Source organism: Notolepis coatsorum, assembly GCF_963971535.1.
Source record: "Notolepis coatsorum genome assembly, chromosome: 17".
Taxonomy (NCBI): Eukaryota; Metazoa; Chordata; class Actinopteri; order Aulopiformes; family Paralepididae; genus Notolepis; species Notolepis coatsorum.
In genome coordinates this window covers 40,089,990-40,162,078 of record NC_140181.1, presented here as the reverse complement: position 1 = coordinate 40,162,078, position 72,089 = coordinate 40,089,990, and the positions used below count along the sequence as shown (strand labels likewise).

Here is a 72,089-nt window from a genome sequence, read left to right as displayed (position 1 = left end):
AACAGGGGACAAAATTAGAACAAAACATATATAGTAAGTGAGCTCATTCCGTAAGGAAAACCCCAAACAAAACACATCCCTATATGCCGCACCATGCCGATCCAATCTATTGAGCACACAGTAGTCTACCAAGCATACAGTAGTCCAACGATTACATAGCAGTCCAATGAGTATACATCTAATGAGTATACAGTAGCCTAATAGTAGCCTAATAGTAGCCTAATGAGTATACAGTAGCATTCCAGCATCCGACGGCCCCCAGAGGAGAGGAGAAAGAAAAACAAAAACAAAAAAAAACAACACCCTGTCCACAGAAACATGCAGTCGGGCCATCATCCAGTCGGATCATCATCATCCTCGGATGGCTCCATCATATCAGCAGAGTCCGGAGGCCCATGCAGACACAGGGGACCCCAGATGGACAGGAAAGAGACGGGCTCGAGGAGGAGAGCCGTCCGGCTTATCGGCACCCCCCCCCTCATTATCAGCGTCACAAATGAAGAAAAAAATAAAATAAAAAATAGGGGACAAAACTAAAAGACACAATTAAAAAGCCAAATTAAAAGACAAAATTCAACGACAAAACATGCTCAACACGCATCTACCAACAAAACTATGACAAACAACTATCACTCAACCATAACAAAACAAACAACAACAACTATCCCACACACATGCATTAGTTGCATCATAAACGCAGAACCATGCATCCATACAACAGACAGACATGCACTTAGTATCGTATTAGGCAATCAAACATATTAGTGGCTATTCTCCCTGTCCGCTATTACTCCCCCTTAGGCCTAGGAGAGAGAGAACACGAGAGAGATTAATGGGGATCGCCCCCCTTGTGCTGAGCCATCACACCTCTCAGGTTACCTGGTGACCTGTGCCATCTCTTTCTGGGGCACCCAAGATACCAAGTACCAGGCCTAGACCACAAAAAACAGCCTTGTGTCCCAGGTTCGGGGGGTGGGCAGGGACATTCCCTGAACCGATGACCAGGCATGCCACACGAGAAACAAGTTTCTGACCCTGGCACCAGGTCGTTCCGGAATGGGGGGTAACCCTGCGGTCCATTACCCCGCCTCTTCAGGGGCATCTGGACATCATTTAGCGTCACCTGAGTATCCGCATATAGTCGTGGCTGATTAGCAAATGGATTGGTTGTGCTAACCACAGGAGCCGACGGAGTACATGGGGGAACCGCCTTTGTTCTCCCCTCGATTTCCATAGTCAGTTTAACCTCCCCCAGAAAACAGGAGCAGTCAGCCAGGAATGTCTCGGCCTCCGCTAGTCCCCGTTTAGCTCTAGACTTAGCTTTGAACTCGAAGGATTTCGTCCCTCTCAAAACAGCGGTGGCCGTGGCTACTCTAGTGGCCGCCTGATTCGCGCACGCACTGAGTTCAACCTTTGCCGGTGCCGTTGCTGTCCAATGTCCCAAGACCCCTACCTTCTGCACCCTCCCAGCCCACTTTACAAATCTCGTACTGGCTTTGCGTCTTCCTTCGTCAGCGACCTTACCCAGCCAACGTGAATGTGTGGCCCCCAATACCTGGCCTACGCTACCCGGTTCACACGACCTCCACTTTTGTATAATTTGTTCAGTCATTTTTCCTGAAGAGGGATGGGAGAGAAAAAAGAAAAGGAGAGAGAAAAGTAAGAGGGAGAGATAGATTGAGAGAGGCAGACAGAGAGAGGGAGAAAAAGAGAGTCAGGGAAAGAGCGTGTGAGTTAATCTTAGCTAGGGTGCGAGTTACCGTGTGAAAGAGAGGGAGAAGAGAGAGAGAGAGAGTGAGAGAGAGAGCAGGGGAGGGGGAGAGTGAGAGAGAGAAAAAGAATGAGAAAGAGAGAGAGCAGGGGAGGGGGAGAGTGAGAGAGAGAAAAAAATGAGAAAGAGAGAGAGAGAGAGAGTGGAGAGAGTGAAGGAACGATAGAGAGAGAGTGAGAAAGAAAAAAGGGAGCGAGAGAGAGAGAGAGAGAGAGAGAGAGAGTGAGATTCACCCAGAATGTTCAGCACCACGACGGAGGGAACAGCTCCGGCTCCAGTGCATGTCTCCGTGTCCTGTCCTTCCCCTTCCAACCTCCAACCTCAGCTATCCCCCTTACTCCTAAGAGAGACAACGAGATTAATGGGGATTGGGGGGGAACTAACACTGGTTATCTTCCCATAACACTGCTTTGGCAACACCATCCGAATTGACTTGCAATTGAGAGAGAGAGAGTGTGAGAGAGAGAGAAGAATAGAACAGCGGCCCTCCCCGCCAACATTACCAACCAATCCAACACATTAAAATGACATCCAGACAGAGATTACAATAAAACGGCAAACTTAAAATGAACCAGACTCAAAACCCAAAAAAAGTAAAAAGAAAAAACACAAAATCTACACCCAAAAAATTTAAATAACGTAAAATAAGGAGCAAATAGGGAGAGAGAGCGAAGCGGAGTGTCGTGTGTGATGTGCGCGCAGTCAGCCCGTGTGCGTATCAGAGTCTGTGTGTTCATGTGTCAGTGTACGTGTGTGCGTGTCAGAGTGTGTGTGTGTATGTGTGCCTGTGTTCATAACAGGTTGTGTGTGTGTGCAGACAACGTGTGTGTGTGTGTGTGTATGTGTGTGTGTGTGTGTGTCGTGACCGTGCGCGCCAGTGTACGGGCGTGTGCTAGCGAGATCATCAGCGTGTGCGTCGGAGCTTGCAGATGCCCGTGTGTGTCGGGGCTGGACCCGCTGGTGATAACCTCGTTGTGAAAAGGGGCCAAACTCTAGACCTCCCTCGCGGGTCCCCCTGTCCCAACAGTTCCGAGCCCAATGGCCGGGCCTTCCGCAGGCAAAGCAGTACGTGAGGTTCCGCTGTTGCTCTGCGCCCCCTGTCCCTCGGCGTGCACGTCCAGCCATCTGTCAGTTTGATTACAAAACACAGACACATGACTCGTTGGACGCAAGAGAGAGAGAGAGGGGGACGCGTCCACTCTGTACCATCACACAATAATGCACACTGTAGCCGTGAGCGCAGCAGACCCGCCCTCAAAATCCCCAAAAAACCAAATGCACTGTGTAAGGCAGGTAATCTACAAATCCAAAGATTCATTTAAACTCGTGTAATTCGGCAGTTCAACAAGTCGAAAGTACTAATCTTCTTGGAGTGAAGCTGGACAGCACTCTGTCTTGATCTCAGCATATTAATTATATTGTTTTTAAAAATGGGAAGAGCAATCGGTATTTCCAGGAGACGTACTCATGTCAGATAGTGCAACGTTTAATTATATGTCATCTTGTGGCGCTGCCAGCGGTGACCTCTGTAAGCTCCAGGTTGCCCAGAACAGGGCAGCACGGTTGGTACTATGGGCTGCTGACCAAGGTCTAATGTGAGCCGTATATGCATGCCCGCCTCTCTTGGCCTTGCTGTTTAAATTGGTCATGAGCAGTAAAACTCCTGTTCCCATACATGAACCGATTGTGCAAAACTGTGCATGAGTATTACACTCGAGGTCCCAGTAGTGGGCAGCCCGAATTGCCAGGTCCTAAAACCAACGCTCTTAAGGAGATCTTTTAGTTTTAGAGCATTAACCCTTTGGAATAACCTGCCTCAAAACCTCCGCTGTATAGCAGATTCACTTTAAAAAATACGCTTTGACCCTTTTAACCTCCTTCCAGTTAAGAGTACCCTCCTCCCGTTCGGATGCACTCCTTCCCCTACTTAGATGCACCTCTCCCCGTAAAGTTTAGGCAGTCCGCTACGACGGTATAACCAGCTCCTTTCTTAGGACTGCCTTGTCCGACGCCAGCCCCTCTCCCCCACAGAGATGCAGGTCTCCACTTCCGGCGGTAAGGTCTCCTCACATGAACGGAAGAAGTCCCCTTATTTTACCTTCAGGTGCAGTTTAAGGCTGGGTCCCTTTCCAATCTTAGGAGAGACAATCCAGATTCCTCTGAATTGACACCCCTCATCCCTCTGCTTCCCAGCATTTTCTTTTCAAAAACACTGATCACAGAAGCACAACTCGCCTACTAACCCTGTATCGGCTAGTAAGGTTACTGTGGCCTGACTGTACATTGAGCCAGGTGCATTTATGGTCTCTGCCATAACGCTCTCCCAACCGGCTGGCGACCCAGTCGATAGCGACCTCATAGTCCGTCATCAAGTCAGGACCCCAAGCGGCTGACTGTCCGTAGTACCTATCAGCCACTCAGTTTAGAAACCGACGGTCTTGTCCCCACCCCGCTTGCTCTGGGCATGGAAATATTGACCGTTTTCGCCAGCCTTGCCTGTTCACGGCAGGAGCTGTGCCCCCTCCGGTGCACCGCCCTGCTCCTAGGTGTGGACTGTTGCCCACGTACCACCCAGTGCCCACACCAACTTACGTGCGACGTTTCCTGGGCCGACTAGGCGGTTCCACAGTGGTATGTTAATTCATACCTCGTTACGCACGGAGGCCTTCAGTAACTCCCCAGCACTATACGATGTGTTTAACGTGCGCCCAGACTCTTGCGAGCCCACTGCCGCCTGTTAGGGACTAGAGGTTCGGGGTGCCTAATCCCCACCCTAATCCCTAATCGTATATAATATGTATGGTCGTATAATGCATACAGGCCTACTATGTGTTTCTATTATCCTCTATGCTTTTTAAAAGTTGTTTGCAACTCTGTTCTGTGGTTTTTAAAAATGCTGTAAATACACCCAGTCCTATATTATGGAGATCAAAACCGCTTTTAGAAGACAGACCTGCCTTCAGCATCAGAGACAGACTGAACATTTAAAACATTCATTAATATAAATTAATCAATGAATAAGTAATAGACAAGGATTAATTCTCATTAGAATTATGCCTAATTATTCAAATGGTAAACACACACGCGCGCGCATATGACTATAGGACCCTTTACAGCTCGCCACAGTGACAGTAGTCAGACGAGCTTCACATCTGTCAACAAAGAAACCATACTGCTGTAATTACCTCCGTCTTCAGAAGATTTATGACTAAAATACAACTTTCATTATACTTATCCTATACGGCAAACCCTTCCTGTCTTTCCACCTCACGAGGCATCATAAGGCAACAGTTGCATTTAGAATCCAGACATCTGACTATAGAGCCACTTTAGAATACGTGCAAGTGGAACAAATATCAACATTCTTGAACCCCATACGCACGCTTGCGTCCTGTCGTGATGTCGTGATTAAATCGTTTCATCAGTGAATCAAAGTTGCAAAGAAAATATATACTGAGACACTAAGAACCACTAAAAACAAGTCCTATACCAAAACAGCAACGTTTGCTGGATGTTGACCAACTACCATTCGACTTTATGAGTGTATATACATGTTGAGTTCTCATCACAGGGACAATAGCCAAATCTAAATTACAATTTTCGTCAAGAATAATAACACCTGTACTGTTTCCGTGGGAAATATGGGTTCATCGCGTTAGATGTACCTCCAACAATAAAACGCGCTAACCAATCAATGTGACCGCAGAGGCTATAGGCCTATATACTATGTCCATGATTATACTATGTCCATGATTTGGGAGCAATGTAAGGACGATATCCACTATGATTGTAAACATCCATACCAATCGCTCAGATATCCAGTCATGCCTTCTATTTACTTCTATAGGACGCAAACGTTGAATGTATTAGCGTTCTAGCCCAGACCCCGTCTTCCCACTCGGGTGATGACACAAAACAGATCTTATGGTTATGATGTAAAACGAATATTACAGGCGCTGGACATATTTAAGTCCCTTATCAAATCGTATCGGTCTTCTGGGGGCTGCTTTATGGTTTCACTGTAAGTGAACAAAGAAAGGTTTACATTGTGTCTCTTTTAGCAGAACCACACAAAGAACACAGGCTATACTGTTATTAAAAAGCATACAAAATATGTGGGAGACCCTGATGGAAACAAGACAAACGCCTTTCTCAGGTCTGCATCCCCCCAACAATTGTATGTACTATTGAGCCGTACTGTCTTGTACCCATTCTGCAATCCGTCAAATAAAGTCCCCATTCACTCATTCATTCACCCGTCCACTTTTGTTCTTCCGCCACTGTGCACGCACGTAATTTCATTCAACCCGTTATTACCATCATGCAATATGTGTCTGGTACTGTCTCTAAAAAACAAAGAATCGCAATAATAATTACTGTTCCTGGTGGACCCCAGGAAGACTAGCTGGTTGCAACGGCACCAGCCAACGGGGATCCGTAATAATAAAATCAAACAATGGGTCAAATTACTAAAATTATGATTCATGGTCGCTCACTAATTCGCCGTTACAGATAGCGAAATGCATGCTTGTCTCGCATCGGAGCGTGGCGGTGCTGCAAGCACAAATCAAAACTTCTCCTATTTATCAAAAGAAAAACAAAACACCTCCGCTTCTCCAATTCATAATAATTGCAGCATCCTTATTCCAATTCCAGTAACATAACGTTCTATGATTAGTGCAGTGACCGCTTGTCAGTGACACACACCCCCCATCCTGACAACGCGCCCGACGCATCTCGTTCTTCCTCGGGCCGGGTAATAAGACGTGGACGTCGGCTGAACCGAGCGCAAGGGACCCACATCGTCCAAAAGAAAACAACGAAGACAAGACAGCCCGCGGCGGCTCCCTGTTGCCCCCGGCGCCGGCAGGAACATGCCTGCTCTATATACCAATACGTGCGTCTACTACTCCTCATCAATGCAGTCCTGTGTGAATTATGTGCGTCTCCCGCAACGTTACACATATGTACCGCAAGCGGCACTAACAGTCCCCGCGCCTCGGACTAAAAAATAATAACAACAACAACAACAACAACTGGTTGATCATGACGAATTGAAAACGGGGGACCCTGATGCAAACAAGACGAAAGTCCCTCTCCCCCCTTGGCCCTTTGCATGTCATGCAGTCCGCACACTGTGCGTGCAACTATAATTACGTAAAACGCAGGACCTCTTTAGGGGGTCTTTAATCGGCATGCAACGAACTGGACCCTAAGTCCGGAATTAAAGCAATTCCTCTGGTATATTTCATTCCATGGAAGGTTATGTTCGTCAGATAAAGATTGCTGGTTTAACAGCATCTATAAGTGTGGTAAAAACGCAGATATTGAGTGTATAATATTTCTGTGAATATGCGCGTGGTACATGCCTCTGTATCCAACCAAAACGAAAACGATTGCTACCAGCCCACGAGTCGCGCGTCCGTGGTGGCTGCGGTGTCCACATAAACTAACCACAACTGCCTTTATAGCATAATGTAATAATATAATATAATACCCGCTCCCTCTCAGATTCGGAGTATATACCCGCCTATCTTTAATGCGCTTTGACCCTTTTAACCTCCTTCCAGTTAAAAGTACCCTCCTCCCGTTCGGATGCACTCCTTGCCCTACTTAGATGCACCTCTCCCCGTAAGGTTTAGGCAGTCCGCTACGATGGTACAACCAGCTCCTTTCTTAGGACTGCCTTGTCCGACGCCGGCCCCTCTCCCCCCACAGAGATGCAGGTCTCCACTTCCGGCGGTAAGGTCTCCTCACATGAACGGAAGAAGTCCCCTTATTTTACCTTCAGGTGCAGTTTAAGGCTGGGTCCCTTTCCAATCTTAGGAGAGACAATCCAGATTCCTCTGAATTGACACCCCTCATCCCTCTGCTTCCCAGCATTTTCTTTTCAAAAACACTGATCACAGAAGCACAACTCGCCTACTAACCCTGTATCGGCTAGTAAGGTTACTGTGGCCTGACTGTACATTGAGCCAGGTGCATTTATGGTCTCTGCCATAACGCTCTCCCAACCGGCTGGCGACCCAGTCGATAGCGACCTCATAGTCCATCATCAAGTCAGGACCCCAAGCGGCTAACTGTCCGTAGTACCTATCAGCCACTCAGTTTAGAAACCGACGGTCTTGTCCCCATCCCGCTTGCTCTGGGCATGGAAATATTGACAGTTTTCGCCAGCCTTGCCTGTTCACGGCAGGAGCTGTGCCCCCTCCGGTGCACCGCCCTGCTCCTAGGTGTGGACTGTCGCCCACGTACCACCCAGTGCCCACACCAACTTACGTGCGACGTTTCCTGGGCCGACTAGGCGGTTCCACAGTGGTATGTTAATTCATACCTCGTTACGCACGGAGGCCTTCAGCACTATACGATGTGTTTAACGTGCGCCCAGACTCTTGCGAGCCCACTGCCGCCTGTTAGGGACTAGAGGTTCGGGGTGCCTAATCCCCTCCCTAATCCATCTAATCGTCAACGCATAGTGAAGGAACTGCAATGCCAAGAGGGTACAATAGATCCTGGTTCCACAGACCTCCCCTCCCTCGTGCGGCCGCAACGAGGGATTCAAAAGTCCATGAAGCCAAGACCCCTCCAGAGCAGCACATATATGCTCTAACAACAATAGGTTGGCCCCCCTACTACCAGTATACTAATTTTAATATAATACACCATTCATTACTACAGCACTCTCTACCCACACCGTTCTCCGACGGTGAGGCCTGGAGCCTGGGAAACAGCTAACGACCTACGGATATAGCCCCTAAGACATAACAAATATTCCACACATCCGGACATATAACAACACTTAGAATTTAAGAAGCCTGTATAATACAATACTCAACACTAAAATACGGGAATAAAATATCAGTATAACATTACTCATAACCTAACCACATCCAACATGGGTATATCGCAACTCATAACCTTTTCAATCGACTAAGCTTATTTCGCAGACTAGGATTGAGACAAGAGACAAAATCAGGACAAATTAAGGCTGATCAACCTTAACCGTAATCTGTTCGTAATTCCCACGCACTCCAGTCCTGCAATCCCAATGGTTGTCTGTATACTTTAAACTCTGGCTAGGGTCTAAATCCCATGTACATTACAGCCAGGCCTCCCCGAGGTCTAGGGCTATACCCTATGATTTAAATAGTGGTATTCCTACCTGTGGCTCCAACTTAAACAAACAACCCCAACTCAAATAATGGGTCACTCTAACTTAGTGTAGCAAAAAGACAGAGAGAGAAAGAGAAAGGTGTGAGTGGGGAAAAAAAATTAAATAAAAAAGTTCTAGTATCGATTGCACCTTGCAAATATTCATTTCAACAACACAATTCAATGGGTTTACTTATATTTTTAGCAACCTATTCACAAGACAATAATGAGAATGCATCCACTCATAACGGCTGTTTTAACTATGCAGATTTTGACTTAACGTAACAGGTCCTGCTTACCTTTGAAAGTGGATCCTCTGAGTGGATGTTCAGTCAATATTGTCCGCAAACAGCTAGGTTGGTAAGTCTGAATGAATGCCCACCCAGGGAAAGCCAAATTGTCACGTTTTAGACTCAAACGTGAAAGTTGTAAACGATACTTAAAGATATAAGAGATGAAACACTTTTGAAGGTATTTATTATAAAAAGTTTAACAAGCAATGTAATATAAAAGTGAATAAGTAAAGTATTTATACAAGGTAAATATAGCAAGGTACAATTTGAAATCTAGATTGTTACAACCGGCCGGTCGAGTATATAAAAGAAAGGAAAAAACAGTCCAGTCCTTTCTGGGTCCGTCCAGTCTAGTCAAAGCAGAGAAGTAAAAGAAGTGAAGTCCAGTCTCTTCTCTGTCAGGGTGTTTTATTGGTCCCCCAATCGACCAGTGTGGTTGTGGTTTTCGTCCTGCGTGCACGTTGTGTGTCTGTGTGTATTGGTCAGTCAGTATGTCCGCCGTGCATGAGTGCATGGAACGCACATTTACGTGCAAGTTTGTGCGTGTGTGTCTCTATGATAACGATCTGTGATTAATGGAGACTGGAATATGTGACCACTGGATGACCTGGTCGTATATTATTCGGCTTGTGGCATCTTGTTGAATTATGTGATCCGGCTTATCTGGTGGGTGCTGTGTGCGCAAGGGTGTGTGTGTGTGTGTGTGTGTGTGTGTGTGTGTGTAGGTTTGTGTGTGTGTGGTTTGAGGGTGTGGATGTGTGTGTGTATGTGTGAGCTTGTCCTATGTGTAAGTGTGTGTGTATCTGGTATATGCTTGTGTGAGAGGGACGGAACCATGCACCAGGGGTCAGCTTGCAGGTCACTGATCTGTGAGTGCTCGAGCTGTGCTGGAGAGAGAGACTCCCAAGGGAACCAGGCCCTGCACAGTGAATGTCTTCTGTTATAAATCTACATATACATGTAGAATGTCTCTGCTATAAACTTACATGATACGTGTCATATTTCATCAGCAGCACAATGCTTTCCTTTGTCAAGGGCTGATACAATGTCATTTATAACTACAGTAGCCGCCGAGATTGTACTGTGTTTTTCTCTAAAACCAGATTGGTGTGGGTTTAATATAGAGTGTTTTGTGATGAATGTTTTAAGTTGGTTGTTTACCAATGACTCCAGGATTTTTGCTAGACAGGATAACTTGGAGATTGGTCTGTAATTATTTAGGTCACTTTTATCCCCCCCTTTATGCAAGGGGGTCACATGGGCTGTTTTCCAGGCAACAGGAACCACACCGGTTAGTAGTGAAAGATTAAATATGTGTGTTATTGGCTTTGAAACCAATGGTGCAGCTAGTTTGAGGAAAAAAGGATCCAACCCATCCTCTCCAGTTGATTTCCTGGTATCAATGGCTTGAAGTGCCTCAAGAACAGAGTTTACAGACAAGGGTTGTAAATGAAACTGAAAATCATTTCCCATCTGCACAGGGAATGTACAGGGCTCCTGATCCTGTCCACCTGGTGGCCCTACATGGCTATTCTCAAATAGATGACCAGCTTCGATAAAATGTTGCTTTATGGCTAAACATCCTTGATCCTGTGGTTGATTGTTGTATCTTACATGTGTTATACCATTCCTCCTCTGTTATCTCTATTTCTAACTCTTTCTCCCACTTTTCTTTTACATACAAGGTTGTAATTCCCTTACTGTCCATTATTGCCTGATATAGTGCTGATATAACCCTCCCCTTCCTTCCTTCATATGATTTTACCATTATCCTAATTACCCCATTCTGCTCGTTGTCTCTGTCTTGTTTTATTTCTTTGTTATAGTAATCTCTAATCTGTAAATATCTAAAGTGGTCTCTATTCTCTAGTCCGACTCTTTCTTAAAATTGTTGTAGAGTCTGCATCTCCCCTCCTTCTATCATTGTCCATATTGCTGTTGCTTTGTTATTTAATAGTCCTACATTCAGTCTCCAAACTGTATTTCTCCGCCTACTTTTAAGATTCACTGTCAGATATATTGCGCTATGATCTGATATGTCCATCACCCCTAGCTGAAAATGTTTTGTTGCACGTGCATTCGCCCGTGGCCACTCCTATGCCCTTCTCGTTTTTTTCACGCAGGATTCTTGCTAGATGCACCATCAGTCAGTGGAAACATTATGAAGAGGAAATATCAATTAAAGAACGTCGGACTACCGCCGGAATGTCCCCAGCGCGTCCTGATGGGATATCGGCCCTACGCTGGACTTTCTTCAGATTCCCGCAGTGGACTGGTGAACGTTGCACGGTTTTCGGTAGTCGAACTGAACCGTGATAAGGTAGGGCCGGCGACGGCAACTTGCGGCGTTGGTACTGCCACTGTCGCCCATTGTCCTGTGAGACAACCGGGCGGCACGTGTGCAGCGCGGGGGGCTTTGTACTCGGGTGAATGCACACAACAAACAAGTGTTTTTCCCAGTATCATGGCACGCGCCACTAATGCTGTTGCTAATGGGGCTCCACTCCCATGTGTCGGGGGGAAACCGAGGCTGTGCCCGGGGTTTCCCCTGCTTAATCCTTATATCGCTGAGGGACAGACGGTGTCTAGCGTTAAGGGCCTAACCGAGGCTTATCTACCTTTTACACAGGTAGACGGCCTGGTGGGAGGGCTTAGGACCGGTGTGCCATGCTTAGAGAAGCAGGTTGCCTCGGTCCTCTGCCCAAATATGGTAGAGTGGCACCCCGACCGGAAGCCGACGCTGAGGGGCGAGTCGGCCCGGCAGATGGCTGAGTGGGCTGATGAAGCTTATATCGCCGCAGTACAGAATCTAGCGGCAACAAATAACATTGCTCAGTTAGCTGCTTTTCTGTCGAAAATTGTGTCAGGCGGTGGGGTCTTGGGGCCGGCCGACGCCAAGACCCTCGCTCAGGGTTTTGAGGTTATACAGCTTTTAACGCAGCCGCAAGCTATAACCTCAGGGAGGGGGATGATGCTTTCAACACTTATGCACAGATATCTGTGGTTGGAGCAGTCCCCCCTGGAGGAGGAGAGGAGAATTCCCCTCCTCATGGCCCCCCTCTCCGTGGATGGACTTTTTGGTTTGTCAGCGGAGGCGTTGGCGGCCTATAGCCAGGCCCCATTGCCGCCCCACACCTCACGGCCAGAGGTGAGATTATTTTCTCGTCAGCGGCTGCTGCGAGACCCCCGACCAGTGGCCTTGCGACCGCCGCCCGAGACACCCTGGAAACAGAGAGACAGGCTCTCACGGTGCCGACAGACCCGGGCGGCTGTGGGACCGGGAGAATTGGATGGCCTCAGCTCCCCCCGGGGAGTAGACCGCCGCCATCATCTCACTGTGTCTAGCAAAGCTCTCTGTTCACCCCCCTGTTATGGGAATAAGGGCTCTGTTCCCCCTCTGGCGTTGGGCCACATTCCTGCAGGGAAGCATAAGCGGCCCGACATATCGCTTCTCATGACAGAGGCTGATACCCAGGCCCTTGCTACGCCTGGGTCTGTCTATGAGAATGTTGTACTTTCAGGAGGCCCCTTCGCCACACGCCCGGCGTGTGCGCTTAGCGAGCCTGGTGTTGTATGTGACGACGGAGCAGGTTTACCTGTCTCTAAAAAAGGTTGTCAGAGTGGGAACCCTTGGCCACGTCACAGCGACGTGAGGTCACAGCGCGCCCTCGCCAGGCTGGGTATTACGTTTGTGCTTCCCCTGCCCAGACTACCGGTCTACATAGCGGCAGTGCGCCAGGCTCGCGTAATTTGGGTGATAGTAATATCACTACAGGGCTACAGTGTGTGGGGAGCTTTCACCCAATACAGAGTGAAGACCACACATTATAAATGGTAAATGGTAAATGGCTGCTTTTTTATATAGCGCTTTTATCCAAAGCGCTTTACAATTTGTTACTCACATTTTACCCATTCACTCACACATTCACTCACACATTCACATTTCACACACACATTCACACACCGACGGCGGAGGCAACCATGCAAGGTGCCAACCTGCTCATCGGGAGCAATTAGGGGTTAAGTGTCTTGCTCAAGGACACATCGACACGCTGCCCGGGAACCGGGAACCTCCGGATTGCCAGACGACTGCTCTACCTCCCGAGCCACTGTCGCCCCGGACATTATGCATTATGCATGTCCATCCGTAGAGCAGGCCATCCCCAGCGGGCTAATCGCTTGGCTAAAACAAGACAATGCTCAGCGGGGGAGCCGCCTTATTCACCAGGAGTGATGACTAATGTTCCCCCCGTTTCAGACCGCCCCTTTCTGTCAGGGTCCCCCCTTGGGTGCAATTGCCCTGACCCCAGCCTCGTTGGCAGAGTCAGGGTGCGAAACTCCAACCCCACGAGATACCTTGCTGGCGCAGTCGGGAGAAACCCCGACCCCACGGGACCCCTCGTTGGTGAAGCCAGGGTTCGCAATGCACAGCGGGAGGGACCGGGTTACCTATCTACAATTCTTAGCGGGCCAGCACCAGTTGGCTGCAAGGCCGCTTTGCGATTTTCACCACGTGTGGCTACAGAAGTGCCACATGGATGGAGAGAATGTTGAGAGCGGGGCTTGTGTTGCAATTTGCACACCCCCACCCTCTGTTTTTGGGTTTGAAACAGACTCTACTATCAGAGGCCACGGCAGAGACAGCCCTGGCCGACGAGATGGCGAAGCAGGCCATCGTCGCGGTCCCGCACGGCAGGACGCGATGAGTGGTGTTTACTCCCGATATTTTCTGGGAGGGGGTATCAGACCCATACTGGACCTGTCCTCGTTCAATCGGTTGATTGCAGTGAGAAGGTTCAGAATGTTGACCGTCAAACACCTGTTATGTGCTGTCAGAGTGGGAGATTGGTTCACCTCCATAGACCTCAAGGATGCGTATTTTCACATCCCGATCTTCCCTCCTCACAGGAAATTCCTGCGCTTCCTGTTTCAGGGAATAACGTACGAGTACCAGAGACTGTTGTTCGGCTACTCTCTGGCCCCTCGCACTTTCACCAAGTGCTTGGAGACCGCGCTGAGACCTCTGCGTCTTCAGGGAATACAAATTTTATTCTACCTGGATGACATTCTGGTCCTCAGCCGGAGGAGGCTGAGACCTCAGGAGGAGGTCGCCAGGTCTCACACTAGGCTGGTGGTCGAACACCTCACCAGCCTCGGTTTTGCTGTGAACTGGAATAAGAGTACTCCTCTTCCCAGCCAACAGGTGGAGTACTTAGGCTTGATTCTAAGCTCAAGGTCTATGAGGGCAACCCTCTCAGAGCGGCGTCGAGAGGATATTCTCGGTGCGCTCAGGGGGTTCCGTCCTGGCAGGACGGTTACGGCGTGGTTCGTGATGTGCCTGCTCGGCATGATGGCATCTGCTCACTCTGTGGTCCCACTTGGCCTCCACTTTATGAGGAGGATACAGGGGTGGTTTTTCAGTATGAAAATAGACCCTGTGAGAGGCAAGTGGAAGCAGCTGAAAGTCCCCGCTTCAGTGCTGGGGGACTTCGACGACTGGGGGGGGCCGGGGGCCCTCACTGGTGGGGGCCCCATGGGCAGCAGGACTTCTTCTCCGACACCTCCCTCACAGGATGGGGGGGGGGCATGTCGGACCAACGCGGTAGGAGACAGCTGGCCTGCTCAGTCTGCCCTACATATCAATGTGTTGGAATTGAAGGCAGTGCTTCTAGTCCTCAAACGGCTCCGCCCTCATGTGGTGGGTGAGCACGTTCTGGTCAGGACAGACAGCACAGCGTCAGCGTCGTATATATCAACAGACAGGGAGGAGTGCGCTCCCCCCGTCTCCACCGTGCGGCGGTCGAACTCTGGCTATGGGTGTCTCGCAATATGCGCAGCCTGAGGGCTCTCCACATCCCCGGCAGGGAGAATGTGTGTGCAGATTTGTTGTCACGGGGAGGTCCCCACCCAGACGAGTGGGGACTACATCCAGACATAGTCAGACGGATCTGGAACCGATTCGGGGAGGCTGCGGTGGACCTGTTTGCGAGCAGTCAGTCCTACCAGTGCCCCCTGTGGTTCTCGGTCAGTCGGAAGGACAACCCCCCTCTGGGAGTGGATGCCTTCTCGACGTACCCATGGCCGCCCGGGATTCTATATGCATATCCCCCCTTGAATGGCCCTTCTAAGGTTTCTCTTCTCCACATTTCCTGTGGTGAATTTTTTCCTATTGCTAGGTTTTAGTGAGTTTTTCCTTACCTTCGCGTGGGGTATGTCTGAGAGTGTTGCATTTATTTAGCATTTATTTAAAAAAAATTACTTTATGGTGTTTTTGTTTTGTTCCTGACTTATATCTATCTAGGTCGTCCTCGGACGGACCCTCCATCGGTGCTTCTAGTCATCCCGATCCTCCATGCATCTGGCTAGCTCGCCGGTGCATTCTGTTCCCGCATCTCTCCTGAGTACGTCCACGTAGGTTAATGTGGGACGTCCTCGTGATCGATGCCCGTGTGTTGGTTCCCACAGCACAAGTTTGTTTACTTATTGTGATGTTTCTTCTTGACTTTTTAAAGAAGACGTGTCCGGCCCATGGGGACATTAATGTGTGTTGTCGGGCCTTACAAATACATTTGATTTGATACATCTGATAGCCCAGCTGTTGGAGCGGGTACGTCAGGAGCGCAGGACTTTGATCCTGGTCGCACCGGACCGGGACTCAGCCGTGTGGTTCCCGGCCTTAATTCAACTCCTGGTGGCCCCACTGTGGCCTGTCCCATGGTCGCCGCGGGCCCTCTCTCAGGCACACGGCACGTTGTTTCTGCCGCCTGTCCTGGGGCAGCCTCTAATGGCTTGGCTGCTGAGAGGTTGAATTTACATTTACATTTACATTTAGTCATTTAGCTGACGCTTTTATCCAAAGCGACTTACAAGTTCAATTTGGAGGGGATGCGTCTTAACACTACTGTGATTAACACCATCCAAAACATGCGCACTCCGTCCACTACCGCGGTTTACGCAGGGAAGTGGCGTATGTTTCAAGAGTGGTGCGAGGCTGAGGGCCTGGACCCGGTGTCATGTCCCCTGAACTCGGTTCTGTCCTTCCTCCAGTCTATCCTGGATAGGCTGTCGGCCTCGACAGTGAAGGTGGTATGCCGCTGCTATATCTTCTTGTCATGTGGGCTTTGAGGGCAGAACGCTGTTCAGTCACCCTCTCGTGAGACGTTTCCTGCTGGGCGCACATCGCCTCAAGCTCTGTCCCCAAGCTGGGACCTCCAACTGGTCCTGGTGGGGCTGTTGGGGGCCCCGTTTGAACCTCTTGAGCAGGCGCCATTGGATCGGCTGTCTTTCAAGATGGCGTTCCTTCTGGCCATCACCTCCGCTAGACGCGTGGGTGAGCTATGTGCCCTTTCGGTATGGTGTCTGTCTATACAGGGTGATAGCAGCGTGACTCTGAGGGCCCTTTCTCACTCACTGCTCTGTGTCGAATCAGACCCGGCTCGCATCAGAAAAGGGTGTCTGTCTGAGTGAGAACGCTGTCCCCCGTCCCCGCCCCCCGCTGATTCGTCCCCGGGGGCGCTGAACCGGGGCCGGTGAAATAGGTGGTCTCAGGTGCGCACTAGTGGGGGCGGTTAGGCCTGGCAATTTTGTTTGCCATTGCTATGTCTATACATTGTTCGAATGCATTTATTTCTATTAGACCAGTGGTGCCCAACCAGTCGGCCGTGGTCGACCAGTAGATCAATGACATGCAATATAATTGCCACAAGCGATGGGATAATGTTAGCTTCTGAACAGGCTAGCTAACTAGCGTTAGCCGTTAGCCATTGCTGTATACTATACTTTCTTGTTCGAATGCATTTATTTCTATTAGACCAGTGGTGCCCAACCAGTCGGCCGTGGTCGACCAGTAGATCAATGACATTCAATATAATGCATATAATCGATGCAGCAATGTTACTAGTAAAGGCTAAGCTAACTAGCGTTTAGCCGTTAGCTTAGCGCTATCGTTAAAACGCTCAAAAGCGGACTCTACAACACCATCCATTCGTGATAAAATGGGGTGGGTTATATTGACAAGGCTTGACAACAGAGGTTCAAATATAACTTCATATTTATTGGCAATTTGTTCATTTTATATCAGCATCCAGAGTCCGCAGTCGTGTTAAGACATTCCTGTTTACATTTTCGAACGTGACATCATCGCCTACGGCAAGCGTAAACGCTCAAAAGGCAAACCGTAAACAGAACCCGAAGCGAACCAAGACTGCAGTGTGTACACAAACTAGAGGGGGGAGAGGGGGGGGGGGGTTCGCACTCTGACCCGGAATCAGGGTGGTACGCGACCGGTACGGACAGAATGAGTGAGTGAGAAAGGGCCCTGAGGCTCAATCCGGCCTTTGTGCCAAAGAATAACCAGAGCTCTTATCACTCCAGGGATATTGTGCTACAGGCGTTTCACCCTCCCCCTCACACAGGTGAGTTGGAGGCGAGCCTTCACCTGTTGTGTCCTGTCCGTGCGCTGACGGTGTACCTTAGGTGCACACAGGACCTCAGGGCTACCAGTCAACTGCTTGTCTGTTACGGTGGCCCCAACGCGGGTGGGCACACTCCATTCGTTGTGTGGCAGCCTCTGCTGCCCTGCTTGGGGGGGCCTCGGTCCTGGTCCTCCCTGGGTCCTTTTGTCAGGTTTTACCTCATAGACATGACTGGGGGCTCTGTCTCCCAGGCAGTCCTGAGTACCAGGCTTCTCCTGCACCCCGCCACCTGGCGGTTTTTCACACGCGGTCCCACTCACGTTGTGCGTCCTAGGATGACTGGTCCCTTTTTTTGCATATTGGTCGGAGTTGACTGCCCCCCCCCCTCAGTCAGATTGAAACATAACGAAGGTTATCCTATAACCCTAGTTATGTGAATACTGACTGAGCGTCCCTCTCTTCACGCCCTGAGGACCCTTGGCTGTTTTTTCACGCGTTTTAAGGAAACACAGGAGCAGGCGTGGCCACGGGCGAATGCTGGTGCAACTACATTTTTTCAGCACGTGCGCAATAGGCGCTCGAAAGACGAATATCTCAATAGGGCTGGAGCAGGACGCTCAGTCAGTATTTACATAACTAGGGTTATAGGATAACCTTCGTTATGAGGGGTGGGAAAAATACATACAGCAATATATCGATACAGTGACGGCAAGTATCGATATTTAAATACAAATATGTTTGTTGCCAATCCCACTTCACTGCTATAAAAATATATATTGGAATGAAGTGAACAGACTGAAAACGTTATCTTATTAGATCAAATAAAACAGGTATATGTATCTATTTTTATTGCAGATGGTAACAACGTTTTCAGTTGCGGACATAATTTGCAATAAATCGCAATATTACAATGTCATGACTTTAGTATTGTGATAATATCGTACCGCGGGGAGTCCCACCCCTAGTAGTTATGTATAGACACTTCCTATAATCAACTACAATAACAATCAGTATTTACATCCTAATCCTAAGGCTGCTGTGAAGCTCAGCCATTAAGCTACATCACGGTTCCCCTGAACTCACATGAGGAGGAACAGCACCTCGACAAAGTCATTTCTTCTTCTCTCCTACGAACATGAAGTCATCTGTAAATATATTAATAATAGACTCGTACAATTGGCAGCTGGGGCCCTTTGAAAAACAGGGGAAATATGACCTCAAGAACCCCGTGTTGGATGCGGTGGTGCCATTACCAGGTTCTTCCACCATACTGTACAGCCGGATGCTCACTCTTCATGCCTGACATATTTGGAGGTGGCTGTGACCTTGGCTGCTCAGTGTTGACAGCACTCACACAGAGGGTGATAATGGATACACCGAGGTCAAATAGACTACACCAGGGGTATCCAATTAAAATTCAAAGAGGTACAGTCAGAGAAAATGTGCTCAAGCAAAGGTCTGGAACATCATAATAAGTGACCCGCGTTACGATTCAGTGCCATATACAGTACATATTGAAGTAGCCTAGTAGTTTTATCAACGTCTGTATGTAGTCGACAACTCTCAAATCGAATAAAGAAAGTACAATTCACTAATATTTCAAGAATATTTATTTTCGGTTTTCACATTGAAGTGGAAGGACTGAAGTACTCTAATAATAGACAAATGTATTTTTCTCATTTCAAGTGAAATAAGGGCTACATTTAAAAATAAAATACATAATAAATAGCTTTTGAAAAATTTGCTATTTAAAACAAAAACTTCATTTTAGAAATGTTTTATAAAACAGTTTAAACACATTTTTATAATAAACGTTCATCTTAACAATTAAACAGCTTTAACAGCTCCTTTTCTCTTTCGTTCCCTCTTACATCCCACTCCCCCACTTTCTGTAGTTCAGTGAGAGAAGTGAGCTGTAGTCCTGCCAGGATTTTAAATCATCGGAATGGTGTCAGGGCCGTTCTCATACACATGTGTAGGTTATTATTAGTGAGCCTGGAATGAGCAGAGGTCACATTAAAGATTACCTCACAGCTGCTGGAGTGGACGGCTCACATTTATATTTATATAGGAGAAAGCAGGGTCAGCCATAAGGTCAACTGTTAATTGATGTTTTTCTCCAATAAAAAATACGAGATGAGTAATTTTTACAGCCTTTCATAACGTTGTGTATTGACCCAGAAGAAGATGTAAAATGGTACCAGAGGCCACAATGAGATCAAATGTTAATCTGATCAGACAAAAATAGGCCTAGGTCTATATATATGCCTGTAATTACAGATGTACAGTATGAATATACATTACATGGACATCAACTCAACATGGGATTATGCTACGCTGTCATTCCAAAAGGAGGCGGTTTGAGGCAAGGTGTTGTCTCCTCCTGCTCTGAGAGGATAAAGGTGTTGTCTCCTCCTGCTCTGAGAGGATAAAGGTCTTGTCTCCTCCTGCTCTGAGAGGATAAAGGTGTTGTCTCCTCCTGCTCTGAGAGGATAAAGGTGTTGTCTCCTCCTGCTCTGAGAGGATAAAGGTCTTGTCTCCTCCTGCTCTGAGAGGATAAAGGTGTTGTCTCCTCCTGCTCTGAGAGGATAAAGGTCTTGTCTCCGCCTGCTCTGAGAGGATAAAGGTCTTCTTGTCTCCTCCTGCTCTGAGAGGATAAAGGTCTTGTCTCCTCCTGCTCTGAGAGGATAAAGGTGTTGTCTCCTCCTGCTCTGAGAGGATAAAGGTCTTGTCTCCTCCTGCTCTGAGAGGATAAAGGTCTTGTTTCCTCCTGCTCTGAGAGGATAAAGGTGTTGTCTTCTCTTGCTCTGAGAGGATAAAGGTCTTGTCTCCTCCTGCTCTGAGAGGATAAAGGTCTTGTCTCCTCCTGCTCTGAGAGGATAAAGGTCTTCTTGTCTCCTCCTGCTCTGAGAGGATAAAGGTCTTGTCTCCTCCTGCTCTGAGAGGATAAAGGTCTTGTCTCCTCCTGCTCTGAGAGGATAAAGGTCTTGTCTCCTCCTGCTCTGAGAGGATAAAGGTCTTGTCTCCTCCTGCTCTGATAGGATAACGGTCTTCTTGTCTCCTCCTGCTCTGAGAGGATAAAGGTCTTGTCTCCTCCTGCTCTGAGAGGATAAAGGTCTTGTCTCCTCCTGCTCTGAGAGGATAAAGGTCTTGTCTCCTCCTGCTCTGAGAGGATAAAGGTCTTGTCTCCTCCTGCTCTGAGAGGATAAAGGTCTTGTCTCCTCCTGCTCTGAGAGGATAAAGGTCTTGTCTTCTCTTGCTCTGAGAGGATAAAGGTCTTGTCTCCTCCTGCTCTGAGAGGATAAAGGTCTTGTCTTCTCCTGCTCTGAGAGGATAAATGTGTTGTCTCCTCCTGCTCTGAGAGGATAAATGTCTTGTCTCCTCCTGCTCTGAGAGGATAAAGGTCTTGTCTCCTCCTGCTCTGAGAGGATAAAGGTCTTGTCTCCTCCTGCTCTGAGTGGATAAAGGTCTTGTCTTCTCTTGCTCTGAGAGGATAAAGGTCTTGTCTCCTCCTGCTCTGAGAGGATAAAGGTCTTGTCTTCTCCTGCTCTGAGAGGATAAAGGTGTTGTCTCCTCCTGCTCTGAGAGGATAAAGGTCTTGTCTCCTCCTGCTCTGATAGGATAACGGTCTTCTTGTCTCCTCCTGCTCTGAGAGGATAAAGGTCTTGTCTCCTCCTGCTCTGAGAGGATAAAGGTCTTGTCTCCTCCTGCTCTGAGAGGATAAAGGTCTTGTCTCCTCCTGCTCTGAGAGGATAAAGGTCTTGTCTCCTCCTGCTCTGAGAGGATAAAGGTCTTGTCTCCTCCTGCTCTGAGAGGATAAAGGTCTTGTCTTCTCTTGCTCTGAGAGGATAAAGGTCTTGTCTCCTCCTGCTCTGAGAGGATAAAGGTCTTGTCTTCTCCTGCTCTGAGAGGATAAATGTGTTGTCTCCTCCTGCTCTGAGAGGATAAATGTCTTGTCTCCTCCTGCTCTGAGAGGATAAAGGTCTTGTCTCCTCCTGCTCTGAGAGGATAAAGGTCTTGTCTCCTCCTGCTCTGAGTGGATAAAGGTCTTGTCTTCTCTTGCTCTGAGAGGATAAAGGTCTTGTCTCCTCCTGCTCTGAGAGGATAAAGGTCTTGTCTTCTCCTGCTCTGAGAGGATAAAGGTGTTGTCTCCTCCTGCTCTGAGAGGATAAATGTCTTGTCTCCTCCTGCTCTGAGAGGATTTACATTTACATTTAGTCATTTAGCTGACGCTTTTATCCAAAGCGACTTACAAGTTCTGTACGACAAGCCATCAGGAAGGGCACAACTCTATCAGCTGAGCAACAATGTTCATCAAAGTGTTGAGTGCTACAGTGTAGGTTAGTTTATTAGGACAAGTGCATGACAGTACGGTTAGTTAGGGTTAGATTTTTTTTTATTGTTTTTTTAAAAAAATTTTAATTCAGATAATGGTTGAAGAAGTGCGTCTTTAGTCGACGGCGAAAGATTGGACGTGATTCGGCTGTCCTAACTGGGGTGGGTAGTTCATTCCACCATTGTGGGGCAAGGACTGAGAATAGGCGACTTCTCTTTGATGACCCTCCCGGAGCTTGGATAGGAGTAGGTCTGAGGCGGCCAGAAGATGCAGAGCGTAGGGGTCTTGAGGGTGTGTAGTTAGAGACCATTGACCGGAGGTAGGCGGGAGCGGTTCCCTTTGCCGCACGGTATGCTAGGTCGAGGGCCTTGAAGCGGATTCGTGCAGCAATGGGGAGCCAGTGCAGGTCCCTAAGAAGTGGGGTGACATGGGCCGACTTCGGTAGGTTTGAGATCAGGCGGGCTGCTGCGTTCTGAATGAGTTGAAGAGGCTTAGTGGCAGTGGCCGGGAGGCCAGCGAGCAGTGCATTGCAGTAGTCGAGGCGGGAGATGACTGTTGATTGGACGAGGAGTTGGGTGGGTTCTTTTGTCAGGAAGGGGCGTATCCTTCTGACGTTGCTCAGGAGGAATCGGCAGGTTCTGGTCGTCGCTGCGATGTGAGCAGAGAAGTTCAACTGGTCGTCGAGGACAACACCAAGGTTCTTGGCGGTCGGGGACGCAGTCACAGCTGCATTCTCAACTGTGATTGAAAGGTCGGTTAGGGGGGAGGATTTGGCCGGCAGGTTGAGCAATTCTGTTTTGCTTAGGTTCAGTTTGAGGTGGTTGGACGTCATCCAGGCTGAGATGTCGGACAGACAGGCCGAGATCCGCTCAGAGACGTGGATATCTGAGGGAGGGAAGGAGAGGAAGAGTTGAGTATCGTCGGCATAACAATGGTAGGAGAAGCCATGAGACGTGATAATGTTACCCAGTGATTTAGTGTAGAGGGAGAAGAGAAGGGGTCCTAAAACCGAGCCCTGGGGGACACCCGTCCGCAGGGGGCGGGTGGCCGACAGGGTCCCTCTCCATGACACTTGGTAGGAGCGGTCATTGAGGTATGATGACAGCCATGTCAGCGCAGAGCCAGCCACTCCCATTCCTGCGAGGGCCGCAAGGAGGATCTGGTGGTTGACTGTGTCGAAGGCTGCAGATAGATCTAGGAGAATCAGGACAGAGGAGAGGCCTTTCGCTTTTGCTAAGTGAAGTGCCTCTGTGACCGCAATGAGGGCTGTCTCTGTGGAGTGACCAGTCCTGAAGCCTGACTGATTAGGGTCTAGGAGGTCATTCTGTAAGAGATAAGCAGTAAGTTGGTTGGATACAGCACGTTCAAGTGTTTTAGAAAGGAAGGAGAGAAGAGAGACAGGACGGTAGTTGCCTATGACGGTAGGGTTCAGGGTTGGTTTTTTTATGAGCGGCGTGACTCTGGCTTGTTTTAGGGAGGTGGGGACCACCCCCGAGTTGAGTGAGGAGTTGATGGTTGCAGTTAGGAATGGATAAGGATAAAGGATAAGGATAAAGGTCTTGTCTCCTCCTGCTCTGAGAGGATAAAGGTCTTGTCTCCTCCTGCTCTGAATGGATCTGTTCCACCACGATGGAGGCTGTAGGAGTTGGATGCAGGGAGTCAGAGAGAGTCCCTCTGCTAAGACCTCCAGGCCTAATCCTTCTTTAGCCCTATTCTCCTCTGCTGCAATGACACTGGGACTTCTGCAGGGGTGTTAGTGTATGCACATGTTTAATTGTGTAACAAGCACTCAGCTGGGGTCTGAGTCTTGATACCTCACTCTGCTTCCGCAGATCCCTGGGACTGGATCACAACAGACATGGCCGTCATTACAGGGAAATGCTGTTTTTGCAGCTGAAATTGCTTGGTTAACAGTCTACTTCCTCATCAGAGGAAGTCTTGCTCAAGGATACTTCGACACACTGCCCGGGAGGAGCGAGAATTGAACCAGTTAGGACAACCGAAACCCGTCCAATCTTTTACCGTCGACTAAAGACACACTTTTTTTTACTCTAACCCTAACTAACCTTACTGTCATGCACTTGTCCTAATATACTAACCTACACTGTAGCACTCAACACTTTTATGAACATTGTTACTCAGCTGATAGAGTTGTACCCTTCCTGCTGTCTTGTTGTACAAAACGTGTAAGTCGCTTTGGATAAAAGCGTCAGCTAAATGACAAAATGTAAATATGTAAAATATGTGTGTGTGTGTGTGTGTGTGTGTGTGTGTGTGTGTGTGTGTGTGTGTGTGTGTGTGTGTGTGTGTGTGTGTGTGTGTAAGTAGACATGTCTGAAGTGTCTCAGAAGTGAGAATTTCACACTCAATATTTCTGCTGAGTCATTAGTCCACACAATGCAAGGCGTTTCACTCACACACACACACACACACACACACACACACACACACACACACACACACACACACACACACACACACACACACACACACACACACACACACACACACACACACACACACACACACACACACACACACACACACACACACACACACACACACACACACACACACATTTGAAATGTTTATTTATGTCCACATGAACAGAAGTACAAGGAGGCCTCGTACAAAGGACATAAACAATGCGAGTGCAATCAGAAAATTATGAAGAACAGTCAGGTACAAGGTGCATGGACGGCAGAATCATGGGAAAAGGTAACAGCGCCTCCTCCAAATTGAGCGGCTTCCTATAATTGCTGATACTGAGCAGTACCTGGCTAACTGCTTGGCCTTCCTTTTGGGGAGACCGGCTATTTGTAGGCCCCTCACAACCAACTTGTGCACATGCCCTAGGCTGCCAAAGATAAAAACTAGGAGTTTACATCTGTAGCCTAGCTGTGAGATGGTCTGCTGTAGCTGTTGGTATTTCAGCATTTTGGTTAGGAAGGCTTCTTCTAAGCTGTAGTCAAAAGTACAGCCAACCTCAAGAATGGACACCTCATCACTGGATGCCTGAAATCTACACCCGTCTTCCTTCTGCCATAATTTCAGACCATGCATTTAAATTGTCTTTCTCACCTCGGTTGGTTTATTAGGTTTGTCTGGGACTCATTGACAGACAAATAAACCATCTCTGCTCCAGTCAGACTAGTTTGTACAGAAGAGAAGGCACAAGGCAGCCATTTGGTCTGCTGTCCTTCAGTTTAAACAACTAGGCTACATTCAGGATAAACATCCACCTAAACTCAGTTTAATACCTTTTTATTAACATTCAGGGATGTAGTGGAGGATAAATATCCACCTAAATATATGGGTAGACTATAGGTTGAGGTATGTACTGTGTAGTTATGATTACAATGTAAGGCAGTTGTAGACAGTGAAGGCAGTAGATAGGTATAAATTCAGTATAGGCAACAGAGTTCAGAGGTCATACATCCCGTTCCCCGTACCTGGATAACTGAGTTAGCCGGATAACTTTCGGTCAAGTCTGACTTAAGCCGGACCTTCCTGTTCCCCGAAGCTGGATTGTCTAAATCACCATGACAACAGATCAAAAAGTTTGAGCCTGGTCGAGAGCAGGGTTTAAGTTCAAGTTAGCCGGATGAACCATCGCCACGCCCCCGCAAAGAAATGACAGCCCGTTTCCTGAAATTATTCCCACAGTCTACGATCTGCATTATACCATTCTGAATTACGTTTTTGTGCTCCATTCTTCCAGAGGGGGCTTTTGAAATGTAAAATAGACCCAAAATGCTGATACTAAATTCACTTTGTCCTAAATAATGCACGTTATATACCGTGGCGCTCGCTCGGTGCGATGTACACATTATGTGGTTATTTTAACAACGCGCAGCATTGCAAATGTGAATCCCGCGGGGATATCCTTAATGATTGAAACCTATCGCTCGTTTGGCTCTGATTCCTTTCATATTCTCCGCTGTGGATGAGGAGCGAGGAAGGAGAGGAGCGCCTGGATTTTGTTTCATTCAAGCATAAAATTGAAGTGTCTATGCGTGGATTGTGGATTTTGTGTGATATTGTAACTGGGATTAAGATGTCTGATGAGATGCGCTGTTTGACGGATTTGAGAAATTGAATGAGCCGTTGACGTCACATTAATGAATGAGAATAAAGAGATGAAACTTCATTCAAAATAAAGTATATTCTAAACACGGGTCTCTCGTTCATTAATGTATAAACAATGAATTTATCCCATCTGGCACAGTGGCGCAGCAGTAGTGCTCAATCCTGGCAACCCGGCGACCGGTGTTCGAAACCCATGTTTCCAATATAATTTTTTGGAATATAATATTAATGATTATACGCAGAAGTAGCCTAGTTTTAAGTTAAAATATTATAAATCTACATGCATTGAGGATGTCATTCTTTATATAGCTCTCAACGTGCACCAAATGGAATTATTCCTACATTGCAAAGAGAAGGAAAAGACTAGGTTTCGAACCCCGGTCGTCTGCGTGAAAGTCAAAAGAAGAACCCGTTACACCACAGTGGAGATAAGTAAAAGATCGACCATACATCAATCAATGGGTAAGAGAGCCGTATCGTTATTCTGTATAACAGTTTAACTAATTATTTTCGCTAGCAAGATCTCATTTGATTATTCAATCCAGCAGGCAAGTTTAAAGGAATATAATCTGATTGATTGAGGTAATGAGGGACTTAAAATTAGCCTATAGATAACGCATTTAACTTGTCGGCGAGGCGATTGAGCCGTACTGCAATATGTTAATAAAGTTTTAAATCAATTAATCAATCAATGCCGCTAGAGAATCAGGATCTCTGCTATCGATACGTGCTGGCTTTTCAACTGAAGCGGCCGCGCGCACTTATCCTGGGTCTCAAGTCTGGTTTGAGTTAACGAGACTGAATCCACCTTCGAGGAACAGGAAAATCCCGGCTTCAAACATCGGGTTAACTGAATCTGGATAATGTGACTCTTGATCGACTTAGTTGAACCAGGTACGGGGAATAGGGCCCATGGTATGGGCAATAATGCACAGTGTTCACCTCAGCAGGGGGTCAGAACTCAGAACACAGCGACACATTTTGCTCGAGGGTCAGTGTCTTATGGTTGCTAGGCAACACATTATACCACTAGATCCTAAACAATGAAATAAAATGATGAAACCAAGGCAGGTAGTGTTTGACCCAAATCTGAGCTGTAAAATTATATATGTTTTGTAATCTTTGTAACAATGATGTAATATACGTATAATAACTCAGTCAACAACTCCATTCAACTTAAATCTATTGTCTATAATCTTTCTTGCTCCCATTCAATTGCCCCTTAATTATGATTATTTAAATTATTAGGATTTGTTAAAGCATCACCCTTCTCCCAGTACGCTAGCTTGAAGTAGCTGGTATTCATGGTATCCATAATATCCATAAGAAGGGAGTAGAACATCCACACAATCAACAGCAAGAAATTCATTACATTTCCTGATGATTGTAAAAAAAAATTCTCCCTTGCAAAAGATTCAGGGCAAAACTATTCCTGATTAAAGCCCTGCAGCCCAATGCTAATGGCAACAGCAGAATGTGCCGTGCTAAAATGAATTCAAATTTAATTCAAATTTAGTCAAAATGTGTCTCTCCTTTTGGCCTTGGACAACAACATTTGGGCTTTATTTCTGATGTGTTATTTGCCGTAATACTTTTATTATCATTGCTAACAGCTTCTCAGTGAGTATAAGGATGGCAAATTCCTCATATTTGAATTTTTTTAATACAATGTAAACTAGACTGAACAGAGTATGCAGCCCCTCTTGACTGATAGCAACCAGAGTGGTGTTATATAAGGTCTAATTGTAGCACAACAAGGTTCACTAAATGAGAAGTATGTCATTTTGTTTGTCATGTGTCACTGCAGTGTCTACAGTAACTGTCATCTTGTTGTTTAGCAGTTGACGAGGCGCTACACAATCAGCAGTAACAGCACTCAACCTTCCTTTTTTCTCTCAAAATGGTGAACTTTTTTTTGTGAGAATGGTTTTGTTTTTATTTTTTATTTACTGAAATAATAGCCTATTTCATGTAACTTGCATTAATTTAATACCATCTAATATTATTCATATTGTGAATTTCAATCATAGGCATTCATATCAACTTTCGTACTGTATTTTACTATTATGCAGAGGTGGGACCAAATCATTGTTTTGCAAGTCTCAAGTCAGTCTCAAGTCTTGATTGATTGATTGATTGAAAAGTTTATTAACAGATTGCAGAATGGGTACAGTACAGTACATCTCAATACATACAATTGTTAAGGGGATGCAGACCAGAGAAAGACTTTCGTCTTGTTTCCACCAGGGTCCCCCATTTTCAATTCATCATAACATATATGACATACATGACATACAGATAGACAGTACTGCTACATCTATACATTTATGACATATCAGATTTGCAAATACAGTACTGTTTGTGATACAAAAGTGTCCAGAAAAGGAGTGTATATACATTTGGCGTAGAAACTGTACATTGGAGGAGGTTGGTGGGGTGGGGTTGGGTGGGTTGGGTGAGGGCTGTACATTGGAGGTGGGGGGGGGGGGGGGGGGGGGGGGGTTGGGTAGGGGACACACACACATTTTACACTGTACATTGGAATGTTGACAAAGCCTTACTTGGTCATTTACTGTACAACTAGGTTAGGACATTTGTAGGGGCCAGTTTCGAATTGCAGTCTCACGTAGGTGTTTTTTGAGAGTGTTTTTGAAGGTGGGTAGTGATTCACATTCCTTTACAGCTTTAGGCAGGGCGTTCCACATTGATGTGGCATAATTGCGAAACGTGTTTAGTCCCTTGTTTGAGCCGAATCTGGGTTTTACATGATTTGTGGAGCTCCCTCTGGTGTTGTGATCGTGGTATTCACTGACCTTTGGGAAGTATTTTGACATGTACATGGGTACCTTGGTCGCGTAGTGTATCTTGTAGACCAGGCCCATTGCAAGTTGCTGTACTCTGTCGTCTACTCTAAGCCATCCTAGGTTGTCAAAGTGGGCAGGGGTGAGGTGGGTTCTAGGAGTCAGGTCAAGTAGTAGTCTGACTAGCTTGTTTTGAGATGTTTGTAATTTGTTTTTTAGTGCCTTTGAGGTGCTTTGGTACCATGAGGTGCAAGCATAGTCGTAGTACCCTTGAATGAGTGCTCCTGCTAGAGTCTTCAGGGTATTCTTGTTTACCAGAGAGGAGATCCGGTACAAGAATCGCGTTCGTTGGTTGACTTTTTTTATTACATTGGATGCCATTTTGTCACAGGAAAGATTAGCCTCTAGGATGGAACCCAGGTAGGTAATTTCATCTTTCCTTGTGACAATATTGTCACCCACTGTAACCGAGAAGCCGTCAGTCTTGCTGAGTTTGTTATTTGAACCGAAGAGAATGGACTCTGTTTTGCCCATGTGTAATGATAGTTTGTTGTCGGCGAGCCATATGCAGATTTTGCCTAGTTCCGAGCTGAGGGCTTTTTCAACCTGTAACTTGTTCTTGTCAGAGACCAGCAGGGCTGAGTCGTCCGCAAACAGGAACAAGTTGCAGTCACAAGCTGACGACATGTCATTTGCATAAATTAGGAATAGTAGCGGTCCTAGTATGCTTCCTTGTGGAACACCACAGCTCACTGTGAGGGGGGGGGATAGGGTACCGTTTACTTCCACCATCTGTTCCCTCCCCTCCAGGTAGGATTGTATCCAGCTCACTGATAAACTATCAAAACCAATTGCTTTTAGCTTGTCAATCAGAATGGTGTGATTGACAGTGTCGAAGGCCTTTTGTAGGTCCAGCATGACCATGCCGCAGTATTTGCCCGCGTCCACCTCTTGTTTGATGTGGTCGTTCAAGTAGAGAAGGCATGTGTCAGTGGAGTGGGATGTTCTGAAGCCAGATTGGAATTCGTAGATTAGATTTTTTTCCGCGAGGTATTTTTCGATCTGTTCGTATACTATTTTTTCCATGACTTTCGAGATGGATGTAAGGATAGAAACAGGGCGGTAGTTACCCGGGTCTAATTTGCTGCCCTTTTTGTGCAGGGGTGTTACTCTCGCAATTTTGAAGTCCTTGGGGACGTGTCCCTGTTTTATGGAGAGGTTTATTATGTGTGTGATGACTGGGGTGATGGCTGCTGCTGAGTCTCTGAGGAATTTGGAGGGGATGTTGTCATGGCCAGTGGCCTTGTTTGGTTGGAGGGCGCTCAGTTTTTTGAGTACCTCATCTGTAGTTACTATTTCCAGTTTGAAGTCGTCTTTGTGGACGCCTAGGTTCATGTAGTATGCTACTATGTGTTCTACCCCATACTGCCCTGAGTGGGAGGGTAGTTTGTTTACCAGTGTTGTGGCTATGTTTGTGAAGAAAGTGTTTAAGTAATTGGCTACATCCAGCTTGTCTGTGATGAGCGTGTTGTCCGTCTTTATGTTTATGTTTGAGAACCTGGTTTTGAGTTTTTTACTGCAGCCTAGTTGATTGTTGAGTAATTTCCAAAGTTCACGTGGTTTATTTTTGTTTTCCTCGGTTTTGTCATTGATGAAATTTTTTTTTGCAGTTTTGATCATGGAGTTTACGTCATTTCTTAGTCTGTTTCTTTCTAGTTTGAGTTCAGTCACGTGGTCTTGGAGTTCACTGCTCGTGCTTTTGGTAAGCTTTGACTGACTTTTACGAAACTCAGAGCATTTTTTGTCTCTGGCTTTCATAGCGGTCAGTATTTCAGTGTGCATCCATGGCTCAGCGCGATTTTTTACCCTGGTGGTTCTTAGGGGGGCCATTTTGTTTAGTATTGATGAAAATTTGGTTTTGAAGCCAAGCCAAGTTTCTTCAACCAGTGTACCATTGAGTTCATCTGACCAGTCCAGACTCTCCAGTTCAAGGTTAAAGGCCTCGCTAGAGTAGGTTTTGAGGTCTCTAGATGTGACTGTTTTGTGACAGCCAGCCTTTAGTTTTAGCTTTTTGCGGGTACAGAATATCATGTAATGATCACTTAACCCGCATGCTATAACCCCTTTACTGGAGATCTTGGACTTGTCAGAGGTCAGTATGAGGTCAATGGTAGTCTGAGTTGATTCACATATCCTTGTGGGTTGGGTGATTAGTTGGCTGAGGCCGTGCAGATCACAAAACCTATTGAAGGATTTGAAGACGGGTGCATTTTTTTGTTGCATATCCGTGTTCCAATCCCCAATAAGAATTTTTTCCGCATCCTCAGCTCCAGCTAAGCACACATCCAGAGTATCATAAAAACCAGTCTGTTCTGGTGGTCTATAGATTGTGCCTATTAGTACTGATTTTGCCCTTGCCCTTTCAAATAAGATTTCAATCCATACAGTTTCAATCTCGTCATGGTCGTCTTGGTACTCAAGTGCCGAGTCAATTCCCAAGCCAAGACAGGCAAGTCCCGAGTCACGTCCCAAGTCAATACTGACAAGTCCCCAGTGGCGAATCCTTATGGAAGCCAACGGAAGCCATGCCTCCCTATTAAAATATGAATTCATATCAAATATGAAATAAGAAAAAAAATATATATATATAATTTTTTTTTAATATAGTTTACATTCTTTTTCGTCTGTGTTATATTTTTTTTTTTTTTTTTAATGTCTCCCTCTTCTCCTTCTCACTCCCTCTAACACACTGTCAGCCTCACTATGCTCACTGCAGCAGGAGAGGAGGCAGGGGGTAGGTCTCTTTCTCCAGGCTTCCAGCATTCTAGAGTCCAAATCCGATCCTAGCCAATCAGATTCGAGCTGACTGCCACACCCTAAAAGTTTAAAACGGGGCTGTGAGGAAAACACATTTCACATTTTCCCCGTGCACACAGCAGCATCACACCTGGACAAGAGGCAGGGGAACTATGTGAGAATGCTATTCATCGACTACAGCTCGGCATTCAATACCATAGTCCCCTCCATACTCATAGCCAAGCTCAGGGACCTGGGCTTGGGCTATGACCTCTGCCAGTGGGTCTTGGACTTCCTGACTGGCAGACCCCAGGTGGTGAGAGCAGGCAACTGCACCTCCTCATCCATCACCCTCAACATAGGGGCCCCCCAGGGCTGTGTTCTGAGTCCCCTCCTCTACTCCCTGTACACACACGACTGTGTGGCTCAGCGGAGTAGCAATACAATCATCAAATTTGCTGACGACACAGTGGTGGTGGGCCTGATCTCTGCCAACGACGAGAGGGCCTACCTGGAAGAGGTCAAGGTCCTGGCGGGATGGTGCCAGGAAAACAGCCTCTCCCTGAACGTCAGCAAAACAAAGGAGATGATTGTGGACTTCAGGAGGTCGGGGGTCAAGGACTACAGCCCCCTCAGCATCGACGGGGCACCGGTTGAGAGAGTCAACAGCTTTAAGTACCTCGGAGCCTACATATCCGAGGACTTGACATGGACCACACACATTGACAGTGTTGTGAAGAAGGCACGACAACGCCTCTACTTCCTCAGGCGCCTAAGGAAGTTCCAAGTCAGTCAGAAGATCCTTAAGAACTTCTACTCATGTACAATAGAGAGCATCTTGACCGGCAACATCACCTCCTGGTTTGGGAATAGCACTGCACAAGACCGAAGCAGACTACAAAGAGTGACACGTTCAGCCGAACGCACAATTGGAGGGGGGCTCCCCACCCTCCAGAACATTTACAACAAGCGTTGCACGGGCAAGGCTAAGAGAATCATTAAAGACTCCAGTCACCCGAACAACTGCCTCTTTGAACTGCTGCGGTCAGGCAAGCGATACCGGAGTCTCAAGGCGAGCACAGAAAGACTCAGAAGAAGCTTCTATCCCCAGGCCATCAGGCTGCTAAACGAACAATGAATGAACACTACACAACAACAACCACCAAACGCACATAGCACACACATCCACACGCACACACTCACTTTAAACAAACACACTGTAGCACCCACTCCACACACTTTATAGCACACACCCACTTTAAACAAACACACTGTAGCACCCACTCCCCACACTTTATATTTATTGATAAAGGATTGCACTACAACTCGTACACCTTACTGTAAATTGTACCTAAAATTGTACCTCATCCCATTTCTGCTTTGCACTAGATAGTACTGTACATTAGTACACTGCATAGTATTGTATATTATATGGTAACTCAGAACATTGTACATATGTCTATACCGAACACTGTGACCTCATTTTTCTTCTTCTAAATTACATGCTATATTATGTTATTTGATACTATCTTGTCTAGCACAGTCTCTGGAGCGTAACAGTAAGAAGCATTTTGTATGAAAGTATTCTGTACTTCTGTATGACAACTATTAAAGAACTTGAACTTGGAGGCAGGGCAGGTCAGAACACGTCTGAAGTACGTCATCCCCTCGCGGGATTGATTGAAAATGTTATTAACAGAGAGGGCACGTTCGAAGCAGAGCACACCACTGTGGATATTATGATTTAACAAATCTATCTGGCAAGAGGAGGACCACATTATTGACCAGGTAAGCACTGAGCAGCCTGACTAAGGACTAACTAACGTTATATCAGGCAAGCTTGTAGACCCTTTCATACCCTAACTTTCTCACTTTATATGTATATGTTGTGTCTGTCCACTATGTTTGTTAATTTGTTATCTCCCCCCCCCCCCCCCTTATGTAAAGCGACCTTGGGTCCTCTGAAAGGCGCTATATAAAACGAAGTATTATTATTATTATTATTATTATTTCATGACTGCAATGCAAGCCAGGGGCTGGAATACGCAGTCACTTATTCCTCGTAGTATCCAGGTTAATGTGCACCATCAAGCACTGCTTAAAAGCTAGCGGTGGGTCCAAAATATATCGGATATAAATGTCAAAGGTACCCAGCGTTCCATTAGGGTTTCACACACAGATGCGGCGGGGTTTGAAAGCTCGGCGTTGCTAATAAACATTTTAAATCATTTTTATAAACGAGTAAAACTGAGGCTGAAATGGCTGCTTCCTCATTTTACAGTAGGAGCGATCTGATGGCTGGGCGCGCCGCGCAACAGACACGTGAATGAATGAATGAATGAATGAATGAATGAATGAAAACTTTATTTAACAGATTGCAGAATGGGTACAATACAGTACGGCTCAATACACACCATTGTTAAGGTGATGCAGACCAAAGAAATAAGTTTGTCTTGTCTTGTTTGTCTAGACTCTAGACGTCATATTCTCTCCCGGCCGTATGTATATTTCTCTCCCACCCACCCACCCCCTCCTAATGTACAGTCTCCTCCCCATCATATACTCTGTCAGGATCTATGGGTAACAGTACAGTATATTTGAATATCGTATATGTCACAAATGTAACCATACTAAATACCTGTATGTCATGTATGTCCCTATGCCATAAATGTCATGATGTCTTGTATGTCATAAATGTCACTATGAATTGAAAATGGGGGACCCTGATGTAAACAAGACAAACGTCTTTCTCTGGTCTGCATCCCCTTAACAATTGTATGTATTGAGCCGTACTGTATTGTACCCATTCTGCAATCTGTTAAATAAATAAAAATAAAGTTTGACTGGCCACCGAGCCATACTGTAGTGTACATGGTGACTGCTTGACTTAAAAAAATAATAATAATAATAATAAAAATATTTAATAATTTTTTTTTTTATTAATTTTTTTTGGCTTCCCCTGTTATTTTACCCACGCGACGCCACTGCAAGTCCCAAGTCGAGTCCCAAGTCCTAACCTTTGAGTTTCGAGTCCTAAACAAGTCATAATTCATGCTTCACCAAAAAATTTCATTATCAACTTGTTGGCAAAACATAATCTGATTTCTATAAAATTTTATAATATTCAGAATATATTCAACTAGATACATTTGGGCAAGAGCTGCTTGAGAAAACCAGTTCAGGAGTATATTGAGAAAAAAAAGAATAAGGATCACCATATCCATTTTAAAGGTATGATAACAATAACCAACATATTGTCTTCCCACTTGGACCAATCATTTATTTAACGTCTGCCTGCCCTGTATACAGTCTAATGAGTCTATGGCACATGATCCATAATAGCAGACCTCGGTTCAACTAACTAGTATACCTTAACCCTTTATCAATTTTGGGGTATCAAGAATCTGTACTGAAATGACAAGGCATCTCTGCATTTCGTATATTAGATAGCTTATTAGGTATTAGAATTAGGTAGGGCCTAATTTGTGTGTGAGTTCTCTCTCTCTCTCTCTCTCTCTCTCTCTCTCTCTCTCTCTCTCTCTCTCTCTCTCTCTCTCTCTCTCTCTCTCTCTTGGATCAAATAACAAACTCAGCAAGGCCAACGGCTTCTCTGTTACAGTGGGTGACAATATTGTCACAAGGAAAGATGAAATTACCTACCTGGGTTCCATCCAAGAGGCAAATCTTTCCTGTGACAAAATGGCAACCACTGTAATCAAAAAAGTCAACCAACGAACAAGATTCTTGTACCAGATCTCCTCACTGGTATAAAGAATACATTGAAGACTCTAACAGGAGCACTCATTCAAGGGTACTACGACTATGCTTGCACCTCATGGTACCAAAGCACCTCAAAGGCGCTAAAAACAAGACTACAAACATCACAAAACAAACTGGTCAGTTTGTTTACTGCTTGACCTTACTCCTAGAACCCACCTCACCCATGCCCATTTTGACAACCTAGGATGACTTAGAGTAGACGACAGAGTACAGCAACTTGCAATGGGCCTGGTCTACACTACACCACTAAGATACCCATGTACATGTCAAAATACTTCCCAAAGGTCAGTGAATTCCATGACCACAACATCATGTTCAACCCAGATTCGGCTCAAACAAGGGACTAAACACGTTTCGCAATTATGCCACAACAATGTGGAACGCCCTACCCACAGCCTTAAAATAATGTGAATCCCTACCCACCTTCAAAACCGCTCTCAAAGAGCACCTACGGGTGGCAGCAATTAAAAGCTGGCCCCTGTAAATCCAACCCCCCCCCCCCCACCCCACCCCACCCAACCCTCTACAATGTACAGTTTCTTCCCCTTCGAATGTATATATTTCTGTTTCTTATGATCTATGTCTCTTATACTTGTATGTCTTGTATGTCATAAATGTCTTGATAAAACAGTACTGTAGGATAGCTATATGTCTTGTATGTCATAAATGTCTTGATAAAACAGTACTGTAGGATAGCTGTATGTCATGTATGTCATAAGTGTCATGATGAATTGAAAATGGGGGACCCTGATGTAAACTTTAAGTACATTTAAAAGTAGAAACTTTTTGACTTTTACTCAAGTGTATTTTTAGCCAAATACTCTGACTTTTACTTGAGTACGATTTTGAGACGGTACCCATACTTTCACGTAAGTATCATTTCTGGGTACTTTTTACACCCCTGATTATTACCTACTATGCCAACATGTCTATAAGCGACTGCTATGCACTGAGAGTTGTACCCTTCCTGCTGACTTGTTGTACACAATTTTTAAGTCGCTTTGGATAAAAGCATCAGCTAAATGACTAAATGTAAATAAGGCTAACTAGCATTAGTCATGCTAAGCGTCTTTGAGCACCTGGAAAAGCACTATATAAAATAGATGTATTATTATTATTATTATTATTATTATTAGTATAGCAGAGTGGGGGTGGAAGGCTAACTATTAGCATTAGCCATACTAGTTTAGCATGGTGGGAGTGGAAGGCTAACTAATTACCATTCGTCATGCTAGTGTAACGGAGGTACCGCATGTCTATCCACAGTCACGAGGGACTTGTATAGTGAAGTGACTGTGGACGTTAAGCGGTACTGCAAGTAAACTCACTCCCCAGAGGCATCCAGACCGTGTGTAGTCTTTTACCAACAAACTTGCAGTTCCGCATTCGGGTTCTGCGATCTGATTGGCCGGTGGTCTGGGGCTCGCGGGACGGTGGCCTGGGGCTGGCGGGACGGTGGTCTGGGGCTGGCGGAGCGGTGGTCTGGGGCTCGCGGGACGGTCCACACACCGCTATGAGTGTTCTTCTTCCCCGCCAATGAAGTATTCACCCAAAGACCCAATACCGTGGCAACAACTACCGCACTACCGGTAGAATAAGTGCCGAGAACAGTGGGAAGTGATGCAAACTGTCTTGTCGTGTTTTGAACATTTATGTTGTGTTGATGGAATCACGTTAATATAGAGAGATGAAAACAATACGTTATTTCGATTGATATGAATTGGATAATGCTAGCAGCTAGGCTGCAGGCTGTTAGAGGTTAGAGGCAGAACTAGCGTAACACGCTGTTTGGGCGTAGAGAGAGCGTACATCAGTGGCCAATCAGATCGCAGAACCCGAACGCGGAACTGCAAGTTTGTTGGTAAAAGACTACATGCATCCAGACCCAGTACTTAGAAGTGAATTCACCTCTTGGTACAGTGGTCTGTGATGCCGCCCGCGGCGCGGGAGACCGGGGTTCAACTCCCACTCAGGGCGATCCCTTAACAGGGGTCGAATCGAAACAAACACAATGCAGAGCAAGATCAGACCGCTACACGTGGTGCCGATAGACCCGGATGCCCTGGGTGGAGTGAGTTTAGGGGGGTGAGTGTAACGGAGGTACCGCATGTCTATCCACAGTCACGAGGGACTTGTATAGTGAAGTGACTGTGGACGTTAAGCGGTACTGCAAGTAAACTCACTCCCCAGAGGCATCCAGACCCAGTACTTAGAAGTGAATTCACCTCTTGGTGGTCTGTGATGCTGCCCGCGGCGCGGGAGACCGGGGTTCAACTCCCACTCAGGGCGATCCCTTAACAGGAGTCGAATCGAAACAAACACAATGCAGAGCGAGATCACACCGGCTACACTAGTATAGCAGGGTGGGAATGGAAGACTAACTATTAGCATTAGCCATGCTAGTATAGCAGGGTGGGGGTGGAAGGCTAACTATTACCATTAGGAATTGTACACTTTGTACTATAATCCTGTGTAATGTACTTTCACAGCCACCCCCCCTTCACATTTGCACTGGATGAGGGATGTTATGTCTCTCATACATATAGAGAAAATCAGATTCACAACACAAGGCCACACAGATACTTTCCACAAAACATGGCAGCCCTTCCTACTTCATTTCAAAACCCATATGACCCAAGTCCCTTCTCCTTCCAAACCTCAGACCCCATGACCCCCCTCCTTCCCCCTCCTACCTGTCTGACACTGCTACACCACGTATGGCTGGGGAGATCTGATCTGGCCATTAGAATAATATAAGCCTATACTGCATTCATTCATTACGCACATAGACTATACAGTACTGCACACGTGTGTGCGTGTGCGCGCACACTGCGGCAGGTGCACCACGAGCGATAATTTGTTATATGCAGTTAGGCCAGCATTTGCTTCTTTGATCAATTAAAGGACATTTGAGGGGGAGAGAAGAAGAGTTGTGTCATCTGCAAACATTATCGGAGAAAGTAAATGTGATGCGTTAAACATGTCATTAATATAAATTCATTCATTCATTCAAACAATCAATCAGTCTTTATTCCTATAAAACATTCCATACAGTGTTGCAATGCGATGATTGGTGCTAATACTTTTTAAAGGTTAAAAGAAAAGAAAATAAAGACATTAGTTTTCACATTGTTTGTTGACATTTTCACATTGTGGTCCATTATTTCACTTACTCAGAAAAACGTGGCGTCAGCAACAGTGAGAGGAGACAGTTTGACAGTATGTCCACATCCACATTTATGCCTTCTTCTGTTAACCGCACCATATATGGTACACTGTATGTCTTCCTCCATCGCAGACGTCTCTATAAAGACCGACAGCTCCTGGAGACGTGTGTGGGTCTACTCTTCTGGTCAAGACACTTCATCATCTCACTGTGAACATCAGGTGAGTCATTATACAGGAGAAAACAAAGTGTATCTCAAAATCTATATCTTATCTTTTCAGCATAGGATTGTGATGAGAACAGATAATGTTTACCTGTAGGGTCGATATTAATTCACTATCAGTAATTCACATTCAGATTATTTTATTGTCACAGCTTTTTAAAATGTACATACTTTCAGAAAAACGTGAGATGCTTTTTCCCCCCGGCTCCTCAACCGTAGTAGATTTGTTCTTGTAGTAGAACAGTATACAACGATCTATACAAACTATACAACACAAGGTAAAAGACAGTGTATTCGATGGAAACTAATTATACAGTGTAAATAGCAGCTGTGTGTGTGTGCGTGTGTGTGTGTGTGTGTGTGTGTGTGTGTGTGTGTGTGTGTGTGTGTGTGTGTGTGTGTGTGTGTGTGTGTGTGTGTGTGTGTGTGTGTGTGTGTGTGTGTGTGTGTGTGTGTGTGTGTGTGTGTGTGTGTGTGTGTGTGTGTGTGTGTGTGTGTGTGTGTGTGTGTGTGTGTGTGTGTGTGCTAATAGGTGTGCTTCAAGCATAGTGCTTGTGTGGTGTAAGTCACTTAAGGTCCTTTGTGTGTATGCTCATGTGATAATTTAGAGTCTGTCCATCAGTTATCTATGGGAACTGGATTTTTCTTTAAATTCAAGAATGTTTTTCTTTATTTAGTTTGTTTTGCCTTCTCCCCTCTTCATAGTGTGATAGTATTGAGGGAGAAATTAGCTAGAGTGAATTTTCCCGCCTAGCAGAATTAGAGCAAACTTGCTTTTTCTAACCAGGCCTGCGTCCAAGTCTAAGGCTTGTGTCTGCTGGCCCTCCATGATAAATGTTGATTTGTATGAGGAGTCGCAGCTTTCCATGGAGATTGGAGATTACCACTGGTAGAGGTTGACTGTTTTGTTAGAAACCCTGGTAGAGGTTGACTGTCTTGTTAGAAACCCTGGTAGAGGTTGACTGTTTTGTTAGAAACTCCAGTAGAGGTTGACTGTTTTGTTAGAAATCCTGGTAGAGGTTGACTGTCTTGTTTGAAACCCTGGTAGAGGTTGACTGTCTTGTTTGAAACCCTGGTAAAGGTTGACTGCCTGCACCTTACACCTTGATTGCTATCACTCTTGTATCATTTCATTTAATTAATTATTTTAGATTACAATCACATGTTGCTTTATAACAACTATACATTTTCTATTAGTTAACTACAAAAACGAACTAGCGACAATCAGTTTTCTGTGTGGAGGACCAGATGGCTTAACCCTTTTAACCCCACTTTATATCTTAAACATAACCATTAAACATTAAAACAAATCATCATCATAGTATTGCTGTGTTTGTATCAGGGTGGGTAGGTGTCTTAGTCTAGTGGTGAGCGCTGTGTTTGTATCAGGGTGGGTAGGTGTCTTAGTCGTGGTCAGAGCTGTGTTTGTATCAGGGTGGGTAGGTGTCTTAGTCGTGGTCAGAGCTGTGTTTGTATCAGGGTGGGTAGGTGTCTTAGTCGTGGTCAGAGCTGTGTTTGTATCAGGGTGGGTAGGTGTCTTAGTCTAGTGGTCAGAGCTGTGTTTGTATCAGGGTGGGTAGGTGTCTTAGTCTAGTGGTCAGAGCTGTCCTGAGACCATAACTCATATGTGCCATGTTTTCTGGTTATCAAGACAGATACATAACAGGGGAGTCAGAATGGCTTTATATATAATATTGTGGTGTATTTTTGTAGACAACTCATTGACATTGGACTATATTGTTTTTGCCTGGTCAGTTAAAGATGAGTAAGTCTGTGGAGTAAGTCTGTGTTTTGTTTGAGCCCATAATTAGCTTTACGGTTTCATCAGAAAACATAAAATTTAATTTACTAATCGACCACATGAAAAAAAGGTACACAATGTATGTTATGTTATATCCATAAGTAATATATTTACATGTTGTTTAAGTAATATATTACACTTTGTATTGGCAAAAGTCCAAAACAAACAACATGACCGGGTATCAAACCAACAATGATTGTGGTCGTGGGTGACAGGGTGAGTGCTACCCACCCTGATACAAACACAGCTCTGGCCACTGTGACTAGTCATGTTTAGACGGAGAGAATCTGAACAGAAACCGCAAAAGTCGTCTTGCGGCCTCACTTTTAATTTTGCGTTTAGACTAGTGTTTTGGGAGGGAATTCTGCGTGCAGACGAGGCTGTACAAGTGTGAGTAAATGTCGCCGTTATTGATGTAATATGCATGCCAGGTCTATAGGGGGTGCTGCAGTCGTGCCGGTGGCGTCATATTTTTATGCGGTTTGACTGTTCAGATGATAGCGCGAAGGTGTATAGTTTCTAGGATTTCCACCCAGGAAGGTGGTTTAACTTTTTTGCGGATTCTCCCCACAAAAACGCTGTTGAACAAAAGGCACATCCGATAAAATATTTTGCCGGATTCACCCGCAAGCGTTTCCGTCTAAACTACCCCTACCTACCCACCCTGATACAAAGTAAACACAGCTCTGACCACTAGACCTACCCACCCTGATACAAACTCTGACCACTAGACTAACACCTACCCACCATACAAACACAGCTCTGACCACTAGACTAAGACACCTACCCACCCTGATACATTACATGACTGTTCCTAGTCCAGACTGAATTAGGAAAGAAGGCCTTTATGTTTTCTGTATCATCTGCTTAATGAACGTAAAGGCATGGTGAAAGCTATAGAAACAGACTTGTCTCTATTGATGTTTGTAACTGTTTCAACTGAAATAGGATCACATGGCTTCCCTCCAATTTTATTGTAAAACACGTTTACAATAGAGCTAATCTGTTTTAACCCTTTCACTACCACACTACAGTGAAAGGGTTAACCTTTTGTAGTGTGGTAGTGAAATGGTTAACCTTCTGTAATGTGGTAGTGAAAGGTAACCTTCTGTAGTGTGGTAGTGAAATGGTTAACCTTCTGTAGTGTGGTAGTGAAATGGTTAACCTTCTGTAGTGTTGTAGTGAAAGGGTTAATGTGTGTGTGTACTGTATTAAACTGCTGTACTGCTGCCCTCCGCTTGGCCAGGTCGCTGTTGGAAAAGAGATTTTAATCTCAATGGGTCTAACCTGGTTAAATTAAAGTGAAATAAAATCCCCTTCTTAACATACGTCATTGCTAAAAATCTCTTCTCTATTTTCCCTCCACCTCTCTTTTCAGCTCAACCATGCCGTCCCCTCTCCTCCTCCTCTTCTTCCTCTTCCTCCAGCCAGCCCTGGGCTGCAAAAGAGGCAGCTACGCGGAGTGTAAAAACACTCCGTTTGTGACGGGCCATGCCCTGGTGGGCGAGGGCTTTAATGTGGTGACGATGCGCACCGGAGCGCCGGTGGTGGATGTTCAACAGTTCATGTCTGACGATCACACCTGCACCCTGTGCAACAATAAACTCAACGGTCAGGTGAGGATGGTTGCTTTTTTTGTTTAAAGCAATAAAAGCAATACTTTTATTCCGCACCTTTCTAAAAGCTCTGTGGATGTTATCTATAGCACCTTTAAAGATAGTGAAATTTTCTCATTTTCACACACACACACACACACACACACACACACACACACACACACACACACACACACACACACACACACACACACACACACACACACACACACACACACACACACACACACACACACAATACAGTGCAGTCTGAACATACTATATATCTGTGTACTTTTAATATGAATCACATATAATAATACTATATCAATATCTGATGTTGGTGTCACTTCCATTTATCCTCGACCATCACAACTGCCAACCACCATCGCCATGGCAACTGTGCCCTGTTCCACAACCACCATCATCGCTCAGGTCCAGAAATTACCAGTCGCGGTTGAGGACTGGAGCATCCAGGTACTTGCCCCGTTTTCTCTCTCTTATCTTTGTTCCCAGGTACCTCTACACTGCAACCAGTCAGGTGACACCTACAGACACCTGATAGTTACACAGTGACACCTACAGACACCTTCAGAGTTACACAGTGACACCTACAGACACCTGATAGTTACACAGTGACACCTACAGACACCTGAGAGTTACACTGTGACACCTACAGACACCTGATAGTTACACTGTGACACCTACAGACACCTGATAGTTACACTGTGACACCTACAGACACCTGATAGTTACACAGTGACACCTACAGACACCTGAGAGTTACACTGTGACACCTACAGACACCTGATAGTTACACAGTGACACCTACAGACACCTGAGAGTTACACTGTGACACCTACACAGACACCTGAGAGTTACACTGTGACACCTACACAGACACCTGATAGTTACACTGTGACACCTACAGACACCTGAGAGTTACACTGTGACACCTACAGACACCTGAGAGTTACACTGTGACACCTACAGACACCTGAGAGTTACACTGTGACACCTACAGACACCTGATAGTTACACTGTGACACCTACAGACACCTGAGAGTTACACTGTGACACCTACACAGACACCTGATAGTTACACAGTGACACCTACAGACACCTGAGAGTTACACTGTGACACCTACAGACACCTGAGAGTTACACAGTGACACCTACAGACACCTGATAGTTACACGTAGTAACAAGATTTATTTTTTCTTGTAAACAGCTAACCTTTGTACCACACTACCAAAGGCTTAACCCTTTCACTGCGACAATACAGAAGGTTAACCCGTTCACTGCCACACAACAAAGGGTTAACCCTTTCACCACCACTACAGAAGGTTAACCCTTTACCTACAGACAGGTTAACTGTCTGTAGCATGGTTATTATTATTATTATTATTTTTTTTTTTTTTTTTTTTTTTACTCTTATGTTCTTCCATTTCATCGGTTGTTAGTCATTTTAATTGTTTTTATTCATTTTAATTGTTTTATTCATTTAACTTTTTGTCTATATCTCCTGTAGCACTCTGAGATTCTCGCGAATATAAAGTGCGGTACAAATTGAATCTATTATTATTATTATTATTATTATTATTATTATTATTATTATTATTATTATGGTAGTGAAAGGGTTAACCTTCTTTAGTGTGGTAGTGAAATTGTTAATAGATGACTACTAGCCTTGTTAATATTAACTTCCATCCCTGGTTTCAGATGAAGTGTGAACACAAAGTAAGCAGTCGAATGTTCACATCCAGCCAGTCGCTTCTGAAGGACATCAGTGACTATATGGGGACCAGCTGGAAGGTAGGACACCGGCTTTTCAAGTTTTATGTATTTATTTTAAATGTATTAATGCAACACAAAAAAGGGAACAGTATTGTAATTAAAGAAACACCAAAAAACCCAATGTTGACTTTATTTATCTCACATACATCCAAAGACTCTAAACAGTTTTGCACAGATAAATTTAGTTTGACATTGAATCCTTGTGTACAGCATGAAATGATATAGATGAAAACTATTTCTGAAGTTTCCCAGTTCAATTCCGGCCCCTCCCGGCAACATGTCAAAGTGTCCTTGAGCAAGACACTTAACCCCTAACTGCTTCCACCATAATGGTTGCCTCCGCCATGTGTGAATGTGCGTGAATGGGAGGCATAAATTGTATAAAAGTGCTATATAAATGCAGTCCATTTATATAAATGTAGTCCATTTAACACAACACAAGGATTCATTGTCCCCGTTGACGTCACTGGTGGTCATATTCAAACTAATATACTCTCAATAACTTAACGTTGTGCAACATTGTTATGAGTTCTTGGATGTGTCAGAGATTATGATCCTTTATTAATAGGTATTACATTGTTCTATTGAGTCAGAGTCATTGAATGTATGTGAGATTATGTGCAAAATAAATCAGCATTGGTTTTTTGGTGAAGTGCCAAAAAGTTGTCATGCAATCACAATCAGTAGCCTAGCAACCTTTCAATGAGCTGTAATTCCTAACTTGACAGTTTAGGCCAGGGGGCGCTGTTTTACCTTCTTAAAAGCAGAGTACTGCGTGATGTAGGTTGGTTTAAAACTGTATTGTAACCGGACCACATAAAATATGCATTTACACCTTAACTACTAATTTACACCTTAACACCTCATGTACACCATAACTAATTTACACCTTAACAACAAATGTTCACCTTAACTCAATCAGCGCCAGACCCGAGGATAGTCGGGTTATCTCGCCATGCGTTGAGCGCCAGGACCCCCGAAAACCCGACTATAGTCGGGTTTTCATCGTTATTTCTTTTATTCGATATTTGTATTAATTTCTCTCACACGGACCTCGGGGTTACCATAAGGAATCACTCTGAGATCGCTAGAGTGCAATACCGGCCGCATCTAGGTAGGTGGCAGTATCGCCCACCCTTCTAAACCTTTTTTTCAACACACAGTGTTACATTAAAATGTCTCCGGGCGCAGTTTTCTTGGTCAGGCGAGTCTAGCGGTTCACTCGATGACATTGGGATGCGTCCAATGCCCCCGATGCATGTGTTGTGGTGGATTATGTTGGTGACACAATGGACACCAATACTGGAAATCGCGATCAGACAATTGGAATATTCTTTTTTGGGTACCTCCTAGTGAAGGTAAGGACTATATGACATCAAACCTGCTTTGATCCAACCATGATTTCACATTGATCATTGCGACCATGTGTAACGTACTCCAGAACGTATGCCGTTGGTGACGATCAAAGCATCAAAAAACGACCCCCCCCCCCCCCCTCTTTCATGCATTCATGATGAAACATAATACCTATTATATACATTTGATTTGGAAATAGTAGCGTGTCCAGGCGAGCAACGGCAATGCTTTTAGTAAAATTCCCGTATTCCTCCATAGCGCCGTTTTATGGAATTAACCAGGATCACTCTGAAACTATATATACTTATATTCACCACGGTATAACACGCAAACGTATACATGAAAAAAATTCTTATTTTTCACATATTGAACGATGGATAGTTGATGTCAAATGAGCCATAGTATTGTATCCATAGCTATAATATAAAATATAGATATAGCCCTGCAAACACCACAACGCAGCCCTATCTCTTAGAGTGGTGGCGCAGTAGGAACTAAGATGCTCTAGGCCTCCGGCGCTGAATGAGTTAACAACTCATTTACACCTTAAGAAATAATTTACACCTTAAAGTCATTTACAGCTTAACAACTCATCATGCATTTACACCTTAACGTCTCATCATGCATTTATGCCTTAACAACCTATTTACACATTAACAACTAATTCACTCCTTAACAAATCATCACAGATTTACACCTTAACAACTAATTTACACCTTAACAACTACCTTAACAACTCATTTACACCTTAACAACTACCTTAACAACTCATTTACACCTTAACAACTCATCGAGCATTTACACCTTAACAACTCATTTACACCTTAACAACTACCTTAACAACTCATTTACACCTTAACAACTCATCATGCATTACACCTTAACAACTACCTTAACAACTCATTTACACCTTAACAACTCATCATGCATTACACCTTAACAACTACCTTAACAACTCATTTACACCTTAACAACTCATCCGCATTTACACCTTAACAACTCATTTACACCTTAACAACTAATTTACACCTTAACAACTCATCATGCATTTACACCTTAACAACTCATTTACACCTTAACAACTCATTTACCTCTTAACAGGCACCCAGTCCGGGGTGGTCATCATGACGCACTGCACGTAAAAAGACGCTTGCATGCATATCGTCATGTAACTCGAGAACGAGGCACGGATTTGGTCGAGTGAGGTGGCGTTCGATAAGGCAACAAATAGCTCTTTCGAACGGTATATTATATGTTTGGCAAAAAATGCAGCCCGAGCCGGTAGATGCTCCGTGTGCCGTGACTTGCTGCATTTGCATGAGGGCCTGATTCCGTGACCCCACCTGTTAAGGGAACAACTCATTTACACCTTAACTCTTTGACGGCCACCAGCTTTCGCCATCTGCACTGTTTGGCGCCAGCGTTATTGACCATTTTTGCAATGTTTGCAGACCCATCGTGTGTTCTGTATTATAGCTATGGAGACAATAGTATGGTTTATTTTACAGGCATTGTTCATAGTCCATTACTGACTAATCAGTTAATTTCTACACACTGTAGTTTGTTACACGCTACACGCTAAACATCACCCCATTTCCAAAACAATCCAGTCTTTTTCCATAGATCGCGAGATATGACACATTATATGCAATAAGCCCAAATCGTTCTGGTTGATAGCCTGAAGCCCCAAATACTCCCAAATCAAAGGTATATACCATGTACATATGTGTATTCACAAAATCATCAAGGGGGGGGGGGTCGTTTTTAACTCAAAACAGTGATCGTTACCAAAAGCAAGTTTTACGTCCGGTAAACTACAACACTGTGATCGGTACAGAAGCATGTTTTACGTAAAAAAAATACCAGCAGTTTACTTAAGATAGACCTTACCTCAGTCAGAAAGTACTCCAAAATGAACCAGTCGATCCCATGGCGATCGCAATTACTCATGTATATTGGGCATGGCTACCATACGGGAAATAATAGCTCTGAGGCACCAAATCTTCCACCGATTGCTATGTTGTGATCCACTCCTAGGCGGAAACAGCCGGAGTGGATCACAAGACAAGTGATATCCCCAGTTCCCAGTTGCCAACTGCTACCTGGTGAGATTCGATCGTCATTGCAATTCCAACGTAGGCAGATGAATCAGAGACACCTAGAGGGCTCCGGCTGACCGCATAGAACGCGGATCAAAGGAAAATATCAAAGGATATAAAACCGGTTTCTGGCGCTCAACGGTTTTACTCGGGTATGGCGCTGAATGAGTTAACAACTCATTTACACCTTAACAACTCATCATGCATTTACACCTTAACAACTCATCGCCAGCCGCCAGAAATGTTTCCAAGGGCCGCCATTGGCCCGCGGGTGCACTTTGAGAATGCCTGCTGTAGACGATATAAGAGTAAGAGTTTTAATCCAAATTAGATGGATCTCAGCCTGACTGGCCTGGAAAGTTCTGCTGTTGCGGGGACGCACTCCAAGACCTCCATGTTTGCCAGCAGCCACGCCAGCAAAGATAAGCTCTTCTACACCTCCCAAATGTTCAAATGTCAATATTACAGGTTAGTGCTGGTAGGATTACGTTATCTGATGTATTGTGTATTTACATGTGACTATAGACCTGTTTGCTGTTTACAAACATACCATGTTCGAGCCAATCAGCAATACCAACTGAGTCACGTGATTAAGTTGCCCTCTACCTGCACGAGCTGCTGTGCAAAAAAATATGACAGGGCTCTATGGAGAAACCATGACACTCCCCTGACAAAAAGTTGTTTCAAATGAAAACGTTTGCATGTAATTTTGCCAAATCAGCATGGCTGTGAGTGTGAGTCTTTCACCTTTTACATATCTAGCTTTGGCATTGGATTGATTGTTTAGATCGCTAGCATGGCTAACAAATGCATTATTGTAGTTTGCCCCGTTGTCTGGCCAGGATTATGTTCCTTTTGCCACATTGATGCGTGCGCACACTGAGTCTGACGTATACTGCGAACAGGTCTATAGAATACACGACTTCATCATTGATGAAACATGGATTATAATCCAGGATTCAATAGAACAATGGAATACCTATTAAAGGGGTATAACCTCTCACACGTCTAAGAACAGTTTTGCACACATTCATTCAGTTTGACAATTATTGAGAGTAAATGAGTGTGAATACCACCAGTGATCGCGGACACTGCAACTTTGTCTTGTGTTAATCACAGTAGCGTGAAACTGCTACTTTATCATTTCATGGTGCTGTAATACACAAGGATTCAGTATCCTCGATGATGTCACTGGTGGTCATATTCAAACTCATAACTCATGAGTTTTTGGATGTACGTGAGATTATGTGCAAAATAAATCAGCGTTGTTTTTCTTCTGGACCTGAAACAATAAAACAGCAGTGAACAGATACAATCCCTGCAAACATCATCTTTACTGGTTAAATACTATTCTGACTTTGGACTACCATTGAATTACACCTTATTAGGCTTTGACCCAAGGATGCATTCAGCAAGTCTTCACATTTATTTGCCTCCATCAAGTCATCTGATATATCTGTAGTCTAAAACAAATACAATGGAAAGGAATGAAAAAAAAATGGCAATGATAATTTAACACAATATGTTACAAACAATAGTTACTAAACATGAATCATATACTCAAGGCACTAACAGTCATCAAAAAGCTTACATTATCATTAAACATTACAGTCTAAGGAAGCTACTTTGTGCTGTTTGCTGTTGTGAGGGTTAATGGACAATTGGACATTGAACAAAAAACAAACCAAACCTATGGTGAGCACACCTGTTCCTGATCATGCAGATCAATTACACCCCAAGCCAATAGGGGCAGCAGTTCTACCTGACTGTCTTGCACTGTGACGAACACTAGTGCTGTTCTTGACTAAAGAAATCCCTAGTCAAGGCTAGATGACTCACCCGCGCTGCTGGAGACCGGAGAATGGAGACCGACATTGCCACGTGGTGGCCATCTCGCCACAGGCAGCACGCCCACTCATAACATGAATGTCTATGGTGCATGTACTATTGAATTAACCATAGCTTGCAAAATGTTCAACCGATTTACGGTTTGGTTTGTTATAAACGTCAGAGATGTACAGTAGTTATCATACTGCATACTTATAATGGACTTTCATATGAAAATGTATGTACAAGCAATCCATAGAACCAATCGTAATCAAGGGCACACAACAAAAAATTTGTTTATATGCGGACGACGTAATATTGTTCATGCAAAACCCCAACACCACATTGTCTCATCTGCTCAAGTTGATTGAGGACTTTGGTGATTTATCGGGATTTAAGATAAATTGGCCGAAGTCGGCTTTCCTTCCACTTAACACCCCTGCAAAAAAAGATATAACCCTCCCAGGAGAGATACCGATGGTAAAACATTTCAGATGCTTGGGAGTGGAAATATTCCCCACCATAAGACAAACGGTGAAGCACAATTACACAAAAATCCAAAACAAAATCAAAGACGATAGATGGGCAAAACTTAAAAACACAGTACAAGCACGGATATCAATAGTTAAGATGGATGTACTACCTAGAATCAACTTCTTCAGTTCAATGCTACCGTTACCCCCTCCAGAGGGTTACTGGAAAAGATTACACTCCTCCATATACAAATTTATTTGGAATAACAAACCACCACGTATAAAAAGATCCACCGCACAGAGAAATAAAGCAGATGGTGGCATGGCATTTCCAGATTTTTTCCAATATTTTAAGGCGTACACATTAAGACCATTGACAACATGGTTTGACCCCCAAGCATTAGTATCCTGGAGAAAATTAGAAGAAAACATAGTAGCCCCACATAGACTGAAGGACATAGCATACACTAAACTACCAATCAAGCACTGTGAACGAAAATTTGGCCCCATAATTACTCATGCGATCCGGATATGGCGTGAATCACAAAAAAAAATCCTAATCCACATAAATGGCACAATCATACTCCCTTATTCAATAACAATGCACTCTTAATTGAAAAACGATCTATAAGATTCCCTATATGGGAAGAGCAAGGCATACACTCATTAGGGGATGTTTTTAACAAACAGGGTTTTTGTAGTGATAAAGAAATACGCAAATTTTTTTATCTCACCAAGTCCACATGGCTTTTTTACAAACAGTTACAGCTATGTTTGAAGTCTCACGGTGTTCCATTAGACAGACCAATTGAACACCATGCACAGATACCACAAATTCTTCTACGAAAGAGAGACATCGAGAGGTTTTGTTTCAGAATTTTATCATCAATTACTAACGTCCTCGTATGAAACCCTCCAACTAGACTCTGTCTGGAGGAGGGATATACCAGACCTGGAAAATGACTTTGATTGGCAAGGAGCCTGGGCAAATGTCCGACTTACATCAAGGAACCCGGATCATCAACATATCAATCTTAACTATATTCACAGGACATACTTGACTCCTATAAGACTGTGCCGAATGGGGCTTAAACAAGACTCCAAATGCTCCCAATGTACAAATGGGGACGAAGGGACATTTATGCACATGTATTGGGACTGCCCACCAGTTAAGGCATTCTGGAAAGATGTGACCCAACAATTATCAAAACTCGTATCTTGGAATATACCTGTACACCCCTCGGTATTACTATTGAATGATGTTTTTGAGTTTGCAGTGAATCCACAGCTAAAGAGATTGGTTTTATCGGGTATCACAGTAGCTAAAAAGCTGATCGCATCACGCTGGTTTCAACCGAAAAAAATTTGCCGTAAAGTTTGGTCTCTTACATATCTCGATGTGATTTATCAAGAAATATCTACAGCAAGAATTCTGGGTCTCAATGAATCCAAAATGTCAATGTGGTTAGAAGTGGTGGAGAGAATAAAAGCTAGCTTATAATGGTAGTGTCTGGTTAGGTGCGAGGGATAGTGGAGGTACTTCTCAAGGTGGGGTCCGGGAGGGGGGGGTTCGAGCTGGAGCATATGTGTGTAGGTTTTTTAGATAACAGGTATTAGGGGTATATCTTATATAAGACAATTAACTAAAATGTGATCTCATTGGATGTGCTCTGACAATTAATGCTTGTATATCTTATCGTGTGTTGTCATGTTTGTTTATGTGTTTGTTTAAAAAATAATACAAAAATAAAATACAAAAAGCATCCTGAATCATAGCCACGTTAATAACGTTTGTAATAAGCCAAACCGTTTAATCCTTGGTAAATTTTATGTATGTCCGTTCGGGAATGAGGACCAATGTGTTCGAGCCAATCAGCAATACCCGCTGAGTCACGTGGAGAAACCATGACAGCCCTGACTAAAAGTATAGGCCTAATGGAGCTCTATGGAGAAACCATGGCACTCCGCTGACTAAAAGCCATTTCAAACTAACAAAATAACAAATGCAAATGTATTGTAGTCTGCCCCAATGTTCTGACCAGGATTACGTTTCCCTTTTGCCCCCTTGTTGCGTGCGCTACACTGAGTCTGACGTTACACAACTTGAAATACTCTCTACGTCTCTGTCCTCAGCTTCCGTCTCATGTCTCATCCTCCTATGAGTCCAAAGTTCCTTGCCTCCCTGCAGAATCTTCCCGCCAAATACAGCCTGCACAGCAAGGCGGCCTACCACCACTTCATCTCCATCTACGGGACGCACTTCTTCCGCAAGGTCAACCTCGGGGGCCAGGTCCTGTCCACCACCGCCGTCCCCACCTGCGAGGTGGCCATGAACGACGTGTCGCAGCGCGATGTCCGCGACTGTTTCGACATGGAAGCTGGGGCCACCGTCGGAAAGGCTGCAGCCAAATCGACCGTCCAATACTGCAGGGCGCAGAGCAGGAAGGTCAGAGGCACCGACAGCTTCGGCTCGGCCTTCACAGACCGAATCACCGAGGTGACAGGAGGCACCGGGAACGCCGGGGACATCTTGGTTAATCCAAGTGGCAAAGAAGGGTACAAGCTATGGTTCAACTCCCTGAGGAATCTCCCGGGTTTGGTCTCCTACGATCTCAGCTCTCTACACATGCTGGTGAGCAGTGCAGGACCGCACCTTGACCTATGGTCATCTCATAGGCATTGTTATCGTCTTTTATTAGATTGTATTAGCACTACAGGTGTAGTTCTACTGTCTTCTCTTAGATTGTATTAGCATGGTACTAACAGTTCTACTGTCTTCTATACATTTTTATTTGGGTGGAGTTCCCCTTTAACTGTTGTGAAATCACAGGTGGATGACCCGGAGCGGAAGTCCAGCCTGAGAGATGCCATCAGCGGGTACATCAGAGGCAACGCCATGTCTCTGTCCTGTCCCAACAAACCCTGCAAGAACGGTCGATGGGAGACTTCAGACTGCCAGTGTAGATGTAATAAGAACCACGACAACAAGCTGGACTCCAACTGCTGCTCCACCATGGTACTAACAGTTCTGTTATCTTCTATTAGATTTTATTAACATGGTACTAACAGTTCTGTTATCTTCTATTAGATTTTATTAGCATGGTACTAACAGTTCTGTTATCTTCTATTAGATTTTATTAGCATGGTACTTGCAGTTCTACTATCTTCTATTAGATTTTATTAGCATGGTACTTGCAGTTCTACTATCTTCTATTAGATTTTATTAGCATGGTACTTTCAGTTCTACTATCTTCTATTAGATTGTATTAGCATGGTACTAACAGATCTACTGTCTTCTATTCTATTATATTGGCATGGTACTAACAGTTCTACTGTCTTCTATTAGATTATATTAGCATGGTACTAGCAATTCTACTATCTTATAATTAGATTGTATTAGCATGGTACTAACAGTTCTACTGTCTTCTATTAGATTTTATTGGCATGGTACTAACAGTTCTACTGTCTTCTATTGGATTTTATTGGCATTGTACTAACAGGTATACTGTCTTCTATTAGATTTTATTAGCATGGTGCTAAAATTATACTATATTTTATTGTATTTTATGGGCATGGTACTAACAGTTGTACAGTCTTCTACTAGATTTTATTGGCATGGTACTAACAGTTATTCTATCTTCTATTAGATTTGATTGGCATGGTACTAACAATCTATATTCTATTAGATTGTATTGGCATGACATGGTACTAACACTTCTACTGTCTTGTATTAAATTATATTGGCATGGTACTAACAGTTCTACTATCGTGTATTAAATTATATTGGCATGGTACTAACAGTTATTCTATCTTCTATTAGATTTTATTGGCATGGTACTAACAATCTATATTGTATTAGATTGTATTGGCATGACATGGTACTAACACTTCTACTGTCTTCTATTGTATTTTATTGGCATGGTACTAACAGTTATTCTGTCTTCTATTAGATTTTATTGGCATGGTAGTAACAGTTCTACTGTCTTCTATTATATTTTATTGGCATGGTACTAACAGTTCTACTGTCTTCTATTAGATTTTATTGGCATGGTACTAGCAGTTCTACTATCTTATAATTAGATTGTATTAGCATGGTACTAACAGTTCTACTGTCTTCTATTAGATTGTATTGGCATGGTACTAACAGTTCTACTGTCTTCTATTTGATTTTATTGGCATGGTTCTAACAGTTATACTGTCTTCTACTATTTTTTATTGGCATGGTACTAACAGTTATTCTGTCTTCTATTTGATTTTATTGGCATGGTACTAACAGTTATTCTGTCTTCTATTTGATTTTATTGGCATGGTACTAACATTATACTATCTTCTATTGTATTTTATGGACATGGTACTAACAGTTATACTGTCTTCTACTATTTTTTATTGGCATGGTACTAACAGTTATACTGTCTTCTATTAGATTGTATTGGCATGGTACTAACAGTTATTCTGTCTTCTATTAGATTTTATTGGCATGGTACTAACAGTTATACTGTCTTCTATTATATTTTATTAGCATGGTACTAACAGTTATACTGTATTCTATTATATTTTATTGGCATGGTGCTAACATTATACTATCTTCTATTGTATTTTATTGGCATGGTGCTAACAGTTATACTGTCTTCTATTATATTTTATTAGCATGGTACTAACAGTTATACTGTCTTCTATTAGATTTTATTGGCATAGTACTAACAGTTATACTGTATTCTATTAGATTGTATTGGCATGGTACTAACAGTTATACTGTATTCTATTAGATTGTATTGGCATGGTGCTAACAGTTATACTGTATTCTATTAGATTTTATTGGCATGGTACTAACATTTATTCTATCTTCTATTAGATTTGATTGGCATGGTACTAACAATCTATATTCTATTAGATTGTATTGGCATGACATGATACTAACACTTCTACTATCTTGTATTAAATTATATTGGCATGGTACTAACATTTATTCTGTCTTCTATTGTATTTTATTGGCATGGTACTAACAGTTATACTATCTTCTATTGTATTTTATTGGCATGGTAAAAACAGTTATTATGTCTTATATTAGATTGTATTGGCATGGTACTAAGAGTTCTACTGTCTTCTATTATATTGTATTAGCATGGTACTAACAGTTCTAAAGTCTTCTATTATATTTTATTGGCATGGTAGTAACAGTTCTACTGTCTTCTATTAGATTTGATTGGCATGGTACTAACAGTTCTACTGTCTTCTATTAGATTGTATTGGCATGGTACTAACAGTTCTATTGTCTTCTATTGTATTTTATTGGCATGGTACTAACAGTTCTACTGTCTTCTATTGTATTTTAATGGCATGGTACTAACAGTTATACTGCCTTCTATTATATTGTATTGGCATGGTACTAACAGTTATACTGTCTTCTATTTGATTGTATTGGCATGGTACTAACAGTTCTATTGTCTTCTATTGTATTTTATTGGCATGGTACTAACAGTTCTACTGTCTTCTATTGTATTTTAATGGCATGGTACTAACAGTTATACTGCCTTCTATTATATTGTATTGGCATGGTACTAACAGTTATACTGTCTTCTATTTGATTGTATTGGCATGGTACTAACAGTTATTCTGTCTTCTATTGTATTTTATGGACATGGTACTAACAGTTATACTGTCTTCTACTATTTTTTATTGGCATGGTGCTAACACTTGTTCTATCTTCTATTAGATTGTATTGGCATGGTACCAACACTCTATCTTCTATTAGATTGTATTGGCATGGTACTAACAGTTATACTGTCTTCTATTATATTTTATTAGCATGGTACTAACAGTTATACTGTATTCTATTCTATTTTATTGGCATGGTGCTAACAGTTATACTGTCTTCTATTATATTTTATTAGCATGGTACTAACAGTTATACTGTATTCGATTATATTTTATTGGCATGGTGCTAACAGTTATACTGTCTTCTATTATATTTTATTAGCATGGTACTAACAGTTATACTGTATTCGATTATATTTTATTGGCATGGTGCTAACAGTTCTACTGTCTTCTATTAGATTTTATTGGCATGGTACTAACAGTTATACTGTCTTCTACTATTTTTTATTGGCATGGTACTAACAGTTCTACTGTCTTCTATTAGATTTTATTGGCATGGTACTAACAGTTATGCTGCCTTCTATTATATTTTATTGGCATGGTACTAACAGTTCTACTGTCTTGTATTTGATTTTATTGGCATGGTACTAACAGTTATACTGTCTTCTACTATTTTTTATTGGCATGGTACTAACAGTTATTCTATCTTCTATTTGATTTTATTAGCATGGTACTAACATTATACTACCTTCTATTGTATTTTATGGACATGGTACTAACAGTTATACTGTCTTCTACTATTTTTTATTAGCATGGTACTAACAGTTATACTGTCTTCTATTAGATTTTATTGGCATGGTGCTAACAGTTATACTGTCTTCTATTAGATTTTATTGGCATGGTACTAACAGTTATACTGTATTCTATTAGATTTTATTGGCATGGTACTAACAGTTATACTGTATTCTATTAGATTTTATTGGCATGGTGCTAACAGTTCTACTGTATTCTATTAGATTTTATTGGCATGGTACTAACATTTATTCTATCTTCTATTAGATTTGATTGGCATGGTACTAACAATCTATATTCTATTAGATTGTATTGGCATGACATGGTACTAACACTTCTACTATCTTGTATTAAATTATATTGGCATGGTACTAACATTTATTCTGTCTTCTATTGTATTTTATTGGCATGGTACTAACAGTTATACTATCTTCTATTGTATTTTATTGGCATGGTAAAAACAGTTATTATGTCTTATATTAGATTGTATTGGCATGGTACTAAGAGTTCTACTGTCTTCTATTATATTGTATTAGCATGGTACTAACAGTTCTAAAGTCTTCTATTATATTTTATTGGCATGGTAGTAACAGTTCTACTGTCTTCTATTAGATTTGATTGGCATGGTACTAACAGTTCTACTGTCTTCTATTAGATTGTATTGGCATGGTACTAACAGTTCTATTGTCTTCTATTGTATTTTATTGGCATGGTACTAACAGTTCTACTGTCTTCTATTGTATTTTAATGGCATGGTACTAACAGTTATACTGCCTTCTATTATATTGTATTGGCATGGTACTAACAGTTCTACTGTCTTCTATTAGATTGTATTGGCATGGTACTAACAGTTATTCTGTCTTCTATTTGATTGTATTGGCATGGTACTAACAGTTATTCTGTCTTCTATTGTATTTTATGGACATGGTACTAACAGTTATACTGTCTTCTACTATTTTTTATTGGCATGGTACTAACACTTGTTCTATGTTCTATTAGATTGTATTGGCATGGTACCAACACTCTATCTTCTATTAGATTGTATTGGCATGGTACTAACAGTTATTCTGTCTTCTATTGTATTTGAATGGCATGGTGCTAACATTTATTCTGTCTTCTATTAGATTTTATTGGCATGGTACTAACAGTTATACTGTCTTCTATTATATTTTATTAGCATGGTACTAACAGTTATACTGTATTCTATTATATTGTATTGGCATGGTGCTAACAGTTATACTGTCTTCTATTATATTTTATTAGCATGGTACTAACAGTTATACTGTATTCTATTATATTTTATTGGCATGGTGCTAACATTATACTATCTTCTATTGTATTTTATTAGCATGGTACTAACAGTTATACTGTATTCTATTAGATTTTATTAGCATGGTACTAACAGTTATACTGTATTCTATTAGATTTTATTGGCATGGTACTAACAGTTATACTGTATTCTGTTAGATTGTATTGGCATGGTGCTAACAGTTATACTGTATTCTATTAGATTTTATTGGCATGGTACTAACATTATACTATCTTCTATTAGATTTGATTGGCATGGTGCTAACAGTTATACTGTATTCTATTAGATTTTATTGGCATGGTACTAACAGTTATACTATCTTCTATTGTATTTTATTGGCATGGTAAAAACAGTTATTATGTCTTATATTAGATTGTATTGGCATGGTACTAAGAGTTCTACTGTCTTCTATTATATTGTATTAGCATGGTACTAACAGTTCTAAAGTCTTCTATTATATTTTATTGGCATGGTAGTAACAGTTCTACTGTCTTCTATTAGATTTGATTGGCATGGTACTAACAGTTCTACTGTCTTCTATTAGATTGTATTGGCATGGTACTAACAGTTCTATTGTCTTCTATTGTATTTTATTGGCATGGTACTAACAGTTCTACTGTCTTCTATTGTATTTTAATGGCATGGTACTAACAGTTATTCTGTCTTCTATTTGATTGTATTGGCATGGTACTAACAGTTATACTGCCTTCTATTATATTGTATTGGCATGGTACTAACAGTTCTACTGTCTTCTATTAGATTGTATTGGCATGGTACTAACAGTTATTCTGTCTTCTATTTGATTGTATTGGCATGGTACTAACAGTTATTCTGTCTTCTATTTGATTGTATTGGCATGGTACTAACAGTTATTCTGTCTTCTATTGTATTTTATGGACATGGTACTAACAGTTATACTGTCTTCTACTATTTTTTATTGGCATGGTACTAACACTTGTTCTATGTTATATTAGATTGTATTGGCATGGTACCAACACTCTATCTTCTATTAGATTGTATTGGCATGGTACTAACAGTTATTCTGTCTTCTATTGTATTTGAATGGCATGGTACTAACATTTATTCTGTCTTCTATTAGATTTTATTGGCATGGTACTAACAGTTATACTGTCTTCTATTATATTTTATTAGCATGGTACTAACAGTTATACTGTATTCTATTATATTTTATTGGCATGGTGCTAACAGTTATACTGTCTTCTATTATATTTTATTAGCATGGTACTAACAGTTATACTGTATTCTATTATATTTTATTGGCATGGTGCTAACAGTTCTACTGTATTCTATTAGATGTTATTGGCATGGTACTAACAGTTCTACTGTCTTCTATTAGATTTGATTGGCATGGTACTAACAATCTATATTCTATTAGATTGTATTGGCATGACATGGTACTAACACTTCTACTATCTTGTATTAAATTATATTGGCATGGTACTAACATTTATTCTGTCTTCTATTGTATTTTATTGGCATGGTACTAACAGTTATACTATCTTCTATTGTATTTTATTGGCATGGTAAAACCAGTTATTATGTCTTATATTAGATTGTATTGGCATGGTACTAAGAGTTCTACTGTCTTCTATTATATTGTATTAGCATGGTACTAACAGTTCTAAAGTCTTCTATTATATTTTATTGGCATGGTAGTAACAGTTCTACTGTCTTCTATTAGATTTGATTGGCATGGTACTAACAGTTCTACTGTCTTCTATTAGATTGTATTGGCATGGTACTAACAGTTCTATTGTCTTCTATTGTATTTTATTGGCATGGTACTAACAGTTCTACTGTCTTCTATTGTATTTTAATGGCATAGTACTAAGAGTTATACTGCCTTCTATTATATTGTATTGGCATGGTACTAACAGTTCTACTGTCTTCTATTAGATTGTATTGGCATGGTACTAACAGTTATTCTGTCTTCTATTTGATTGTATTGGCATGGTACTAACAGTTATTCTGTCTTCTATTGTATTTTATGGACATGGTACTAACAGTTATACTGTCTTCTACTATTTTTTATTGGCATGGTACTAACACTTGTTCTATGTTCTATTAGATTGTATTGGCATGGTACCAACACTCTATCTTCTATTAGATTGTATTGGCATGGTACTAACAGTTATTCTGTCTTCTATTGTATTTGAATGGCATGGTGCTAACATTTATTCTGTCTTCTATTAGATTTTATTGGCATGGTACTAACAGTTATACTGTCTTCTATTATATTTTATTAGCATGGTACTAACAGTTATACTGTATTCTATTATATTTTATTGGCATGGTGCTAACAGTTATACTGTCTTCTATTATATTTTATTAGCATGGTACTAACAGTTATACTGTATTCTATTATATTTTATTGGCATGGTGCTAACATTATACTATCTTCTATTGTATTTTATTAGCATGGTACTAACAGTTATACTGTATTCTATTAGATTTTATTAGCATGGTACTAACAGTTATACTGTATTCTATTAGATTTTATTGGCATGGTACTAACAGTTATACTGTATTCTGTTAGATTGTATTGGCATGGTGCTAACAGTTATACTGTATTCTATTAGATTTTATTGGCATGGTACTAACATTATACTATCTTCTATTAGATTTGATTGGCATGGTGCTAACAGTTATACTGTATTCTATTAGATTTTATTGGCATGGTACTAACAGTTATACTATCTTCTATTGTATTTTATTGGCATGGTAAAAACAGTTATTATGTCTTATATTAGATTGTATTGGCATGGTACTAAGAGTTCTACTGTCTTCTATTATATTGTATTAGCATGGTACTAACAGTTCTAAAGTCTTCTATTATATTTTATTGGCATGGTAGTAACAGTTCTACTGTCTTCTATTAGATTTGATTGGCATGGTACTAACAGTTCTACTGTCTTCTATTAGATTGTATTGGCATGGTACTAACAGTTCTATTGTCTTCTATTGTATTTTATTGGCATGGTACTAACAGTTCTACTGTCTTCTATTGTATTTTAATGGCATGGTACTAACAGTTATTCTGTCTTCTATTTGATTGTATTGGCATGGTACTAACAGTTATACTGCCTTCTATTAGATTGTATTAGCATGATACTAACAGTTATTCTGTCTTCTATTTGATTGTATTGGCATGGTACTAACAGTTATTCTGTCTTCTATTTGATTGTATTGGCATGGTACTAACAGTTATTCTGTCTTCTATTGTATTTTATGGACATGGTACTAACAGTTATACTGTCTTCTACTATTTTTTATTGGCATGGTACTAACACTTGTTCTATGTTATATTAGATTGTATTGGCATGGTACCAACACTCTATCTTCTATTAGATTGTATTGGCATGGTACTAACAGTTATTCTGTCTTCTATTGTATTTGAATGGCATGGTACTAACATTTATTCTGTCTTCTATTAGATTTTATTGGCATGGTACTAACAGTTATACTGTCTTCTATTATATTTTATTAGCATGGTACTAACAGTTATACTGTATTCTATTATATTTTATTGGCATGGTGCTAACAGTTATACTGTCTTCTATTATATTTTATTAGCATGGTACTAACAGTTATACTGTATTCCATTATATTTTATTGGCATGGTGCTAACATTATACTATCTTCTATTGTATTTTATTAGCATGGTACTAACAGTTATACTGTATTCTATTATATTTTATTAGCATGGTACTAACAGTTATACTGTATTCTATTAGATTTTATTGGCATGGTACTAACAGTTATACTGTATTCTGTTAGATTGTATTGACATGGTGCTAACATTATACTATCTTCTATTAGATTTGATTGGCATGGTGCTAACAGTTATACTGTATTCTATTAGATTTTATTGGCATGGTACTAACATTATACTATCTTCTATTAGATTTGATTGGCATGGTACTACTACTAACAATCTATATTCTATTAGATTGTATTGGCATGACATGGTACTAACACTTCTACTATCTTGTATTAAATTATATTGGCATGGTACTAACATTTATTCTGTCTTCTATTGTATTTTATTGGCATGGTACTAACAGTTCTACTATCTTGTATTAAATTATATTGACATGGTACTAACAGTTATTCTGTCTTCTATTAGATTTTATTGGCATGGTACTAACAGTTATACTATCTTCTATTGTATTTTATTGGCATGGTAAAAACAGTTATTATGTCTTATATTAGATTGTATTGGCATGGTACTAAGAGTTCTACTGTCTTCTATTATATTGTATTGGCATGGTACTAACAGTTCTAAAGTCTTCTATTATATTTTATTGCCATGGTAGTAACATTTCTACTGTCTTCTATTAGATTTGATTGGCATGGTACTAACAGTTCTACTGTCTTCTATTGTATTTTATTGGCATGGTGCTAACAGTTCTACTGTCTTCTATTATATTGTATTGGCATGGTACTAACAGTTATGCTGCCGTCTATTATATTGTATTGGCATGGTACTAACAGTTATACTGTCTTATATTAGATTGTATTGGCATGGTACTAACAGTTATACTGTCTTCTATTAGATTGTATTGGCATTGTACTAACAGTTCTACTGTCTTCTATTGTATTTTAATGGCATGGTACTAACAGTTATACTGCCTTCTATTATATTGTATTGGCATGGTACTAACAGTTCTACTGTCTTCTATTAGATTGTATTGGCATGGTACTAACAGTTCTACTGTCTTCTATTAGATTGTATTGGCATTGTACTAACAGGTATACTGTCTTCTATTAGATTTTATTAGCATGGTGCTAAAATTATACTATCTTTTATTGTATTTTATGGGCATGGTACTAACAGTTATACTGTGTTCTACTAGATTTTATTGGCATGGTACTAACAGTTATTCTATCTTCTATTAGATTGTATTGGCATGGTACTAACAATCTATATTCTATTAGATTGTATTGGCATGACATGGTACTAACACTTCTACTGTCTTGTATTAAATTATATTGGCATGGTACTAACATTTATTCTGTCTTCTATTAGATTTGATTGGCATGGTACTAACAGTTCTACTGTCTTCTATTAGATTTTATTGGCATGGTAAAAACAGTTATTATGTCTTATATTAGATTGTATTGGCATGGTACTAAGAGTTCTACTGTCTTCTATTATATTGTATTGGCATGGTACTAACAGTTCTACTGTCTTCTATTGTATTTTAATGGCATGGTACTAACAGTTATGCTGCCTTCTATTATATTGTATTGACATGGTACTAACAGTTCTACTGTCTTCTATTAGATTGTATTGGCATGGTACTAACAGTTCTACTGTCTTCTATTTGATTTTATTGGCATGGTACTAACAATTATACTGTCTTCTATTAGATTGTAGTAGCATGGTACTAACATTATACTATCTTCTACAATTTTTTATTGGCATGGTACTAACACTTGTTCTATCTTCTATTAGATTGTATTGGCATGGTACCAACACTCTATCTTCTATTAGATTGTATTAGCATGGTACTAACAGTTATTCTGTCTTCTATTGTATTTGAATGGCATGGTACAAACAGTTATTCTGTCTTCTATTAGATTTTTTGGCATGGTACTAACAGTTATACTGTCTTCTATTAGATTGTATTAGCATGGTACTAACAGCTCTACTGTCTTCTATTGTATTTGAATGGCATGATGATGGTACTAACATTTATTCTGTCTTCTATTAGATTTTATTGGCATGGTACTAGCAGTTCTACTGTCTTCTATTATATTGTATTAGCATGGTGCTAACATTATACTATCTTCTATTGTATTTTATTGGCATGGTACTAACATTATACTATCTTCTATTGTATTTTTCTGGCATCGTACTAACAGTTCTACTGTCTTCTATTAGATTGTATTAGCATGGTACTAACAGTTATACTGTCTTCTATTAGATTGTATTGGCATGGTACTAACAGTTATACTGTCTTCTATTAGATTGTATTAGCATGGTACTAACAGTTCTACTGTCTTCTATTAGATTGTATTAGCATGGTACTAACAGTTATTTTAGCTTCTATTATATTTTAATGGCATGGTACTAACAGTTATACTGTCTTCTATTATATCTTATAGGCATGGTACTAACAGTTCTACTGTCTTCTATTATATTCTATTAGTATGGTACTAACAGCTCTACTGCCTTCTATTAGATTTGATTGGCATGATACTAACAGTTATACTGTCTTCTATTATATTTAATTGGCATGGTCAACCCCCCCCCCCCCCCCCCCTCTCCCATGGCCAATTTTAACCATTAATCATCTTGTGTGTCACCAAGCCCGGCGTGGCCCGTCTGATTGTGACGGTGATCCGAGCCGCCGGCCTGAAGGGCGACTACTTCACCAAGACGGACGCCTATGTCAAGGTGTCCTACGGTGGACAAGCGATGGTGACGAAGGTGATATGGAACAACGACTTCCCCTACTGGAACCGCAAAATGGACTTTGGAACCGTGGTCCTGACAAGAAAAACGTGAGTCCGTCATTCTTCATTCTTCCTCTCCAGGTAGAATGGGAAATGTGCTTACTGTCTTCTCCAGAGTCAAACAAGAAGATAGATACCATTTTCCTTTGTGCATTCTGTAGAAAGCTATCCAGCTGCAAGCTAGCCTAGTGTAGCACACATTTATAGAATTTGGTATCTATCTTCTGGTCTGACTCTGGGGAACACGGTAATCATATTTCCCATAATGTTGCCATGTTCCTTTAAATTGAGTTTTAACTCACACATTAACTCATTCTTTGTGGTCTTATATACCGTTGTCATCCTCCCTTTCATGCTCTCGGCACCTGCACTTTCTCTTGTGCACACACCGAATAATCAGGCTGCTTCTTGTCACACGCAGCTATAGTATAGTCTCTTATTGTGTTTATTGGTTGATATTGCCCATCAATGAATTCAGGCTATTGGATATTTATATCTAAGAGTTCAATTAAATTATTAATCATATTATAGACTCCATTTCTCTCCCAGTCACATATGCATGTAATTATTATATTTATTATATTTTATGGGCACATACCAAAAGCATTACAATAAAGGTGCTACATTCTGGGATCCCTCCTTCCATTTGCCAATCAACCCAAGACAAGCAGGAGGGCCACATACCTTGATCTTGAGGGCCACTCATTTTGGCAAAACTATAGCAACTATGTCAAAAAACGCATAGGGAATTACCCTGAATAAATGTATAGTTTTTATGATTACATTTCTGTTTCGTTTTTTTATCTAGTAAATATAGTGATATAATTATTTATACATTCATGTGACATAACTAGCATAGATATTCTGATTGATGATGTACAAGCAGTTTTACACAAGGAAACCAGGCAAACCAAAAATAGGGAAGAAAATGTCAGAGGGGAATGTTATGTTATGTTTGTACATGATGCATTTACAATGATCACTTTAGCGAGACAAGACAAGGCTTTAATTCTGGGAGGAAAGGCAAAGCTTTGTTTACAATGGCTCCTTGCTGCCCTCTAGTGGTCAGAATATAATTATTGCAGCTTTAAGCTCTCACATTAAGATCTTAGATAAGATAAGGTGAGATAAGATACTCCTTTATTGCTCCCCTTGTGGAAATGTGGGCGTCATAGAAGCATGGGGGGGGGGGGGGTACAGGTACGGACATGGTAATAGTACAAGACATAAATATAGGCAATACAACTATAGTAAAGATACAAAATTTGCAGTGTAAACAATATAATTAACTCTGAATGTAAGAATAGGAGCAAGTAAGCAGTGTAATCAAAGGTGCAGATGAGGGTGGAAAAGGAACAATATAATAATGGCAAATATAGTACAAGAAAAAAAATTTAGGGAGATTTTCTCAGCTGGTTTGCCACAGCAATCCTATAACAGCCCTGTTATCATATTAGCGTTGTGTAGGTAACCTTTCCCTCCTTCTCCTCTCTTTTGTCTTTATTAATTCCCTTCTTTCCCCAACAGCTCTGTGCGTTTTGAGGTGTGGGACAGGGACAACGGCCAGGACGATGACCTGCTGGGGGGGGGCAGTGTCATCCCTACCCGGGGTCAGCTGACCCAGAAGAGCTACACATTGAACCACGGCAAGCTCTACGTGTCTCTGTCGGTGGTATGTGGCCCCAGCCTGACGGGGGAATCTTGTGAGAAGTATGCCGACTCGCAAAGCTCTCAGGGCATTCTGGGATATGTGCAGGAGGACCGGGAGGGGGGCTTGGAGAAGCCCACTCTTCTATAGGAAGTTGACAGTGTTAATAATAATAATAATAATAATAATAATAATAATAATAATAATAATAATAATAATAATAATAATAATAATAATAATAATAATAATAATAATACATTTAATTTGTAGTGCACTTTACATTTGGAACCAAATCTCAAAGTGCTACAGATGTCTGCCATAGAGATATCTGCCATAGAGATGTCTGCCATAGAGATATCTGCCATAGAGATGTCTGCCATAGAGATGTCTGCCATAGAGATGTCTGCCATAGAGATATCTGCCATAGAGATATCTGCCATAGAGATATCTGCCATAGAGATGTATGCCATAGAGATGTTTGCCATAGAGATATCTGCCATAGAGATGTCTGCCATAGAGATGTCTGCCATATCGATGTCTGCCATAGAGATATCTGCCATATCGATGTCTGCCATAGAGATGTCTGCCAAAGAGATGTCTGGCGTCACTCCAATACAATGCAGCTGAATGGCACTCAGTTTGTGTTACGCAAAACAGCAAAGAAATATATGTGGACAAATGTGTCCCAAAATGGCTGGAAAGGTTTAGGCTTCAAACTATTCATATGAGTAAAACTTGATGTATTTTGTGTATTTCTGGCTTGTAGGCTATTTGTATTTCTGGTTTGAATAAAGATTTATACAACATTTATTTCCAAACGTGTGTTGTGATTGGACGAGAGACATTCCATGAGTGGTTATAACCACAGCTTATTTGTTGTTGACAAAGGGTGAGTTCATACACAATCTGACGCTTTGATTAAAATAAAGAGCATTCCGATTCCATTGGAACAGAGCACAAAAAAGAGAGGTTCAGATAACAGATGTGATGTAGGAGAAATTAAATAGATAAATGTCTTTGTCAGTTACATGTTTGAGCTCATACTCCCTGTGGCAGTCGTGAAAATAAAAAGTTGTGATCTGGTTATTTTAATTTTTGCAGAGTGTCAGCTAGCATGTTGAAGTATAGCCAGTTAGCTTGATACCATTAAGTAGGCTATTGTGAACATTAGAACGCTCCATTGCCCCTACTGCTTGGCCAGATCGGCTTGAGCCTGATTGGCTCTCTGAATGCTTTGAGAGGGCTCTGAATAAACAAACAGGAAATCTGATGCACTCTGAATTTATAATGGTCCTGTTTGTGCCAATTTACAAACAAAATAAAGCATTGGTCTTTGTGTGTGCAAGGATTATTAAAAAAAGAAAAAAATTGTATAAAAGCAATTGATTACTGTAGTAATTAACACTAGTGCTAATATCCATGTACAGCACTCCCCCATGTATGTTGTTTAAAGGAGGAAGGAGCTTCTATCCCGAGGCCATCAGGATGCTCAATGACAATGACACTATGTAACACCAACCCATCATCTACACACACTGCACACACATCCACATGTACACACTCAATTTAAACAAACACTCACCTTACCACTCACTTTATTCACTTTAGACACTTTAACACACTTTATATTTATCTATTATTAAAGAGATTTGCACTACATTCATACCTCATTTGCACCCTACCTGTTGTGAAGGATCAGATTAAACCGAATATATGTATTTATTTATATATATATATTTAAATAGTATTTGTATATCGTTTGATATCCCCTGTATATTCCTTGTACAATATGCACTGAATATCCCTTTAGTCTACTAAACAGCCCATAATAGTTCATTCTACCATTGGACGAGAACCTGGCGCCAGGTTGCCATACCCCTAGGTTCAAGTTCAATCGTGCCGCCCAACATGTCGTGGCAAGCCCCGGTTCCGCGTAGGAATACGTCTGGCGAAATACGAATGGTACTATTTGTTCATAGCGCATATATATATGGCGCAAGTAAAGTAGAACTTCCTTTTTAGTCCAGTTCTTTACCCTCCAACAGAGTGACAGACGCGAAGCCTCACCCACGACGCACGTGTGGTGTAGTAAGGCCTACTTGGCCTCAGAATAGGCATTGAGATATCGTGTGGATTAATAGTTGAATAGTCATAGTTTGGCACTATACCGTCGAGTTGGACGTATTCTATTAAGCTAATAATAGTCTATTTATGTATGGTGCATCGTTCGGTTAGAGTTATAAAGTTATCAGTACCCCCATCGTTCCTGACGTTATCTGGACGCTTAACCAGGCTGGGCAGACCCCTAGTGGTGCTTGCATCCGAGGAGCTCCGGGCCAGGGCGACTGGACCTGTATATTGGATTACTCTACCCGGACGACGGCGAGCCTTCCACGGCTTGGATTATGCTTTGGGTGCTTTGATTATTCCATGGATAACGGCCAACACTGCGGAGTGTTGGAACTACCCCCCGGAGAGGACTCCAGGTGAGACGGCGCTCTACACCAGTGAGGTCGCCTCACGTCTCTCCGTTGTGGACCGGCAGCTACCGGCCACCAGAGGGTCCAGCTGTATTTGTCTGCGGACCGAGGTTCTGTGGGCACCGTGTTCAAGACTTTGAATTCTCCCAAGAAATCGTCGGCCAGATGGGATACCGCCAGCGGCTTCTCTAACCCCCCCTCCTACTGTCTTACAACCAGCGGGACCCCCCCCCCCCCTTAGTGTATCCAGCTATAATCATTTAAGTACCATCGCTATAGTTCCTAAATATCCAGGTTGTATACTTACTCCCTGCGTAACCAGAGATTGGACATTCAATGTTGATTTACCTACGAATACTCATTTGCCATACAAGTGCATATTTCAAATCATAAGTGTAAACAAGTGAACGTTGTATATACCTTTTGCTATATTAAATATTCGATTTGTACATTTGTGTGGACTTCGTTTCATCAGGTGGGAAAGTGTTCATCATACTTATATCATGTACTGGATGGCCAGAAGTTAAAGTACAAGAGGTAGTGGTATTAAATACCATATCTAACAATACAGTCAGGGAATTGTACCCCTCAGTTACAATTGGTCCTTCGAGCCGGAGGGTAACTAGTGTAATATTAATATAGTGTTATTAATATTGAAATGGCCTATGATGAACACTCCACGAAACGGTCCTCCTAACCTAGAACGCCCGCGGCGCAGACGACAGCCACCTCAGTACTTAGAGGATTACACTGTCAGTCAACTACCTAGCCTTCGACAAACGGTAAACGCGGTAAAAGTAGAAAGTAAAATTATGTCTGACCTTAACGACCAGGTTTCCTCGACCACAGAGGCCCTAGTAGGTCCTAATGTAACTGACCAAGCTCACGGTGGGGACCAGGAGGGAGCTGACATGCCTTTACCCCCCGCCACTACCGAAGAAGTAGTCCCCGACCAGCCCCGGGAGGAAGACAACCCTACAGAGAGAGAACTCTGCACGGAAGAAGAGGAGGAGAGCGCCGAGGAAATAGAGCTCCAGGACTCCCCAACGAGTACCCCCAGGAGCGGCTCACGCAGGAGCGGCTCACCTCCACAACCGCCTTCCCCCAGCGAAGCGGAGAGGATGCTACAACAGGCGTTCCTCGTCAGCCTGACAGCCTCTACCGAACGCGACCGACTTCAGGGTGAACGCGATCGTCTCCAAGCACAGGCGCTTAGCGAGCGCGAACAACTCCAAGCACAGGCGCTTAGCGAGCGCGAACAACTCCAAGCGCAACAACGGAGCGAAGAAGAGCGCATACGCCTGGAGATGAGACGCCTTTAGACGGAAATTAATATGGTAAGAGACCGGGCCGCAGGAGAGCGCGCCGCCGCCGCAGCAGAGCGCGCCGCCGCCGAAGCCCAGCGCGCCGTTGACGGTGCCCAAAGACAAGCAGAGCGCGCCGCCGCCGAAGCCCAGCGCGTCGCTGACTATGCCCAAAGAGAAGCAGAGCGCGCCGCCGCCGAAGCCCAGCGCGCCGCTGACTATGCCCAAAGAGAAGCAGAGCGCAACACAGATCTCATCCAGCGCCAAGCCGAGCGCGACAGACTACAAGCCGAGCGCGACAAGTTACGGGCGCGGCTAATAAAGCGGCTGATGATCCCCAGGGCAACACCCTCTCCCTCCGCCAGGGGTTCAAGGAACTCGTCGAGACAACAGTCAAGGGCAGCGCCTCCTAACCGAGCAAGCGACCCTGAACTTGACCAACAGACCAAGCCTATACCCCCCGCAGACCCCCTTCCCAGACCGGTCCAAGCGAGACCCAGCTACAAGGAAGGAGCGGCATACACTGCGGGGAAGCTAAATAAACGATTACAGGATCTGGAAGACCTGATAGAGGAAGAAGAGGGAGAGGAGGAGAACCAAGCCCGACGACAGCACAGTACTCCACCGGACCAGGAGGTCCAGTACAGCCCAGGCTATACCCCCGCGGCGCTGCGCTACAGACCCCCGACTCTATTCACGGGTGAGCATGACGCACGACCAGCCCCGAGGAATAGCACCTGGACCAGCGGGCCATGGTACCCTGCCGGTACCAGCCCACAGAGAGGCGCAAGAGGAGACTCCCCTAGGAGGCCTCTCCCCCAACGCTCGCCGATGTATCAGCCACCCACGGCGTCATACATTGCGATACCGAGCACCAGACGGAGTGTGTACAGAACACTCGCCAGACAATATGACCCGTTGGGATGTATTCTACCTTACACCACCAGGGCAAAGATGATTGTACGAGCACTATGGGACAAGGACCAGGGCTGGGACGACCCAATACCCGCACACCTTGCCTCAACATGGAGAGAGTGGGAGACGGAACTCCGCTCACTCCCAGGCGTCAATATACGCCGCAGCTACTTCCCATCCACAGTGAGGCCAGAGACATGCAAGATTGATCTACACGTCTTCAGCGACGCCTCCGAAGTAGCCTATGGATCGGTGGCCTACTTGCGTGCCCAAGAGAAGGGAGGAAAGATACACACTGCTTTCATCCTGGCCCGCTCAAGAATAGCCCCACATAAGCAACAATCTATCCCACGTCTAGAGCTCTGCGCAGCCCTAGCAGGAGCGCATCTAGCCACGTTAATCCAACGTGAACTCACCATTCCGGTGCACAGAACAATCTTGTGGTCAGATTCCACGACAGTACTCACATGGATCAAGTCTGATTCATGCAGATACAAAGTCTTCGTGGGAGTCAGAGTCACCGAGATTCAAGAGTTAACAGAAGCAGCGAGCTGGTGGTATGTGGACACCAAACACAACCCAGCTGACGTCATCACCCGGGGAATGTCTCTGGATGACCTAACCCGTCGCAACATCTACAGTGACGGACCAGAATTCCTCAAGCTCCCGGAAGGAGAGTGGCCTACGCCCACCCCACGGGAAGCAAGTAACGAGGAGGCTGAGAACAAGAAACCTATGTTCTGTGGACTGAGCACAGTCGCCTCCACAGACCCCAACATAGATGACTGCATTACCCTAGAGAGTGCGCAGCAAAGAACATTCCTGCGGCACCACCCAGAGATTCAGTCCACCACTGACATGTCAGCAGCTGACTACGAAGAAGCAGAACTTCTTCTACTACAACGAGCCCAGCGAGACTCGTTCCCCGATGAGCTAGACTGTCTACAGGGAGGAAACCCCGTCCCATCAGACAGCAGACTGCTCCACCTGGCACCAGAGAGTGACGCCCATAATCTCATCAGAGTGGGTGGTCGCCTGCGGAGAGCCCCCGATCTACCGGATGATATTAAGTACCCGATCGTCTTGAACAGCCGACACAAGGTCACAGAGCTGATCATAAAGAAATACGACGAGGATGTACACCACGCAGGAGCAGAGAGAGTCTTCCAAGCTATGGGCCCAGAACTTAAGACCCACCTCGCTCCATCCCAGATTGACTTCCAGTCTAATCCCCCGAACGCACCCCACTTCGGTGGAACCTGGGAACGAGAAGTACGTTCCATAAAGACAGCCCTGTACGCCGTGCTTGGGGCCCAGACTGTGGCGGAGGAAGTCCTAATGACAGTCCTCACGGAGATCGAGGGAGTATTGAACTCAAAGCCCCTCGGTTACGTCTCCAGTGATGTAGCAGATGTCGACCCAGTCACCCCCAACACACTCCTAATGGGGCGGCTGGACCCCGCGCTACCCCAGACAATGTACAGGCCTGAAGAAGCGAACGGCCGAAGAATGTGGAGGTACAGTCAAGTACTAGCTGACAAGTTTTGGAGCAGCTTCCTACTCCACTACCTACCGTCTCTACAGACCCGCCAGAAGTGGGTAAAAGAGAGAGACAATTTGACAGAAGGAACAGTCGTCATGATTATCGACCAGTCACTACCCAGAGCTATGTGGCCGGCTGGCCGCGTAAGCAAAGTGATCACCGGTGCCGATGGCAAGGTCCGAGCAGCTGAAGTACTCGTCCAAGGGCGCGCTTACACACGACCCGTGGCGAGGCTCATAGAACTGCCCCGA

At 43.1% G+C, this 72,089-nt stretch overlaps 1 protein-coding gene across 1 annotated transcript; it reads left to right on the top strand.

Annotated features, from left to right (window-relative positions):
• Nucleotides 1-24,296: 24,296 nt before the first annotated feature.
• Nucleotides 24,297-65,746, top strand: prf1.3 (perforin 1.3; the record flags this gene model as incomplete). The annotated part of the gene is made up of 8 exons (XM_084333429.1): nucleotides 24,297-24,316; nucleotides 42,001-42,238; nucleotides 43,940-44,032; nucleotides 47,801-47,937; nucleotides 51,903-52,401; nucleotides 52,600-52,785; nucleotides 63,803-63,996; nucleotides 65,476-65,746. 8 exons carry the CDS (start codon nucleotides 24,297-24,299, stop codon nucleotides 65,744-65,746), a joined length of 1,638 nt encoding a protein of 545 aa, XP_084189555.1.
• Between the last annotated feature and the right edge of the window lie 6,343 nt (nucleotides 65,747-72,089).